Source organism: Ailuropoda melanoleuca, chromosome 4 (genome assembly GCF_002007445.2).
Source record: "Ailuropoda melanoleuca isolate Jingjing chromosome 4, ASM200744v2, whole genome shotgun sequence".
NCBI classification, from domain to species: Eukaryota; Metazoa; Chordata; class Mammalia; order Carnivora; family Ursidae; genus Ailuropoda; species Ailuropoda melanoleuca.
In genome coordinates, this window is record NC_048221.1 from 19,971,599 (window position 1) to 20,035,238 (window position 63,640).

Here is a 63,640-nt window from a genome sequence, read left to right on the forward strand (position 1 = left end):
AAAAAAAAAAAAAAAAAAAAAAAAAAGAAATAATGAAATTGAGACTAAGAAGACAATAAAAATATCAATGAAACATGGTTCTTTGAAAAGATAACAAAATTGATAAGCCTTACCTAGACTCACTGAAGAAAAAAGCAAGAAGGACTCAAAATCAGAAACAAAAGAGATGTTACAACTGATACCACAGAAACACAAAGGATCATAAGAAACTACTTGGAACAGTTATACAACCTAGAAAAAATTGATAAATTCCTGGAAACATATAACCTTCCAAGACTGATCATGATGAAATAGAAAATCTGAACAGACTGATTATTAGCAGAGATTTAATTAGTAATCAAAAACCTATCTGGATGCCAGAGTGGCTCTGTCAGTTGAACAACCAACTCTTGGTTTTAGCTCAAGTCATGATCTCCTGTTTGGTAGATCAAGCTCCTTGTCCAGCTCCACGTTCAGCGGGGAGTCTCCTTCCCCTTTCTCTCTCCCTCTGCCTTTCACCCTGCTTGCCTACTCTCTATCTCTCAAATAAATAAATAAATCTTTAAAAAAAAAAACAACCCACCTCTCAACAAACAGAAGTTCAGGACCAGACAGCTTCCCTGGTGAATTCTACCAAACATTCAAAGAAGGACTAATTCCAATCCCTCTCAAACTCTTCCAAAAAATAGAAGAGGAAGGACCTCTTTCAAACTCATTTTACAAAGCCAGCATTACCCTGATACCAAAGCCAGACAAGGATGCCATAAGAAAAGAAAATTACAGGCCAGTATCCTGATAAACATAAATGCAGAAGTCGTCAACAAAATATTAGCAAGCCAAATTCAACAATACATTAAAAGGATCATTCACTATGATCAAGTAGGATTTATTCCAGGGATACAAGGATGATTGAATATCCACAAATCAGCCGATGTGATATACCACATTAACAAAATGAAGGACAAAAATAGTATCATCTCAACAGATGCAGAAAAAAATTGACAAAATTAAATGTTCATTTATGATAAAAATTCCCAACAAAGGGGTTATAGAGAGAATGTACCTCAACATAATAAAGGCCATATTTGCCAAGCACACAGCTAGCATCATACTTAATAAGTGAAAAGCTAAAAGCTTTCCTCTAAGGTCAGGAACAAGAGAAGGATGTCCAATCTTGCCACTTTTATTCATCATAATATTGGAAGTCCTAGCCTGAGAAATTAGGCAAGAAAAAGAAATAAAGGGCATCCAAAGTGGAAAGGAAAAAGTAAAACTACCATTATTTGCACATAGCATGATATTATATTAGGAAACCCTAAGGATTCCATCAAAAAGCTGTTAAACAAAATCAGTAAAGTTACAGAATTCAAAATAAATACACAAAAATCTGTTGCATTTCTTTATGCTTATAATGAACTATCAGGGAAATTAAGAAAACAATCTGATTTACAATTGCATCAAAAAGAATAAAATACCTAGGAATAAATGTAACCAAGGAGGTGAAAGGCCTATAAATCGAAAACTACATAACATTAATGAAAGAAATTGAAGAAGACAAATAAATGGAAATATAGTTCATGCTCGTGGATTAGAAGAATTAACATTGTTAAAATGTCCTTATTACCCAAAGCAATATACAGATTTCAATGGAATCCTTGTCAAAACTCCAATGGTATTTTTCACAGAAGTAGAAAATAACCATCATAAAATTTGTGTAGAATCACAGAAGACCCTGAAAAGCCAAAGTAGTCATGAGAAAGAAGAACAAAACCAGAAGCATCACACTCCCTGATTTCAAACTATATTACAAATCTATGGTAATTAAAACAGTATGGTACTGGCATAAAAAGAGACCCACAGGTCAAAGTACCAGAATAAAAATCTCAGAAATAAACTCATATACATGTGTTCAACTAATTTACAACAGAGGAGTCAAGGATATACAATGTGGAAAGGACAGTCTCTTCAATAAATGATGTTGGGAAAATTAGATAGCCACATGAAAAAGAATGATACTGGCCCATCATCTATATATCATGTACAAAAATTAACTCAGGGGCGCCTGGGTGGCACAGCGGTTAAGCATCTGCCTTCGGCTCAGGGCGTGATCCCGGCATTGTGGGATCGAGCCCCACATCAGGCTCCTCTGCTGTGAGCCTGCTTCTTCCTCTCCCACTCCCCCTGCTTGTGTTCCCTCTCTCGCTGGCTGTCTCTATCTCTGTCGAATAAATAAATAAAATCTTTAAAAAAAAAAAAAAAGATCAAAAATTAACTCAAAGTGGATTAAAGACTTGAATGTAAAACCTGAAATCATAAAGCTCCTAGAAGAAAATATAGGTGCTAAGCTCCTTGACATAGGTCTTAGTGATGATTTTTTAATCTGACACCAAAAGCAAAAGCAACAAAAGAAAAATAAACGAGTGAGATTACATAAAACTGAAAGTCTTTCACACAGCAAAGGAAACCATCAATAAAATGAAAAGGCAATCTACTGAATGGGAGAAAATAATTGCAAATCATATATCTGATAAGGGGTTAATATCCAAAATATATAAAGAACACATACAACTCAATAGCAAAAAAAAAAAAAAAAATCAAACAATCCAACTTAAAAATGGGCAGAAGATCTAAGTTATTTTTCCAAAGAACAAATACAGATGGCAAATAGGTACATGAAAAGATGTTCAATATCATTAGTCATCAGGGAAATGCAAATCATAACCACAATAAGAGAGGCACTTGGGTGGCTCAGTTGGTTAAGTGTCGCGCTCTTGGTTTCGGCTCAGTCATGATCTCAGGGTCCTCAATGTGGAGTCTGCTTGTCCCTCTCTGTCCCCCAGCTGGCTTGCTCACTCACTCTCTCTGGAATAAATAAATAAAATCTTTTAAAAAATACAATGAGATATAACCTCACACATGTTAGAATGGCTGATTAAAAAAAAAAGACAGGAAATAAGTTGGTGAGGATGTGAAGAAAAGGGAAACCTGTGTACTATTGGTGGCATGTAAATTGGTGCAGCCACTATGGAAAACAGTATGGAGTTTCCTCAAAACATTAAAAATAGAACTATCATACAATCTAGCAATTCCACTTCTGGGTATTTATCTGAAGAAAACAAAAACACTAATTTGAAAAGATATGTGCACCCCCATATTCATTGCAGCAATAGCCAAGATATGGAAACAACATAAGTGTCCATCAATGGATGAATAGATAAAGAAATTGTGGTATGTACAATGGAATGTTACTCAGCCATAAAAAATAATGAAATCGTGCTATTTGCAACACCATGGATGAACCTCAAGGGCATCATACTAAGTGAAGTAAGTCAGACAAAGAAAGGCAAATACAATATGATTTCTCTTATATGGAATCTAAAAACAAAAACAAAAAAAACATAAGCTCATAGAAACAGAGAACAGATTGATGGCTGCAAGAGGCATATGTTTTGTTTTGTTTTGTTTTTAGGGAAAAAAATAACTTACCATATGACCTAACAATTCCACTCTTAAGTATATACCCAAGAGAATTGAAAACATATGCCCATACAAAAGCTTGTACATCAATATTTATAACTATTTTATTCAAAATAGTCAAAAAGTAGAAAAAACTCAAGTGTCCATTAACTGATGAATGGATTAAAAAATATAGTATATACATGCAATGGAATATTATATGGCCATAGAAAGGAATGAAATACTGACATGCTACAACATGACTTAAGCAAAAGAAGCCAGACACAGAAAGCCATTTACTGTGTGATTCAAATCATGAAATATCCAAAATAGGCAAATCTGTAAGGACATAAAGTAGATCAGTGGTTTTCAGAGACTGGGTTAGGGAAGAATGGAGATTGCTAATGGGTATGAGGCTTTTTTGGGGGCTTATTTGAAAATGTTCTCAAATCAGATAGTAGTGATAGTTGCACAACTTTGTGAATATACTAAAAACTACCGGATTGTACAGTTTTAAATAGCTTTATAGAACATAAATTATATCTCAAAACAAAACAAAACAAAACACAGCCTTTACAGGGGTGCCTGGCTGGCTCAGTCAGTGAAGCGGGGGACTCTCAATTTTGAGGTTGTGAGTTCGAGCTCCATGTTGGGTGTAGAGATTACTCAAAAACAAAATCTTACGAAAAAGACCTTTATAGAGAAAAATTTGAAAACCTTATAGAAAGACATAAAAGAATTCCTTTTTTTTTTAGACGTAAAAGAATTCTTAAACAAAGAGAGGAATAGTCCATGGTCTTAGAAGGAAATCAGTATCAGAAGGTAGCCTTTCTCCCCCAAATCAATGTACTTACAATATAAATCCTAGCAGGACTTTTCAGGGAACTAACACTGACACTGTGAAATGCTTGATGGAAATCGCTGTCTAATAGGCTTTTTAGAGCTTGGATGTGAATCTACCTGGTTTTGGTGCCTTATTTATGGTGGATCTTTACTAGCCTTCTCAATTTATCAAGTTTTACATATTTCTTCAATTAATTTTGGTAATTTACATTTTGTTAGGAAATCATTTCCCCTTAGTTTTCAAATTTGTTATCATGATATTCTTATATTTATTTATTTATTTATATCTCATTGTGATTTTTGTTCTCTTTCTTCATCACCCAGGTTCGTGGAGCATTTATCTTTAATACTGGTCTTTTCAAAAATACCACCTTTTAAATTTACTTTCCACCACCCATATTTGTTTTCTATTTAATTTAAATTTTTATCTTTATTTTACTGCTTTCTAGATTCATCTGTTCTCTCTCTTTCCTATGTTTCCTATGTTGTATTTCCTACTTTCCTATGGTGTATTCAGGTACTAAAACCTGAGTCAGGGGAAGACAGGAAATGCTAAGTCTGAGAAGACAGTAGAGAGATGTATGGAAATACACTCTCATGGTCCCTCCTACTCTCCTGTGTGACTGATAATGAGGAGAGATGTGGATGGGCCTCACTGGAGGAGAGCCCTGGAATCTCAAGTGCCCTATCTTTCCACTCTGAGCTCTGGTACGTCTCTGACAAGAGGGAAGTAAACAGGCAGTAAAAATTCCCATGGAGCTTGTTTCTGAGGAAGACTCAACTTTGTGGTAGATATCCTAATCCTTATGTCATAATGCAGTTGTGAACTCATAGCTGTCCCCCGCATTTTACTCATGCCAGACTTTGGAAAGTAGAGAAATCAAGGCTAATGAACCATCTAGAGACAAGCCATGGGGATCCGATTTTGTGTAAGAGATGTGGCCAGAGTTACTAGGCAAGCTAGGAGTGGGTGGAAATCACCTGGGACTTCACAGGTCTTGGGAAAAGAAGGGATGCTAAAGCAGGGGGTATCTGAGTACAGAGCCATAAAGAGAAAACAGCAGTCCTAACTCATCCATTCATTTCCCATTTAATTCTGATGACAGACTCAGGGCAATTTAGTTCTAATTGTAATTGAAGATGTTGATGAAATAACTGAATTGAAGAAGAGGAAGAAGCAGAGCAAGGTGGGTAAAATCTCCATGTAGTTAAGAGGTATCCAGAACATTCATGTCTGTTTAATGAGGGTGAGGAATTGTGCTTTTTATGGAGCCAGAGTCTAAAATAATCAGGTGTCACCTCAATATTGGCTCATTTTTCCTCCACTCCCTTCTCTACGTGGGCTCTCTGGGTCTCAGACTGTGGCATGAAAAGTGAATGGAGAGAATGAAAGCCATCAAGAAACACATGGGGCTGGGAGGTAAGAATGTGAGGACTCTGAATTAGAGAGTACAATGTTCAAAATATAGGCTGGAGTGGAAAATGAGGTGAGGGTGCTGTTCAAAATTTGGGCTGGAGTAGAAAATGGGATGAGGGTGCTGAAAACCCACAACAGTATTGAAGTACATTGTTGTGGCAGAGAGAAATGAACCAACAATGGTTTGGGACTAGAATTAGCAGAGAATACCAGGCAAAGGCATTATGAGGCCAAACCTCCCAAACCCAATAAGCACTGAAGAGGTAGAGCATGACTAACAAAGTCCCTCACATCCCTAATGTACCCTTCTAACTACTAATGGTTTTCCCTTTATCCATACACCTTTGGGATAGTCAGGAGGATGCTGTGACTCTGAGAGCAGAGTTATCTGCCCATAGTGACAGAGGAGGGCTCACCACCCAGGTCTTCTTGCCCCTAGGCAGTGTCCTAACTCCCCTGAATTCTCCAAAGAAGTGATAATGGTTAAGAGAATCTGGGCCACTTCCAGGAAGATCTTGGAAGTCGATGGCAGGAAGTTCCCTGAGTGGTTTCTCTTATCTCCACCTAGAAAAATTTTAAAAAAAAAACAAATGCAGCCACAGAGATTCAGGCCTGGTGGCGTGGCACCCTGGTACGCCGGACATTGCTGCACGCAGCCCTCAGGGCTTGGATCATTCAGCGCTGGTGGAGGCAGACCTTGGAGAACCAGCTGCAGAAGAAGCGAAGGGAAGCCCTGGTTACCTATGCAAATACAGTGAGGGCAGTGGTCAAGATCCAGTCTTTGGTCCGTATGTGGCGTATCCACTGGCGATACTGTCAGGTGCTCAACGCCATCCGTGTCATCCAATGCCACTGGGAATGCCACAACTGCTATACCTGTGCTCTCCTCCGGGGCCACTGTGTAGTCACAGCCACTCACCTACAGTTCCACATTGAGATCATCAACCCCTAAGGGCTGGCAAGAAGGGGCACTGTGTCTCCTGTCCCCAGTAAAGATCTAACCTGGTCTGCTACGTCTGATGTTCTCCCCTAGCTAATGGAAATGTTGGGTCTTAGGCCATGCTACCTCCTCTTCCTCCTGGGAAAGAACTTCAGTGAGGTTTTCCCCTTGTGACCATGGACCCCATTCTGGACTGACAATGACAATATGCTATTTACTCAATTGTCAAAACAGAAACTGAGGTCTTAGTCTATCCTGATATATGACAGAGCCAGAAGTCTCAGTTCCCATTCCCAGTCCCATTCCTTTCTTCTCACCTGGGGATCTGAAAATAGGTGGGCTGCCTCTTTCTGAGGACTCTGAGCACCTCTCCAAGTGAGAAGAGATGCTGAGACTGTTCTCTGTCAGCCTGGGATTGGAGGTTGGTGGGGATACCTCAGACAAGGTATCTTTGACAAGCCCCTAGAGAAAATGCCAACATTTGCCTGACTCTACTGGAAGCAGCGCAGTGCAGCTCCAGGTGAAGGACAAGAGGCTGGTCTTAGTGATAGGTACAGCTGGGCATGCTGATGAGCATGTGATGACCCTGGGGACTAATGGGAAACAGTTCATGGTACTACAGCTCTGTCTCCACAATATCCTTACCTGAACCCTTCTCCCTAAGGGCTTCTATATAAACAGGGCTCCTTCTGATATTATCCCATCCCTACTCTTATCTCCATTTTTGGTGATTTATCATTGGCCAGATGGTCCTATCAATCTCCTTGCTTCTAATAAACTATTTTTGCTCCCATCCTCAGCCACTTGCTCCCGTAGTCATACTAAAGCAATGCAATTCAGTAGAACTTTCTGTGATGATAGAAATGTGCCATCCAATGTGGTAGTCACTAGCCACATGTGGTTGTGAAGCAATTGAAATGTGCCTGGTACAACTTTAAAGAATTGAATAATTTAATTTAATTTAATTAATTTAGGTTAATTTAGTTTAAGTCTAAATAGGCACATGTGGATAATGGCTATTCCATTGGACAGTGTGGCTATAGACCTCGCCAGTAGAATAATTGTTCTCCTGCCCAAATTGCTTTTTCTAGTGTTCCGTTTTCTGATTACTTTATTCTCTCCTTCCAGTTCACCTTTTAAATACCCCCAATAGAATGTTTCTTCAGATATGAAGGTCTTCTAATCTATTGACCCTACCTTTTTAGTTTTTACAGCCATCATCCCTGTCATGTCCTTGCATCCATCTTTACCCAGTTCAGATTCTATGGTTAATCATTATAATCTCTGCCCTGCACAACTTGACTTCTCTTAGCCCTCTCTCTCTGTGCAAACACATGTGGGGCAACTCAACCATCTACCTGCTTTGTGCCTGCAGAAAAGCAAGCATGGCTGGAGCAAAACAAACAATCCCGAGGCATGGTCTCAGTTTATATTCGTGACTGCAGATCTCTACTGGACAAATTTGTCTACTGGACAAATCTCTACTGGACAAATTTCCCAATACATTTCTCTGATATGCTTGCATTTCCATTTTCTGAGTTGAATATCCATATCACCTCCTTTCCAAATGTCCAATTCTATTTTTTCTCCCCTTGAACTTGATGATGTCACCACACATTTAACTGAAGAAATGGGGGCAGACTGGACCCTTATCTTCCTACCACCACATTATCCATCCCAGCTCCCTCTGGACCATAATTGCTGCCTTCCCTTCAGTTGAACTAAATCGTCTTTGATCCCATCAAAGCCCAACCCCTCCACTACACTGCTACCATCTCAAGGTTTTTGATCCTGCATTCAAACCCCATTATCCAAATTATCAGTGTCTACCTCTTCCATCTTTAACAAATATGCTCTTGATCAACTTCTGTTCCAGATTTTTGCTTCTTTTCATAGCAAAACATGTTGTTGCTGTTTCCACTTCTCTTCCTACCATTTTCTCTTCAACCCATTCCAGTCCAGCTCTATCACTCTCACTCCACAGAGACTGCACTGATCAACATTACCAATATTCCAGCTGGCCAAATCCAATGATTATTTCTCTGTTTTTACCTTATGCATCCTCTTTACATCAGGCTACAAAGTTAACTACTTCCTCCTGATTGGAATACATAATTTTGTAAAAAGGCAAACAACAAAAATCCCACCATTTAATCCATAAATACTTAAATATATATTTAATAAATGAGAACTTTGTAAAAAATATATAACCTCAGTATTATTACTTCTTTCAACATTCACAATCATTCCTTAATACCATAGACTATGTATATGCACCCAATAACTGAGCTTCAAAATACATAAAGCATAATTCCACTGTGCCCCTTTGTAGTCAACCACTTCACCACCAGACCCTAGCAACCGCTGATCTGTACTCTGTCTCTATTATTTTACCTTTTCCAGAATTTCATATAGAATGAATAATAGTTTGTTGCCATTTGAATCTGGTTTCTTTCACTTAGCATAATGCATTTGAGAATTCTATATGGAGTTGTAGGGATTCCTTTTTTTATTGCTGAGTAGTAATCCACTGTATGGATGTTAAAAGGACATCATTGCTAGGTTAGTGTTCTTGGTTGGCAGTTGAAGGATCTTGGAGTTGTTTGCAGTTTTTGGTAATTACAAATGAATCTGGTCTATATACTTGTGTACTTTTTTGTGTGAATCTAAGTTTTGCACTTTATTTGGTTAAAAACCTAGATGTAGGGGGCACCTGGGTGGCTCAGTCATTAAGCGTCTGCCTTTGGCTCAGGGCGTGATCCCAGGGTCCAGTGATTGAGCCCCACAGTAGGCTCCGCCACTGGGAGCCTGCTTCTTCCTCTCCCACTCCCCCTGCTTGTGTTCCCTCTCTTGCTGGCTGTCTCTCTCTCTCTGTCAAATAAATAAATATTTTTTAAAAAACTAGATGTAGGAGCTTTCTATTGTGGCACAAGATGGTGTCAACTCACTTTCCCCCTCTTCTCCCCTCTAAATACAAACTAAACAGTCTGAAAATAAATCAGTAGACAATCATGAAAGACTCGGAAATGTGGAAAGAAGAAAGTGGATAAGCTAGGAACCTCAAGATTTTAAAATGTACACCATGATGAATTCCCTCAGTTATCTTTTTTCTATCATATATCTCAGACAGGACACCAGAAATATCTGCAATCCAGAACAACTAACAGGTATAGGGAAAACAAAACAAAAACAAGAAAAGCCTGCTCTCTATGGCCAAAGGAAGGGTGGTCCAGAACAAACTATGAGGGAGCCCCATACCTAATGGCAATGACAGGCTAAACTGACTGCAGAAGTGACCTTAGTACCCAGATGGGTCAATCCATCCCATGCTCCATACCACTAGTCGCAGCAGGCATGATCTGTCCATAGCAGTGGCAGTGAAACCCGGGCTTATGTACCCTCTCCACAACCCACATTAGCCAGCAGCAGTGCCCAAGTTGTCCTCAGAAGCAGTAGCATCAGAACCCACCACATTTTTCATCTGCTGGTGGAAGCAGGCCTGATTCACTTTCCTGATGAAAGAAACTGAAGAAGAGACACATAAATAGAAGCATATGCCATGTTCATGGTTAAGAAGAGTTAATGTTAAAATGTCCATACTACACAAAGTGATATGTAGATTCAATGCAATCCCTATCATAATTCCAATGGCATTTTCCACAGAAATAGAAAAAAAAACAATTCTTAAATTTCTATTTAGCCACAAACAATCCTGAATAGACAATGTAATCTTGAGGGGGAAAAAAAGGAACAAAACTGGAGGCATCACACTTCTTGGTTTCAACTCATATTACAAAGCTGTAGTAATCAGAATAATATGGTACTGACATAAAAACAGACACATAAACTGATGGGACAGAATAGAGAGCCCAGTAATAAACCCACACATGGATGGTCAATGTTTGACAAGGGAGCAGGAATATACAATGGGTAAAGAACGGTCTCTTCAATAAATGTTGGGAAAACTGGATATCCACATGCAAAAGAATGAAACTGGACTTTTATATCACACCATATACAAAAATAAAATAGATTAAAGAACTAAACATAAGACCTGAAAATGTAAACTTCGAGAAGGAAGCATAAGAGAAAAACTGCTTGACATTTGTATTGGCAATGATTGGAAACATTTGAGAAGAATTGCCTTTAAATGGTTGGTAGAATTCACCCATCAAGTATATGGTTTCATCAAGTATATGGTTTTGGCTTTTCTTTTTTGGGACATTTTTAGAAATTACTGCTTCAATCTCCTTACTCATAATTGATCTGTTCAGATTTTCTCTTTCATCATGATTCAGTCATGGTTGTATATTTATAGGAATGTACCCATTTCTTCTAGATTATCCAATTACTTTGTGTATGGCTTTTGGTAGTAATTTCTTACAATCCTCTGGTTTTCTGTGGTATCAGTTGTAATATCACCTCTTTCTTTTATAATTTTATTTATTTGAATCCTCTCTTTTTCCTGGTTAGCCTAGGTAAGGTGTGTCAAAATTATTTATCTTAAAAAAAAAACCCTAAGCTGATTGATTTTTTTTTCTGTTATCATACTATTCTCTATTTCATTTATTTCTGCTCTAATATTTTTTCTCACTTTGGCCTTTGTTCTTCTTTTTCTAGTTCCTTAAGGTATAAAGTTAGGTTATGTATTTGGATCTTTCTTTTTTTCTTAATGTAGACTTTTCCACTATAAACTTCCCTCTTAGAACAGTTTTGCTGCATCCCATAACTTTTGATATGTTGTATTTTCATTTTATTTGTCTCAAGATACTTTAATTTCCATTTTTACTTCTTCGACCCATTGATTGTTCAGGAGTGTGTTGTTTAATTTCCAAAACTTGTGAATTTTTCAATTTCTTCTTTTTATTGATTTCTAGTTTCATGCCATCATGGTCAGAAAAGATACTTGGTATGATTTCAGTCTTCTTAAAATTTCCAAGACTTTTTTTGAGACCTAACATGTGATCTATCCTGGAGAATGTCCCATGTGTGCTTGAGAAGAATGTTATTCTGGTGCCATCGGATGGAATGTTGTGGATATATCTGTCAAGTCCATTTAGTCTATAGTATTATTCAAGTCCATTATTTCCTTATGGGTTTTCTGTCTAGATGATCTCTCTATTGTTGAAAGCAGGGTTTGAAGTCCATTACTTTTATTGTATTGCTATCTGATCCTCCCTTCACTTCTGTTAAGATTTGCTTTAGGGGTGCCTGGGTGGCTCAGTCGGTTGTGCATCTACCTTCGGCTCAGGTCGTGATCTCGGAGTCCTGGGGTCAAGCCCTGCATCAGGCTCCCTGCTTGGCAGGAGCCTGCTTCTCCCTCTCTTTCCCACTTGTGCTCTCTCACTATCTCTGTCACTATCTGTCTCTCTCACAAGTAAATAAATAAAATCTTTAAAAAATATATTTGCTCTAAATATTTAGGTGCTCTGGCACATATCTATTTACAATTTTTATATCCTCTTGATGAATTGACTCCTTTACCACTATATAGTGACTGTCTTTATTTTGTGACTGATTTTTTTTTAAGTACTCTCCATGCTGGACATGTAGCCCAGCCTGGGGCATGGAGACCCAATGCAGGACTTGAACTCACAACTGAGATCAAGACCTGAGCTGAGATCAAGAGTCAGACACATAACTGACTGAGCCACCCAGGCACCCCACTTGTGATTGATTTTGAATAAAAGTCTATTTTCTCTGATAAAAAAAAAAAACAGCCCTGTTCGATTTCTTTGGGTTATCATTTGCGTGGAATATCTTTTTACATCTCTTCACTTTCAGCCGATGTGTGCTCTTAAAGCTTAAATGAGTCTCTTGTAAGCAGCATATTGTTGATCTTGCTTTTTAAAAATCCTTTCTGTGTGCCTTTTGAAGGGAGAATTTAGTCCATTTACATTTAAAGTAATTGTCGATAGAGAAGGACTTACTATTGCCATTAAGTTAATTGTTTTCTGACTGTTTTGTAGTTCCTGGTTTCTTTAATCCTTTCTTGCTGTCTCTATGTTTTATTTTTTGTAATGGTATACTTTAAATCATTTCTCTTTATCTTTTGTGTATCTACTAGAGGATTTGTATATGTGTGTGTGGTTACCATGAGGCTTATATAAAACATCTTATACTTATAGCAATCCATTTTAAGATATTGACAACTTACCTTCAATCGAGTACAAAACCTCTTCATTTTTACTTTTCTTTCCTACACATTTTATATCACACTTTACAGCTTTTTATATTGCACATCCATTAACAAATTATTGTAGCTATGTTACTACTGTCTTTTTTTCCACAGTCCCTTGCTTTTAAAAAAAAATTGAGTATAGTCAACATGCAATGTTACATTAGTTTCAGGTGCACGAGAGTTATTCAACACTATTACATTGTGCTATGCTCCCCAAGTGTAGCTACCATCTGTCACCATATAACACTATTACAACTCTATTGACCATATTCCCTATTTTGTACCTTTTATTCCCATGACTTAATCATTCCATAACCAGAAGCCTGTATCTCCCACTCCCCTCCATCCATTTTGCCCATCCCTCTAATCCCCACACCCTCCCCTCTGGCAACCACCTTTTAACTTTTATACTAGAGTTAAAAGTGATTTATGCACCATGACTACAATATTAGAGTATTCTGAATTTGACTGTATATTTAACTTCACCAATGAGTTGCATACTTTCATATGTTCTCATGTTGCTTCTTTCTTTTGGGGGGGTGGGAGGTAGGGAGAGGGAGAGGAAGAGAGAGAATCATAAGCAGGATGGAACCTGACACAGGGTTCAATCTCACAGCCCTGAGATCATGACCTGAGGTGAAATCAAGAGTCAGATGCTTAAACAATTGAGCCACCCTGGCGCCCCATGTTTTCATGTTGTTTCTTAGCATTCTTTCATTCAACTTGAAGACTCCCTTTAGCATTTCTTGTAGGGCAGGTCTAGTGGTGATGAAGTCCTTCTGCTTTTCTTTGTCTGGTCTTGATCTCTCCTTCAATCTGAAGGGCATCATTGCTAGGTAAAGTATTCTTGGTTGGCAGTTTTTTCTTTCAGCATTTTGACTATATCATCCCACTCCTTCCTGAGCTGCAATGTTTCTGCTGGGATATCCACTGATAGCCTTTGTCTGTGTGTTTTTTTGGGGGGGGGAGGTCCCCTTCTATGTGACAAGTTGCTTTTCTTCTGCTGCTTTCCAATTTTTCTCTTTGTCTTTGACTTTTTCTTTTAAAAGATTTTTATTTATTCATTTGACACAGAGAGAGAGAGAGCACAAGAAGGCAGAGCAGCAGGCAGAGAAAGAGGGAGAAGCAGACTTGCAGGGAACCTGATGTGGGGCTTGATCCCAGGACCCTGGGATCACAACCTGAGCCAAAGGCAGATGCTTAACTGACTGGGCCACCTAGGTGCCCCTTGACTTTTTTTTTTAAGATTTTACTTATTTATTTGAGAAGACCACACAAGAGAGCATAATCAGGGCAAAGAGGCAGAGGGAGAGGGAGAAGCAGACTCCCCGCTAAGTAGGGAGCCCAATGTGGGGCTCACTCCTAGGATCCCAAGATCATGACCTGAGCCAAAGACAGATGCTTAACTAACTGAGCCACCCAGACGCTCCTGTCTTTGACTTTTAACAATATGATTCTAATTATTTCAGAGTAGTCTTCTTTGGGTTGATCTTTCTTGGGGTTTTTGAGCTTCAGGTACCTTGATGTCCATATCTCTCCCAAAATATAGGGAATTTTCTGCTATTATTTCTTTAAATAAACTTCCTGCCCCTTCCTCTCTCTTCTTCTGGGAATTTTATGATGTGTATATTTGTTAAGTTAGTGGAATTCCATTTTTCACGTAGGCATTCATTCTTTTTCATTCTTTTTTTCCTTTTTGTTTCTCTAACTGGCTAACTCCAAATGACCTGTCTTTGAGTTCCCTGATTCTTTCTTCTGTGTGATCAAGTCTACCTTTTAAGCTTTCTCTGGATTTTCAGTCTTTCATTGTATTGTGTAGCTCTAGGATTTCTGTTTGTTTCTTTTTTATGGTTTCTATTTCCTAAACTTCTTATTTTGTTCATTCATTGTTTTACTGATTTTGCTTAGTTGTTTGTGTTCTCTTGCATTTCATTCAGCTTCTTCAAGGTGATTACTTTGAATTCTTTGTCAGCCAATTTGCAGATCTCCATTTCTTTAGGCTCACTTACTGGAACATTATGAGTTTCCTTTGTTGGTGTCATGTTTGCCTGACTCTTCATGGTGTGTATAGCCTTGTGTTGGTGTCTGTGCATTTAAGGGAGCAAACGCCTCTTCTACTCTTTACAGACTGGTTTTGGCCAGTAAAGACCTTTGACTGTTGGTTCCCCAGACTGGTGGGATTACTTTCAGAATCATAGTCAAGCTGGATTGGAACTGAGTCGTGGCCTTTGTTGGGTCCACAGCAGGGTTCACTGTTGGGCTTGTTGTCAGGGACCTGGACAGGCATGGATCCTATCTGATCCCTGCATCAACGTGCCTGCCTTTGGGACCTAGTTCAGAAGGGCTGGTGCTGGGACAAGTGTCCACTTCAGGTCCACAGCTGGGTCTGCAGACAGCAGGCCTGTTACCAGGTATATGGATGAGTGTGGCTCCCACCAGGTCCCTAACAAAGCTCTTGCCAGGACATTGGGTATGCCCTGGGCAGGCAGAACAGGGCCAAGATCATGGCTGAGAGGGTCTGGAACAGATTCCCAAGGCTGCCTCTGTGTTCATAGCCAAGATTGAGCTCTGCAAGCCTGACTCTGGAGGCAGATGCATGTGTCTTCTAGTTGGTCTCTGGGTGGGCAGGACTGTTCATGGATTGTGACTGAGATGGGCTGGAACCAAGTCACAAAGCCATTTCATGAATCTGCTGTCATACCAAAGTTGACTCTCCTGCTTCCAGGGGCACTGATGGGCATTTCTCCCAGTGGGTCCCCAGGCTGGCAAGACTTACTATGGACTGAAGCTGGGAGGAACTAGAGCCAAACTACAGGGCCATTTCAGGATGCCCTGGGGTACAGAGGGGCCTGTTTCCCACTGGACCCCTGGGCTGTCAGGATTGCTCGCAGACTGCTGTGGGGAGGAACTTGAGCTGAGGGCTCTGTGTCAGACCAAGTTTAACAGGCTTTCCTCCAGGGGCTCCCAGGCTGTGGCTGAGTGGGGCTAGAGCTGGTTCACAGGCCACTTCAGGGTCACAACTAGGGCCAAGGTCTGTGGGCCTGTTGCCTAAGACCTAAACACACATGGCTCCTCTCAGATTCCTTGATGTGTGGTGCTGGTTGTAAGATCAAAGCCAAACGGGGCACAGAGCTGTTTTCAGGTGTGTAGATAAGACCATGTTGGATGAGTCAGCCACTGGGCATGGGCCAACATTCTCAAAATGGACCTCCTAGGTCTTGACTCCACTGGGATTTCACAATCTCTTACTTGGATTTCAGAGCTCCCACAAAGTGCTTTTGTCCATGAATGGCTGCCAAGTTATTGCTGCTGAAGGGCAATATGAGCAGGGAACATCCTTTTCCACCATCTTCCTGATGTCACTGTGCTAGAATATATATATATATTTTTTAACTCCCAAAGCAAAACAGTAAAAAAGAAATAACCCAGCTAGAAAATGAGCAAAAAATATTAACAGACATTTCACTGGAGAGTATATAGATGGTAAATAAACACTTGAAAAGATATTCAACTTAATTAACCACTAGGTAAATGCAAATTAAAACCACAGTGAAGTGTCACTACACACCCATCAGAATGGCTAAAACAAAAAATGGTGACAAGACCAAATGCTGGTGAAAAGATGGAGAAACTGGATCTCTCATACATTGTTGGTGTGAATGTTACAATGGTATGGCAACTCTGGAAAACAGTTTTGAAGTTATTTAAATAACTAAACATGCGATTCTCATACAATTCAGAAATTGTCTTTTTGGGTATTATTCCCAGAAAAAATGGAAATTTATGTTTACACAAAAGCCTTTATATGAGGTCAAAGCTAGAGAAAACATGGCAGAAAGGAAGGACCAGGAATCCATCTCCCACATTTAATTCAAATTATTATTTTTCTCAACACCCCAAAACCAAATAATCCAATTTAAAAATGGGCAGAAGACATGAACAGACATTTCTTCAAAGAAGACATACAGATGGCCAAGAGACACATGAAGAGATGCTCAACATCACTCATCATCAGGGAAATGCAAATCAAAACCACAGTGAGATACCACCTCACACCTGTCAGAAGGACTAAAATAAAATAAAATAAAAACACAAGAAACAACAAGTGTTGGCAAAGATGTGGAGAAAAAGAACCCTCATGCCCTATTGGTGGGAATGTAAACTGGTACAGCCACCGTGGAAAACAGTATGGAGCTTCCTCAAAAATTTTAAAAATAGAAATGCCTTATGATCCAGCAATTATACTACTGGGTATTTACCCAAAGAATAGAAAAACTGGAGAAAAAAAAGAATACATACTGATTCTAAAGGATATATGCACCACTATGTTTACTGCAGCATTATTTACAATAGCCAAATGATGGAAGCAGCCCAGGTGTCCATCAACAGATGAATGGATAAAGAAGATGTGGTATATATACACCATGGAATATTATTTAGCCATAAAAAGCATGAAATCTTTCTGTTTGCAACAACACGGATAGATCTAGAAAGTACAATGCAAAGAGAAATGTCAGAGAAAGACAAATACCATATGATTTCACTTAGGTGGAATTTAAGAAACAAAACAAATAAAGAAAAAAAGAGACAAACCAAAAAAACAGGACTCTTACCTATAGAGAATAAACTGATGGTTACCAGAGGGGGTGTTGAGGGGCAGGGGATGGGTGAAATAGATGAAGGGGATTAAGACTATATTTACCATGATAAGCATTAAGTAATGTGTAGAATTGTTGAATCAGTATATTGTACACCTGAATCTAGTATAACACTGTATGTTAACTATACTGGAATTTTTAAAATAAATGAATAATAAATATTTTAATTTTAAAAGTTACTGTAGGGGCGCCTGGTGGCGCAGTCGTTAAGTGTCTGCCTTCGGCTCAGGGCGTGATCCCGGCGTTATGGGATCGAGCCCCACATCAGGCTTTTCCACGATGAGCCTGCTTCTTCCTCTCCCACTCCCCCTGCTTGTGTTCCCTCTCTTGCTGGCTGTCAAATAAATAAATAAATCTTTTTAAAAAAGTTACTGTAACTTTGGTTTTTAACTCCACTTTTTTGTTTTTTACATGATTTAAGAGACTAAAGCATTAAAAAAAATTATTAGTCTAGGGGTACCTGGGTGGTTCAGTTGGTTAAGTGGCTGCCTTTGGCTCAGGTCATGATCCCAGGGTTCTGGGATGGAGTCCCGCATCAGGCTTCCCTGCTCAGCAGGGAGTATGCTTCTCCCTCTGCCCTCCCCCCACTTGTGTTCTCTCTCAAATAAATAAATAAATAAAATCTTTTAAAAATTATTAATCTAGAATTTAAGACACAATTCATAAAGGTGTAATTTGTGACATCAGTAACTGAAAGGGGAGGACAGAGCTATATAGGAGCAAATTTTGTATGTTCCTGAATTTACCCTGATACAAATTTAAAGCAGAGTATTACAACTTTAGGATGTTAAATGTAATCCCTGTGGTAGCCACAAATAAAATCACTCTAGAATATACATGAAGGAAATAAGAAAGAAAAGTTTCACTACAAAAAATCAAACACAAAAGAAGTCAGTAATGAAATAAACGACAAAGAAGCTTTAAGGCATATAGAAAACAAATGACAAAATGACAGAAGTAAGTCCCTCATTATCTATAATGACTGTGGTGGATTAAAGTCCCCAATCAAAAGACAGAGGTTGGCAAAATGGATTTTTAAAAATATGACTCATTATATGTCAATTATATCTCAATAAAACAAAAAAAAATATGACCCAACTATATGCGGTTTACAAGAGATTCACTTTATTTTTTTTTAAGATTTTACTTATTTATTTGACAGACAGGACAGCGAGAGAGGGAACACAAGCAAGGGGAGTGTGAGAAGGAGAAGCAGGCTTCCCGCTGAGCAGGAAGCCTGATGCAGGGCTCCATCCCAGGACCCCAGGATCATGACCCAAGCCAAAGGCAGACATTTGACAGCTGAGCCAACAAGGCACCCATACAAGAGATTCACTTTAGATTAAAAGACTGAAATAGGTTGAGAGTGAAAGGATGGAAAAGATCTTTCATGCAAATATAACCAAAAGAGAGTAGGGACAACTACACTAATATCAGGCAAAATAGACTTTAAATCAAACAGGTTATAAGAAATGTAAAATGAACATTGTGTGTTAAAAGGTTCACTACATGGGGTGCCTGGGTGGCTCAGCCATTAAGTGTCTGCTTTCGGCTCAGGGCGTGATCCTGGAGTTCTGGGATTGAGCCCCGTGTCAGGCTCCTTCACTGGAAGCCTGCTTCTTCCTCTCCCCCTCCCCCTGCCTGTGTTCCCTCTCTCTCTGGCTGTCTCTATCTCTGTCAAATAAATAAATAAAATCTTTTTTAAAAAATGGGCAAAGGATTTAATAAATATTTCTTCAAAGAAGATATACAAATGACTAATAAGCATATAAAAAGATATTCAGCATTATTAATCATTAGGGAAATGCAAATTAAAACTACAATGAGCTACCACCCCACATCCATAGGATGGCTACTATAAAAAAAAGAGAAAGAAAGAAGAAAAAGAAAGAAGAAAAAGAAAGAAGAAAGAAAGAAAGAAAGAAAGAAAGAAAGAAAGAAAGAAAGAAAGAAAAAGAAAAAGAAAGAAAGAGAAAGAAAGAAAAGAAAGAAAAGGAAGAGAGATTAACAAGTGTTGGCAAGGATGTGGGGAAATTAGAACCCTTGTGCACTGCTGATGGGAATGTAAAATGGTATAGACACTATGGAAAACAGCATAGCAATTGCTCAAAATTTTAAAATAAAATTACTGTATGATCCAGCCATTCTACATTTGGGTATATACCCAAAAGAATCAGAAGCAGAATCTCAAAGAGATCTTTGTACAATCATTTTCACAGCAGTATTATTCACTATAGCCAAAAGGTGGAAGCAACCAAAGTGTCCATCCATGGATGAAGGGATAAAAAAATGTGGTACATACATCCAACGGAATATTATTCAGCCTTAGAAAAGAAGGAAATTCTAACACATGCTACAACATGGGTGAATCTTGTACACATGCTAAATGAAAAAAGTCCATCAATAATAATAATAATAATAATAATAATACTATATAGTTCCACTCAAATTAGGTTTTTACAGTGATCAAATTCATGGAGACAGAAAGTATAGTGATGGTTACCTGGGACTGGGAGAAAGGGAGAATGGAGAATAATTGATTAATGGGTACCGAGTTTTAATTTTGCACAATGAATAAAGTTCTGGAGATGGATGGTGGTGATAATTGTACAACATCAATATACTTAATGCCACTGAGCTGTTTACTTAAACATTGTTAAAACGATTAGCTTTATGCTATGTGTATTTTACCACAATTTTTCAAAGATGACACAGTCCTCCATGTTGCACAACTATAGAGGGCACCGTTTACATGGGCCACACTGTAAAGGAGTCTCCCTGGAGTTGGGCAACTTGGGGACCCTGAAGCCCCAACTCTCCTGCCCATGGCAGACATTGCTAATCCATCTGTTCAAAGGTCCTATTCATCCAGCACCGGACTCTCAGAATCCTTCTCCACTCTGGATCTCAGACAAACCCAGCCTCTTCCTCAGAACTGATTTATGAGATGCCATCATTAGCTCAATGACCTCTTTGAAATCTTACAGAGAGAGCAGGGGACACATAGAGCAGACCTGATCATTCCTTTATTGGAAGGGGTATGCACTGTTGCACTCTACAAGCTTGTGTGCCTAAAGAGATTTCAAGTTGAAGATTCAGTTGGCTTTCTTTGAAGATGTAATGGCCCTGAATAAAGCCACGGGTGCGGCAATTATGCCAGCGCCAATACATTTGAATAATGCGGACAGCGTGGAGCAAACGGCAATAACGAAGGCGTATGCGCCACATGCGGACCCACGATTGCAGCTTGACCACTGCCCATTCTTGATGAACGTAGAAATCTAGGGCCAGTTTCCTCTTCCTCTCCAGCAGCTTCACCAGCATCTGCTTCCACCAGCGCTGAATGATACATGCTCTGATTGCTGCGTGCAACAGTGTTCGGCGTACTAGGGTGCCCCGCCACCACGCCTGGATGATCATGGCCGCTTCCTGTTTCCCGGTGATCTTTATTTGGGGGCCTTGCAAAAAAAAAGGGGACACTTAAGAAACTCACGCATTTCAGCCCTAACGTGTGCCAGGAAGAAGCCCTGATCTCTATCAACAATCATCCCTTTCTCTGACATTCAGCAGAGCCATTTTGGGCAACAGCAGGACCCAGAAGACCAAGTAAGTGTCCTGCATCTGCCACTCTCTGATTAATGGGCATGGACATACCGTCTTGCCCTCTGAGTCTCAGGGTCTCCATCTACACTTGAAGTGTCACCCAGTTTTGCGTGGACCTCGTTGGCTAGTCTAGAGCAAGAACACCATGCTCTAGAGGCGAAAGAGATTCAAGTTTCACCTGGACCTGACCATTTACCTAAGATCCATGGCTCATCCTTCAGACTCCTCCCCTCTTCTGGAGAAGTGGCATCTGTTCTCCCCCTGCCCTCTCACCTCTGAGTTCAGGTTACACCCACAACCTACTGTCTCCCCTCTGCCTCACCAAAGTATTAAAAGATTCTTCTGCCTTATCCACTTTATTAAGAACTTAAACACCAATTAACACATTCGTCAGTACAAAGATACACATGTACACACACACTTCTAGATCCAATCTTCCTGTAGCTCTACCTTTTGCATTCCCTAAACACAGTCCCCACCTTGTAGCTCCCAACCTTGTGTAGTCTGAGTTCATACTGTTTGTCCACCTCCTTGTCACAATCCACACATCTTGGCCAGACCCACATCTCAGCCTAAGGAGGAAATGGGGAGAAAGGATAGCCAAGGAGGAGTCAATCCATGTTCATTCTAGCTCTGTGTATGGTGACTATTCATCTCCGTTTGCCTGGCATGCTGGGTTTATGCCTGCTGTCCTGGAGCAATGTTGATAAGTGCCCCTTTCACTCACTGAAGCATCTCTCTTTAGACAACAAATTACATGGTCACAGACTTTTGGGATACTCTACTAAACCCCAAGGGTCACAAGTCAAGGCTCTCCCCAACATAGTAGAGCCTGGAACCATCTACCCATGGAGGAGTGGGGAGGGTAGTAGCAATGGTATGGGTGGGATTGTGAGGGGAAGAATAACTTCTTCTCCCCTTTGCTCTGCTCTACCAGTGTGACTTCATCATCTTTGACTATAACTTGGAAAATTTGCTCTCCTGTAATCAGAGTGGAGAGAGAAAAACATTGAAGAAAATAACCGTGCTCTCCTCATTACTAGGTGCCAAGTCAACCACATAGCTTCCTGGCCTTTCCCAGGACCTCGGACATGACAAGGTGGGGGGGGGGGTGTCCCATCCAGAGGTATCTATGGGAAATTTACTGCTGCCCCAGAAAGCTTGGATGGATCTGACTATCTCTTACAAAACATTAAATGTCTGTGACTTGTGCTGGATGGTCAAATCCCCCTCAGGTCTGCTCTTTACTAAATTACCCATGGTTAGGGGCAAGATGGTCCCATCACTCTCAGGTCTGTACTCCTCCAGCCACACACTGGCAGCAGAAGTGGAGGAAGGGTGAGAGATATGATGTCATAAGGGCACCTATGACTCAGGCACCAGGATGGCTGTCAGCAGTTGAGTCCCTTTCTAAGAAAAACCTAGAAGACCTGCCCTTTCTTTCCTACCAGAATGGCCAGAGTTCTGGCTACAAAGAACACCTCAAATACCAACCCATTGACAAAAAATGTATCATGATGCTCATTAAAGCCTGGATGGTACTTATTAAATGGATTTTAGTTCATTTAAACAATGATATTCCAAATAACAGAATGAGTGTCCTACGTACTGATATAGAAAGATGTATAAGATTAGCAATCATCAAATCAAGATGAACTCTAAGTATATATTTATACACATGTGTTGTAAAAGCATTATTTTTAAAGGGGTGAGGATTAGGAAGATATACATAAAAATTAGCAATAAACATCTCTGATGAAGACAGCTGAATCGGGGGAACAGGATAAACTCCTTCATTGCGGCTAAACCTCCTGTGGCCTAACTCGAGGTCATCTAGTTATCAGGCCCTTGGGAAAGCAGGACCCATACAGACCAGAAAATTCATGAAGCCCCCAGGACCAGCCAGGGACTTCATCTCAGTCTCAAAGGCCTCAAGAACTCTCCTGCCTTCCACTTTCCCTGAGAGCCTCAAGGTTACAGCCAGGAGATGGGTGAGGGACAACCACTACACAAGAAGGGCCCCACTTCTGCCTGCTCCTGGCCTCTGAAGACCCATGTGGTTATTGTGAGGACCTGGTTCTGTCTCAGGGTCATAGGCCCAGAGGTCACTGAAGAGTGCATTTGCAATATGGGGAGACAGTGTGGGGCTCTAGAGGGATGTAGAGAAGATACACACTCCTTTCCCCCATCTTCTACCACCCTTTCTAGATTCTCCTCACTTTTGACTAGCATTTCTGCTGGTCTAGGCAGTTTGACTAGGGGGAGTAGTTATCCAGGCCCTCATGCCTGAGGTATTTGATTCTCTAGTTACCATACTTCTCATGCCATGATTGTGTCCATCTACCATCACACCTGGGCAGCAAAGCACCAATAGATCTTCCAGTGAATCACCCAAGCAGTACCCATAGTCTTCCCTGCCTACATAGTTTGGCAGCAGCCCCCTCACCTTCTCCTGATGACCAGGGTTAATTATCCCTGCCAGTATGGTGACTCCTTTCATTACCTGGTTGTCTCTTGGCAAAAGATTCTGAAGTGACTGAGTCTCAGCCATAGCTTTAAGTTTAATGGGACTCTTACTATGACCTTTGATGACTGCCTTCCTCCCTAGAAACTAGAACCTCCAGTCAGATGGAGCCTGCAGGGACACAAAGCCCAAATTTCCACATGTATAACTGGAAGGAGTGCTCATAGATGCATTACCACTGCCACATGGATTCTGAGACACATACATTCTACCTATTAGGGACACGGCACCATGTAATGGGCATTGATTTGGAGCTTGGGTTGGCAAACTATGTCAGCAGGTTAAATCCAGCCCACTGCCTGTTTTTTCGTTTTAAGATTTTATTTATTTATTTGAGAGAGAGAGAGAGTGAGAGCATGAGTGGGGTGAAGGGCAGAGGGAGAAACAGACTCTCCACTGAGCAGGGAGCATGGCGTGGGGCTCAATCGTGGGACTCCAGGAATATGACCTGAGCCGAAGGCATGTGCTTAACCGACAGAGCCACCCAGGTCCCCCCCCCCCACTGACTGTTTTTATACATCCTGCAAAGAATGGTTTTTACATTTTTCAGTGGTTGAAAGAAACAAACAAAAAAATCTCATGACACATGAAAATTATATGAATGCGAATTTGTGTCCATAAATAAAATTATATTGGAACACAGGCACACTTATTTGTTTAAATGTTGCCTGTAGCCACATTGACACTGCAATGACAGATTTGAGTAGTTGTGAAAGGGACAGTATGTGGCCTTCCCACACTTCCCACTGCTGCTCAACACACAACAAATTGCAGTGGTACTGTTGTAACTAAACAGTGTTTAGTGCCCCATGTATCGCTGCACTCTGACTTTTTTTTAATCACCAATACATACATACCCATCATGTCAAACAAGAAAGGAAGGGGAAAGTAGACTTTAAATATCACATTTTTAAGACAATAGCAAAGCATTACAGCTGTGCTAAAGCAATACAGTATGATATATCTACATCACCAGACGAAGCAATCCACAGTACTCCTAACTCACAAGAAAGCAATGATCATAAAATTTAGAAGTTTCAAATGGAGTATCTAATCACAGCAGGATTTCTTTACAAAAATAAAAAGTGAAAATGAAGCTGCAAGCAACGTTAGTTTGCAGATTGCTCATTTGTTAGCCAAGCAAGAAAAGGTGTTTATTAGTGGTGAGCTAATTAGATTATGTTTAATTGCAGCAGCTGGAAAAAAAATTGTGACAAAAATAAACTTAACACTATTAGCCTTTCAACGGGAAAAGCTGCTCCAAGAGTTCAAGACACTGGGAACAAAACCAATCGTCAATTTAAAACAAGGCAAATGATATCAAATGGTTTTTCCTTGGCTCTTGATGAGTTGGCAGATGTTACCAATACAGCTCAGCTGTTGTTCATGGAAAGGGTGACTGGCAGGTTTGAAGGGGCCGGAAGATTTCAGCTTTATGAATAGTCTGCATGAAACAAATACGGTTGAGAATATTTGCTGAAGAAGTTGAAAAAACACTAATTCAAAACCACATGAAGTGGAATCTGCTAGGATGTGATAAAACTGACCTGGTGAAAACATGTGTGAAGAAAGCCACAAAAAGGTTTAGTTGAACAAATTTGCAAAGTTTATAAAAATATAAAGTGCTTGCAGCCTTTGGTTACTCATTATATTATTCACCAATAGGTACTTTACGGAAAATACTCTCATCTATTGTGTGGGTGAAGTGGTAATGTCAATGGTAAGCTTCACTTGCCGTTGTCAACTTAACGATCATCAGTTCTGTGAATTTTTGTCAGAAACAGAAGCTGCGTACTCTGACTTACCAAGCACACAGCAGCTCCGTGGATTGAACACAGCAGTAGCCGCAGCTGCATAAGCCTCGCTAACTTGGAGCCTGCACTGTTGGGTCCATATATTGCCGCTGTCTCTGCCTCCATGACCAGAACCCATGGTTCCAGTACTAGAGTGAGTGACAGGAGCTGGCTGACATCAACCAGCCCAGTCATTTCATCCCCTGCGCTGTTGAGTGCCTTTTCTGTAATGGATGTTTCCTGTTATCGTACAAAGACATTCACTATGCTCACACTCCCATATGTCCGGCTATCTGCTTCCAGCCCAGGCTTCCTTGTCTCTGATGTTCCAGTCTTTGTGTTGATAGGAAACTGACCAGGAAGCCATTCAGCACTGCTGAAGAGTCCATATACATTTTGTCTTAGGCCACTTCTCTTGCCACACAAAGTGGATGTACAGCCTGAAACTCTGCCCGTTGAGAGGACTTTTCCTCACCACTCAGTGTCTTTCAAGGCTATCCTTGATTGATGCTGTAGCTCAGCTGTCATTTTGGGATGACATATACATACTAAGCTTAACAAGCTATAAATCAGGCTCAGGTGTTTTCCTTATGTCAGCTGATCCCAAGGGGTTCCCTATAATCCCACATGAGTATGTGCTGAGAGGGGATGGTGGCAGGATGGTGGTGGGTTCCCCAAGAGTTGAGGCTACCCGCCCATGTAGTTTGCTCCTTCAGTTTCCCACTTTCTGTTGTCACTGCTATCTGTGAGTTTAAGGAGGAGTGTCACATGTCTTCAGACTCACAGGATTCCGGGGAATTTGAAAATTCAAGATTTGGAGGACCATCAACCCAAATGATCCCATCCCTTGTGTCAGGGTTCCATTCTTTCTCCTGCCCTGATCTTGGCAGAGCACCCTACCTTGATGGAGTATTTAATCTTCTTAAGAGGTTGGCCGCTCTGATGATTAAGTCCTGAGCCTGGCCCTCAGCCTTTTCAGCCCTTCCATTACAGATGGGAGGGTCTTTATATGCCATCAAGAAGGCCCTCTGGCTTGTACACTTAGCTTTTAATTTCCTGTTACTTGTTCTCAGCCTTTTGTTGTCTTTTTCTAGAGCTTCATAGAGCCTAGAAATAGTCACCCAATCTTTTATAGTTAATTCCTCCATACTTCGCTCTTTTTTATTTTTTTCATACTTTTTAAAAGATTTTATTTTTTTAAGTAATCTCTACACCCATCATGGGGCTTGAACTCACAACACCAAGATCGAGAGTCCCACGCTCTGCCGACTGAGCCAGCCAGCGGCCCCAGTTCCTCTATACTTCGCAAATGCCTCTGTGTCACACCAGCTAGTGCGTTTCCTGCCTCTTATATACAATCCCATTCACCCTTGAAAAACTTGCCATTTAAACCGCCACCCTGTGCCAGGGGCTGTCTGTGCTGTGCTTACCACTAGTGTTTGGGATCCTCGTTGCCAGCCAGGTGATGATGAAGTGAAAGATCCCCCTTCAGAGCCCCATCTTATTATTTGCTTTCTCAGGCAACCTCTGGTGTCTACTGTTGCAGTTTGGGTTCTCCAGGAAAGGGGATGGAGTTTAGTGTTCAGGATTTTTTTAGGGAATGCCCTTGGGATTGACACTTATGGGAAGAAAGGGAAGGAAGCAGGATTGGGTCACGGGAGAAGATCCAGCAATTCAGCTGGCAGCCTGAGCAAGCACCACAGGAAGTTCTGCTGCTGAAATGGCCCAGCAAAATGGCCCCACATTGAGTCCAAATGGCCAGGTCTTTAGACATCCACTGGTATCAGTCATTGTGGATGGTATCGGAAGGGCTTGACTTTGGGCAAGGTAGGCTCTTTGCAGCTGGAGCAGTCCCTGAAGGGGCTGACAGCTGCTATCAGACTCCCAGGAGCCGAGGTAACAGGTTCTTCCTTAAAGGGGAGTCTGTGTAGTTCATCTCCATGTCTACCAAAAGCAAGATCTATTTAACTCAGTAGAAGAGTATTTTTTGAAAAAAATTTTAAAGATGTATTTATTTATTTTAGAGAGAGAGAGTGGGGGGTAGGGGCAGAGAGAGACAGAGAGTCTCAAGCAGACTCCCCACTGAGCACAGAGCCCAACTCAGGGCTGGACCCTACAACCCTGAGATCACTACCTGAGCCAAAACTGAGAGTCAGACACAACTGACTGCGCCACCGAGCCATCCCAAGAGAGCATTTTTTATAGGTGGATATCACTAATTCACATTTATTGATTCCTAATATCTGTGGTCTTCCTGACATCCTATTTTGTGCTTTAAATCTATCATTTTTTTCTTGTGGTCTGTTTTTTGCTTCCTATTTTTTTGTCAGATTTTCAGTGAATTTTTAGGTTGGTGAGTTTTTTCCCTTCTACTGCTTTAGAAATTGTGGCAGAGATTATGAGTTGCTTAACCATATCCACACCCTACAGAACTGTGATTTCATTGGGGTCAGCGACATGTTCACTTAAGTAAATGACATTTCTCAGGCTCCCTTGCAGCAGGAGCGGTCATATGATACTCACTGGTCAATGAGATGTCTCAGGGTGGTTCTTTTGGGAAAGCTCTTTAAGAATGCAAATGGGTCCTTTTTGTCATTTTACCTTCACCCTCTTCTTCCCTGAAAAGTAAATATGATAGCCAGCACTCTGGTAACCATTTTGAGAGCCTGAGGACAAGGCTCACATCCCTAAGATAGTGAGGAAGAGCAAATGAGAACATAGTAGCTTTGTTCCATGAACTGCCACACCAGGCCGGACTGTCCACGCTCAGATTTATGTGATGCAAAAACAAATCTCTAGTTTGTTTATCTCATCACTTTTTAGATTTGTTTTTGCTGAACTTAATTTCTAATTTATATAGAAGTTATACACCTTATTCCTTTTCTTCTAGTACTTACACTTAGATTCATTTTAACACACTTTAAATTTTGTATCTGGGGCACCGGGGTGGCTCAGGTGGTTAAGGGTCTGCTTTTGGCTTACATCATGATTTCGGGGTCGTAGGATCAAGTCCTGTGTAGGGCTCTCTGCTTAGCAGGGAGTCTGCTTCTGCCTCTCCCTTTCTCTCTGTGATATCTCTTGCTCTCACTCTCTCTCAAATATATAAAAATAAAATATTTTTAAAGATGTTTACATTGTGGACTATTCCGAGCAAATCAGTATCTATTGCTTCTACCCCAAAGCAGGCAAGAGCTTCAGCCCAATTTTCTTTACTTCACCAAGTGCCTCCAGCATCCTCTCATGTTGGTATCAACTGAGACAGAACACATATTTTTTACAGAAAAATCTTGTTTGTAATAATAAATTTTACTGGGGTGCCTGGGTGGTTCAGTCAGTTAAGTGGCTGCCTTTGGCTCAGGTCATGATCTCAGGGTCCTGAGATTGAGCCCCCCATCAGCCTCCCTGCTCTGTGGGGAGTCTGATTCTCCCTCTCCCTCTGCGCGCCCCCCCCCCGCCCCCAGCTCTTGTGGTCTCTGTCTCTCAAATAAATAAATAAAATCCTTTAAAAAAAACACGCCTGGGTAGTTCAGTTGGTTAAGCGGCTGCCTTCAGCTCAGGCCTGGGCTCCTTGCTCAGTGGGGAGCCTGCTTCTCCCTCTGCCTACCACTCCCTCTGCTTGTGCTCTCTCTCTCTCTGACAAATAAATAAAATACTAAAAAAATAAATAAATAAATTTTACTGACATCTGTACTCATCACTACCTTTTAGGTCATTCTCCTGGATTCATTTTTCTTTATCATGGAATTCATTTCCCAGAAGTACTTTCAGAGACTATCAATGTAGACTTTTTTGTAAGTAGGCTCCATGTCCATCATGGAGCCCAACATAGGACTTGAACTCATGATCCTGAGATCAAGGCCTGAGATCAGGAGTCAGACACTTAACTGACTGAGCTATGCAGGGGCCCCTGATGTAAACTTTGAATTAATAAAAATGTCTTTCATTTTGCCCTGACACTTGAATAATGTTGTAGGTGGTATGTCATTCAATGCTTATTACATTTCTTTTCTTTCAGCACATTGAGGATGTCACTCCTCTTTCTCTTCATTCCCAGGGTTGCTGCTGAGAAGGCTGATGTCAGTCTGAAACTTATTCCTTAGTGGGTAGTTTGTGGAATTTTTTTTCCTCTTCAAATATTTACATATATTATCTTCATTAGTTATGAGATTGTGCTGCGACCTGTTTGGGGCTCCATCTGTTTTCCTTCACCTTTTTTAGGGTAATTGAATCTCTTTAATGACTTCTGGGAAACCGTTTAATGCCTTGAAGTTTCCTACCTTTTTTTTTTTTAAGATTTTATTTATTTGAGAGAGAGAGAGCATGAGCTGTGGGAAAGGGCAAAGAGAGAGGGAGAAGCAGACTCCCCACAAGCAAGGAGCCTTATGCAGGGCTTGATTCCAGGACTCTGAGATCATGACCCGAGCTGAAGACAAATGCTTAACTAACTGAGCCACCCAGGTGCCCCAAAGGCTCCTACTCTTCATCTCTGTGCTTCCATTCTCAGGAAAAATAATTCAACCATATCTAGAACTTCTGGATGAGTGCTCCATTTTTAAATTTACTTTTCTTTAACCTTTTCATTTGTCTGCATCTTTCCCTTTTCTGCTGCACCTCAAGAGGAGTTCTTTTGTCAAAGTTTCCACTCATTAACTTTGGTTATGTCCATTCTCTATTCATCCCATCTATCAAGTTAGAATTTTAACACTGTTCCTTTCTAAGATCCATAAATAGCTCCTTTTAATAATGGCTTGTTCTTTTATAGCTCAGCTGTCTCCTCCCATCCACTGAGAAATTAATTTCACTTCTTTAAGTTGCCTTCTTAGTCTTTCCCTTAACCATTGTGTTTCTCATTGTGGAGTATAGGGATGCTTTTTCATGCAGTTGGTTTCCTGTTAAGTTTGGTGATTCTTGGTCAGATGTTCATCTTTGTTTTGCAATTTCCTGTTTGCCTATTGATGGTTGCTATGTCCACGGATTTCAGGGAGGTATGGTATAGGGTCTCATGGCGGACCATCTCCTGGGCAGGAGTCTTGCTGTGCAAGGTGTCACATGGCATAAGGCCCTGCCACACCTCCCCAGAACAATCACAGCTCCTTCCTGGAGATAGGCCCTCTCTTGCCAACCACATGGCTCAGCTAGAGTTGGCTACTTCTCCTATGGTTATAACCCAACTAGCCCCCATGGTAGCCAACAGCCCCTGCTGCCTCCCGAGCCAGCTGTTTCCAAGCTTGGAGGGACTGCATGGCGACTCTCTTCTTTTGTAGGAGATCTTTTTTTAGAGCTTTGATATATTTTCTTTCGGTGTTTTCACATCTACCTTGTGTCCTTTAAGTAATCCACATAGTTCTGTCCATTGACATCCCTAAATTTTTAGGTATTATTAGAAATATTTTAAATAAATATATTCTTTTCCTATTATTCCTATGAGTTTATACCAAGAGAAGAAGATCTGAGCCTGTGTTCAAACATTTTGATCCATTTTCTCATGGACATTTTTTTTCAGTTTTCTTTATGGTCATGTTTCCTTGAGGTTGGAGGTAAAAATGTTGAAGCAGATTTTAGTAAGTGACTGACAGTTTTCTTCTGCTGATAGTTCATCTCTATTTTTAGTTGGAAACTTTAGTTTCCTCTCATCCTTTCCCTCATTTTCTTTTCTTCCCTTCCTGAGCAATATAGTCTGAAACTCATTAGGCTGGGCACTGCACCGTAGGTATACCAGGGCAAGAGATACTGTGACATAGGAAAGGGCACGGATCCCAAGAGGGTGAAGAAGGTGTTGGCATCAGAGGGCTTCTCAGTTTGGAACCCAGGCAAGGTGGAGGGGGCTCTGAACAGGGGGGATGTTCAAGGTCATGACAGGAGTGGGTATCATACCATGGGCAGGTGAGGCATGCTTAGCCATATGTAGGAAGCCATAACTTGAGCACAGCAATGAGGATATCTGGGCAGAGGGTGTCCTGACATTTCATGTCAGCCCATGTTGGGTGAGAAAGGCATTCACACAGGACAGCAACTAATGTGGGATACAAGAAGAGGGTAATGGCCTAGCAGGGTGTCAGAGTTCAAGCAGGGTGAGGACAATGTCTGCATAGCCATCAGCAGCCATGGAAGATTGGTTACATACAGGGGAGATGAGATAAGAAAATTTATTAAGGGGGCGCCTGGGTGGCTCAGTCGGTTGGGCATCTGCCTTCAACTCAGGTCATGATCCCAGGGTCTTGGAATTCAGCCTTGCATCAGGCTCCTTGCTCAGTGGGGAGCCTGCTTCTCCCTCTCCCTCTGCCTGCTGCTCCCCCTACTTGTGTACTCTCTCTGTCTCAAATAAATAGACAGAATCTTTGAAAAAAAAATGTATTGGGGCACCTGGGTGACTCAGTCGTTAGGTGTTTGCCTTTGGCTCAGGTCATGATCCCAGGGTCCTGGGATTGAGCCCCACATTGGGCTCCCTGCCGAGCCTTCTCCCTCTCCTTCTACTTGATGCTCCCCCTACTTGTGCTCGCTCGCTCTCTGTCAAATAGATAAAGTCTTTAAAGAAAAAAAAAGAAGAAAATTTATGAAGTATGGTATAAAAACAGACATGTAAATCAGTGGAACAGAATAGAGAATCCAGAAATGGACCCTCAACTCTATAGTCAACTAATCTTCAACAAAGTAGGAAAGAATATCCCATGGAAAAAAGACAGTCTCTTCAAAAAACGGTGTTGGAAAAACTGGACAGCTACATGCAGAAGAATGAAACTGGACCATTTCCTTACACCATACACAAAAATAAATGCAAAATGGATGAAAGACCTAAATGTGAGAGTGGACTCACATCAAAATCCTAGAGGAGAACACAGGCAGCAACCTCTCTCACCTCGGCCACAGCAGCTTCTGGCTAGACACATTCCAGAGGCAAGGGAAACAAAAGCAAAAATGAACTGTTGGACTTCATCAGGATTAAAAGCTCTCACACAGCAAACAATCAACAAAACTAAAAGGCAGGGGTGCCTGGGTGGCTCAGTTGGTTAAGTGTCTGCCTTCAGCTCAGGTCATGATCTCAGGGTCCTGGGATTGAGCCCATGTCAGACTCCCTGCTCAATGGGGAGTCTGCTTCTCCCTCTCCCTCTACCCTTCCCACCCCCCACCCCGCTGCTCATGCTCTCTCTCTCTCAAATAAATAAATAAAATCTAAAAAAAAAAAAAAAAACGAACCTAAAAGGCAACCTACGGAATGGGAGAATATATTCACAAATGGCATATCAGATAAAGGGCCAGTATGCAAAATATATAAAGAACTTATCAAACTCAACACCCAAAAAACAAAAAATCCCTTCAAAAAATGGGCAGAAGACATGAACAGACATTTCTCCAATGAAGACATACAAATGGCCAACAGACACATGAAAAAATGCTCGACATCCCTTGGCATCAGGGAAGTACAAATCAAAACCACAATGAGATACCACCTCACACCAGTCAGAATGGCTAAAATTAACAAGTCAGGAAACAACAGATGCTGGCGAGGATGCAGAGAAAGGGGAACCCTCTTGCACTGTAGGTGGGAATGCCAACTGGAGCAGCCACTCTGGAAAACAGAATGGAGTTTCTTCAAAAAGTTAAAAACAGAACTACCTTATGACCCAGCAACTGCACTATTAGGTATTTACCCAAAGGGTACCAACGTAGTGATTTGAAGTGGCACCTGCACCCCAATGTTTATAGCAACAATGTCCACAATAGCCAAACTACGGAAAGAGCCCAGATGTCCATTGACAGATGAATAGATAAAATATATATATGTATATATATATGTATATGTATATGTATAACTCAGCAAAAAGAATGAAATCTTGTAATTTGCAATGACATGGGTGGAACTAGAGGTATTATGCTAAGTGAAATAAGTCAGAAAAAGACAAATACCATATGATTTCACTCATGTGGAATTTAAGAAACAAAAGAGATGAACATAGGGAAGGAGAAGGAAAAATAAAATGAGGTGAAAACAGAGAGGGAGGCAAACTATAAGAGATGCTGAACTCTAGAAAACAAACTGAGGGTTGTTGGAGGGGAGGTGGGTGGGGGATAGGGTAATTGGGTAGTGGGCATTAAGGAGGGCACTTGATATAATGAACACCGGGTGTTATATAAAACTGATGAAACACTAAATTCCACCCCTAAAACTAATAATATACTATATCTTAACTAAATTGAATTTAATTAAAAATTTTAAAAATAAAAAATAAAGTAAAAATAAAATAAATTAAGTAAAATGGGAGCCAGATGTCTTAATCTTGGAAACAGGAGGTAGAAACATAGACAGGAGAAAACTAGAATGAACTCTTTTATTTTAGATTGTGATTAGAGATATCAGTGTGAAATCATATGTCGTTTCAATATAGATAGATGATAAATGATATCGATGATAGCAATGTGTGCTGTATGTGTGCACAAACGTATATTCCCTTTCTCTGTCCACTGGGAGGCCTGGGATCAGCAGCACCCCAATAATGATGAGCATACTTTGCTGTGCTCTCCTGGGCCACTCCACTGCAACCCCAAATTTGCTGCTTTTCCCCTAGTTGCCAGTTTTTAAGGTCGGTGTGACCCTTTTCCTTGTTTTGTTGCTGATGCTGAATTTTTATGGCACTTGACATTCGCATGGAAAGGTGAGGATCAGCGCACTTTACAGCTGAGGAAACTGGGGCTCAGAGAGGTAAAATGACATGTCCACAGCCACACAGCAGTGAGGGATGCAGCAAGGGATCTGACCTAGGCCAGTTTGACTCCAAAGTCCTTGCTCTTTACTCTGAGACACTGAACACAAGAGAGAAAGGTAGGCAAGGAAAAAGGAGACAGAAATCCTTCAGAGAGTGAGAGACCAGGATCTGTATGAAACACAGGAGTAGGACATGGAGGGACAGAGCAGGAAATACAGAGCTTATGCTCCAGTGCAAGAGACAGAGCTGGAACCTGAGACCTCCAGGCGGTGTCTCAGAACCTCTGTGAGCTGAAGGACTAGTTTGTCAGGGCAGAGTAGATGGAGCAGAACCAGACATAGGGCTTCTGAGCTTGCAGTCTTGATGGACAATAACCCAAGACTCCAGGACCCTGTGTCTACGGGAAACCACAGGATAGCAGTGCCCAGATGGGCAGAGGGACGGCTTAACCTTGATCTCTTAATGGGCCCTTTACCACCACCTAGGCCCCAGTCCCACCCCAGGTGGCAGCTTTTTGTAGAAAGTGACTGTCAGAGGCCCCAGCTTCAGCAGGACCAGCCTCTGCTTAGACTGGGCCTGGAGACAGGGTGAGGGAGACATGGCCGATCCTTCTCGACTATGGATCTGTGACCTGACACCCACTAGAGGGTTTGGCTAGCAGTGGAGTGCCCTCTTTCCCATCTCCACCCCTGTGGAACCTCCCACACGCACCAGATCTGAAGGGGAATGAATCCTAGCCTCCGTTTGGGGTTTGAGAGTGAAGGACAGAGGTTGATACAGGAATGAGGACTGGGGCTATACACTCTTTAACAATGCCCAGTTTGGGTCTCAGATTCTGACTATATATGAGGTTACAGTTGGGCAGGGAGCTTTTGAAGGAGGCCATTGAGAGGACATGACTGCCCATTGACTCTCAAGCTGGACCCAGACAACTGAAGATTCCTTGCCTCCTCCCTTGTCCTTGGAATGTGCATGCCACCCACCATCCCACAGTGGGAGCCATTCTCGAGGACGCAACCCTGAGAGAGCAATGTGGTTTTGAGAACATCTGGACAGTATACGTGACTGAAACCTGTTAAGGCCTCTATATGAATTTTTAGGGTTCTGGCAGGCAGTGGTCTCCTGGGTGGCTCCATTGGTTGAATATCTGGCTCTTGGTTTCAGCTCAGATGATGATTTCTTGGGTTGTGGGATCCAGCCCCAAGCTGGGCTCCGTGCTCAGCAGGGAGTCTGCTTGAAGATTCTCTCCCTCTGCCCCCCCACCCCACTCTCTTTCTAAAATAAATGAATAAATATTAAAAAAAAAAAAAAAGATTCTGGCAGGTGAGACCTACTCACCTTTAGCCGCCCAAGACAAGCTTTATATGCAAGTTCACTTGCTTATTAAACCTGCCAATCTGGAATGGCCTGTTTCCTTGTTCCATCTCTCCTTGCCCTCTGTGTATGGGGGCCAGTTTATGAACCGATGGGAGCCAGCATCACAGAGCTTGGAGTAGGTGGGCTCCTTTCAATCATGGGGGTAAAAGAACAAGCCCTGAGCAACTAGACCTAGGTGGGTGAATTCCTGACAAATGTGTTGCCATTGCCAGCACTAATCACCACCCTCCAGGCCTCCATTACATGCAACCTTGGGGAGGGACACCATTTACACGAAGGACACTGCCTGAGGTGGCCAACACGGCAGATCTGTTCCACCAACTTTTCTACTTTCCTACTTATGGCAGACCTTGCAAATTAATGACGGTATCTGCTCAGTCTGGGCAAAGCCTCAGAATCCTTCCCCAGAATCCTCAGATAACCCCTGCCCATTCTTCAGCGCTAGCATATGAGATGCTAAGTATCTGCCATCATTTGCCCTGATCTTCTGGAACTTGTCAAACAGAGAGGCTGGGGAAAGACCACTTCACTGCTTTATTGGGAGGGGAATACACTCTGACACGAGGCAAGGCCCTGAGCCCAGCAGGATCTCTAGCTCGAGATGCAGCTGGTTGGCCGTGACTCTGTAATGGCCCTTGATGAAACCCCGGGAAGCGCAGGTGTGGCACCTCCAGTAGGCCTGGATAATGCGGGCAGCATTGAGCAAACGGCAATAGCGTCTACGGATGCGCCACATGCGGACCCAGGACTGCAGCTTGACCGCTGCCCACTCCTTCCGTGTAAAGGTCTCCAGTGCTGCACGCCGCCTCTTCTCCATCAGCTTTGTCAGGATCTGCTTCCACCAGCGCTGAATGATCAATGCTCTGATTACTGCATGCAGCAGTGTCCGGCGCACCAGGGTGCCCCGCCACCAGGCCTGGATCTTTATGACTTCTGGATTGCTGGTAGAGGGCTTATGTTGATTTCCTGGGGTCTTGCAAGAAAAAAGAGAGGACTTTCAGAGACTGTTCCCCACCCACTTGAGTCTTGGGGCATGCCAGAAAGGGACCCTGATTCCCTGTCAACAATCAGCCCTTCTGCTGGGGCTCAGGAGCACTGAACAGACACTGGCTGGAACCAGAGGACCAGGTCGGTGTCCTGTCTCTGCCACTCTCTGGTTAATGGACATGGACACATGTTGACCTCTGAATCTCAAAGTCCCCATCTATAAAATGGGAGTACGTCTGCCCTGACTACCCAGTTGTATATGGATCAAGTTGGCCATATCAAGGGACAGCCTAGGGCAAGATCTATGGGTCAAAGAGTTACATATTCCACCCGAATGTGCCCAACGAATCAGGACCTATGACCCTTCCCTTCAGACCCCACCCACCTGCTAGAGAAGTAGCATCCTTTGCTAATCTTGTCCTTTCATCCTTGACTCCAGCTCCAAACCACAACCTGCTCTCTCCCTCTGTCATGTTATAGTATTGTTTCCCCCACCCCATAAAGTTCTACCTCTTATCTCTTCCCCATCCTTATTTCTCTTGACTTTCATATTTTAAGTCTTAATTAACAAGTAAACATACATGCACAAGCTCAAATACCCCCCCCCCACACACACACACACACTGCTGATTAAGCCCAGCTTCCCATATGTCGGCCATCCTGTTCCACAAACACAGCCCCTATATTCCCAGCCCCACCCCTGTGTGGCCTTGGGGGAGGGGCTTATACTTGTCTAGCTCCACTTTCAGCACTATCCACTTTCTCTGTCTTGACTGTATCTACATCTTCAGCCTGGACAAAAAAAATGGGGAAAGAGAACAAACAAGAATGAGTTTATTCCTCTTCTTAGCTCTGGATCATGCAAAAAACACTAGGCACAAGCACTTGGACACAAGGACCAGAGGCATCCCAGTCAAGGTTCCTCCTACCTCCACCTTCTTCTCTGAGGTCAGTGATTCTGAGGAGAAACCAGTCGGTTCCTCTTTCTGCTGAGGCTCATCTTCAGTTTGTTCATTAATTTGTTCAGGCTGGTCCTCCTCCTGAAATCAGCAGTTAGGGAAAAGGCAAGAGTGAAGCTGCCCTCCCTCCCTGTCCGTTCAGTATCCCACACAGCCCCAGCTTCTGGGGCTTCCCAGAGTATTCATATGCCAGGGGATCCCCTCATCCTAAGAGATCTATGGGGACATCCCTAAAAAGCCTGGTTTGTCTGTCTCTTGCTTACTCACCATTGGCCCCACATGGATTGGGTGTAGATGGTTCAAATCCCCTCAGGTCTGTGTTGCTCTAGCCACGGATGGGTAGATAAGTGGAGAGGGAGACCTATGATGTCATAAGGGCAGTTATGATGCAGACACAAGGATGGCACCCAATAGTTGAGCTCCCTCCAACGAAAAGACAAAAGTGTTGTCCATTCTCTTCTGCTGGAAATGGCTAAGGCCCTGAATACAAAAGCAAGACACCAGAAATACTGGCCCATCGATATAAAAGTGTATAGAGATAACCAGTCATTGGTAATATCCCCAATTGGTAAAATTGAGGATTGATTTAATGGCTTACAGTCCATTAATACTCAGAGAATACTAACAAGTTATAACTGTTAAAAAATAATTAATTTAGGGGCGCCTGGGTGGCACAGCAGTTAAGCGTCTGCCTTCGGCTCAGGGCGTGATCCCGGCGTTATGGGATCGAGCCCCACATCAGGTTCCTCCGCTATGAGCTTGCTTCTTCCTCTCCCACTCCCCCTGCTTGTGTTCCCTCTCTCGCTGGCTGTCTCTATCTCTGTCGAATAAATAAATAAAATCTTTTTTAAAAAAAAAATTAATTTAGGGGCACCTGGCTGGCTGTCAGTAGAGCATGTGACTCTTGATCTCAAGGTCATGAGTTCAAGCCCCATGTTGGGCGTAGAACTTACTTATAAGTAAATTTAAAAATAAAAAAATCTTTTAAATAATGAATTTGATCTATAGGTACTGATGAAGAAGTGTATCCAAGATATAAGTGAAAAAGTTAAAGATCATTATGATCCCATTTATGTAAATAAAACCATCAAGATACATGATTATACATACACATTGTAAATGCATACAAAGGAGAAGAAAGGTATATACACCAAATTGCTATCGATGATTATCTTAGAAGAGCCGAATTGTTGACCCATCCATATAAGGCCCAGGGAACTCCATGAGGCTCCCAGGACCAGCTGGGACCCCCATCTCAGACTACAATGGGCTCAAGTGCTCTCCTGTCTTCTGCCACTGACAGACTCAGGGCCACATCATATGGGTGAGGAGTGGCCACTACAGAAGGGTTTGCTAATCTTGTCCTTTCTGTTCTTATTTCTGTTCCATGAAAAAGACGCTTGTCCTTTCTGTTCTTATTTCTGAACCATGTAAAAGACACTTGACACAAGACCCTAGACACTAGGTGGGGCCCTCCCTACTTCTGCCTGCTTCTGTCCTCTGAAAACCCACCTGGTTAATGTGAGTACCCACTTAGAGTCACAGCCCCAGGTGTCACTAAGAGTGTACTTGTCACACCTTCCAGAATACTCAGGTAAGCCTCATGACTGAGGAGTGGGGAGGGGCTAAGAGAATAGCAGGTAGGGCTCAATACTTATCAAAGGAACCTGGGTCCTTCTAACCAGCCTCCATCAGGATGCCAGCCCGCAAGCCACAGGTGAGGATGCCTCACCTGCAGATTCCCCAACTGGCATATGCACATCCCTAGTACTCTTGCCAATCACCCACATACTCCCTTATTTATGGCTGACTCCCGGTGTAGGCCCCTGGGGGTGGCAAGTAGGAGCCTTTGCAGATGGCTAGTGAGTATGCATAGAAAGCAAGCTGACTCTGTGAAACTGAGAAAGAACACAAATTTAACTATTCAGCATTGTCCCAGGGGAAGCAAATGAGAGGCTATCAGAGTCCAGCCTGACTGGGGTGCCTGGATGGCTCAGTCGCCTTTGGCTCAGGTCATGATCTCAGGGTCCTGGGTTCGAGCCCCGTGTGTGGCTCCCTGCTTCTCTCTCTCCTCCCTACTCATGCTCTCTGTCACAAATTTTGTCTCTCTTGCTCTCAAATAAATAAATAAAATCTTTTAAAAAAAAAAAGTTAAAGACTTTTAAAAGCAACAAAGAGCAAAATTTTCTCCCAAACAACGGAATCCCCATAAGGTTATCAGTGGACTTCTCAGCAGAACAGGCCATAAGAAAGTGATATATTCAAAGGGATAACATATTCAAAATGCTGAAAGAAAAAAACAGCCAAACATGAATAAAGCTGTCCTTTGGAAATGAAGACGAGAAACAGACTTTCCCAGACAAAAGCTGACAGTTCATCTCTCTCACTACTAGACCTGCCTTATAACAAATGCCAAAGGGTTCTTCAAGCAGAAATGAAAGGAGTTAATTAGCCTCCTTTCATTTCTGCACACTGGTAAAGGTAAGTATATAATCAAATTCAGAATACTCTAATATTATAACCTGGTGGTGTGTTAATCACTTAACTCTAATACAAAGATTAAATAACAAAAGTATTAAAAATCACTACAGTAGGGCACCTGGGTGGCTCAGTCAGTTGAGCGTCAGACTCTTGGTTTCAGCTTAAGTCAGGATCTCATGGGTCATGAGATCAAGCCCCACATTGGGCTCTGTGCTCAGCAGGGAGTCTGCTCGAAGATTCTCTCCCTCTGCCCCTCTCCCCACTTGTATACATCATTTCTCTCTTTCTAAAATAAGTACATAAATCTTTTTTAAAAAATCACTATAGCTACAATAAGTTGTCAATGGATACACAATATAAAAAGATGTAAATGATGACATCAAAAACAAAATTGGGGGGGAAGAGTAAAAGGTTGGCTTGTGTATACAATTAAGTTATCAACTTAAAACAGACTGTAAGATGTTTTATGTAAGCCTCATGGTAGACACAAAGGACAAACTTACAGTAAATACACAAAGGAAAAAAAAAGGAAATCAAAGCATACCACCATAGGGGCGTTTGGCTGGCTCAGTCAGTAGAATGTGGGACTCTTAATCTCCGGGTTGTAAGTTTGAGCCCCACATTGGGTACAGAGATTACTTTTTAAAAAATCTTTCTTAAAATTTCTTACCTATTTATTTGTCAGAGAGAACACAAGAAGGGAGAGCAGCAGGCAGGACAGTAAGAGGAAGAAGCAGGAGCCTGATGCAGGACTCAATCCTAGGACCTTGAGATCATGACCCAAGCCAAAGGCAGCCACTTAACTGAGCCACCCAGGCATCCCTAAAAAAGTCTTTCTTAAAAAAAAAGCATATCACTATGGAAAAACATCCAAAACATCAAAGAAAGACAGCAAGAGAAGAAAGGAACAAAAGTACTACAAAAGAGCCAGAAAACAGTAAGATGGCATTAGTAAATCCTTACCTATCAGTAAGTACTTTAAATGTAAATGGATTAAATTCTCCAATCAAAAGACTTAGAGTGACTAAATGGACCAAAAAAATGGCCCAACTATATGCTGCTTAAAAGAAACTCACTTCAACTTTAAGGATACACATAAGCTAAAAGTGAAGATATTCCATGAAAAGGGAACCAAAAGAAAGCAGGGCTACACACTTAGACAAAATAGACTTACATTATCTGATTCCAAAACTTACTATCTTGAAAGCCTATAAAGTTACAGTAATCAAGACAATGTGGTTTTAGTGAAAGAAGAGACAAATAGATCAATGAAACAGAATAAAGAAGCCGGAAATCGATACACATTTACACAAGGTATTGATTTTTTTAATGTATCGAGATAATTCAGTACAGAAAGGAAATACATCTTCAATGAGGGAAAAAAAGGAATCTTGACCCTTATCTAAAATTATAGACAACACACACCCACACAGGATGGATCACAGACCTAAACAAAAACTAAAGCTAAAACTGTAAAGCTTGTGGAAGAAAACCCATGAGAATTATTTTGTGACCTTGGAGTTAACAAAGATTTCTTAGGACAGAGAAAACACTAAGTATTAAAGTTTGATAGAATGGACTTCATCCAAATTAAAACCATCTGTTCATCAAAAGACAGCATTTTTAAAAGTCAGCTGGGCTGCTCATTTCAGCAGCACATATACTAAAATTGGAACAATACAGAAAAGATGAGGATGGCCCCTTTACAAGCATGACACACAAATACGTGAAATGTTCCATATTTTCCAGCGTGGTGACCATAGTCCACAATACCGTACGGCGTGTTTGAAAGTTGCTAAGAGAGTAAATCTTAAAAGTTCTCTTAACAAGGGGCCTCTGGGTGGCCCAGTCAGATAAGCGTCTGACCGGCTCAGGTCATGATCTCTGGGTCCTGGGACTGAGCCCCACTTTGGGCTCCCTGCTCAGCGGGGAGCCTGCTTCTCCCTCTCCCTCTGCCTGCTGCTCTGCCTACCTGTGCTAACTCTGTCAAATAAATAAATAAAACAAATAGAAAGAAAGAGAAAGAAGGAAAGGGAAGGGAAGGGAAGGGAAGGCATGGAAAGGAAAAAGAAAAGGAAAGGAAAAAGAAAAGAAAGAAAAGAAAAGGTTAGAGCAGAATCCGTAACATTCCCTTCTCATTTCCCAGTAAGAGGAGAATTTGCTGCACTTCAACACCTCCGGTCTGCCGCCTCTGGCTTCGCCAGTGGCAGGAGTGAATTATCCAGTGGGTAAACCAGCAGAAAGAACATTCCTGTGACAGCCTGGCTGTCATTCAGACCAAGGGCAGAGTTATTCCCAACTCAGACACTTGTCCCCACACGGTAGGCAGTGCAGTGTCCCACCCCACCCACCCCCAGCTTCCCGACCTGGCCTGGATGGGGCAGGTCAGCCTGACTTGCAGTCCTCGCTGTCTTCATTTCAGTTCTCAGACTCCGCAACCAGCCCTGACACATCATTGGACAGCCACGGCTTCCTAGTCCAGGGGTCAGCAGCTTCTGACCCCTAGCAAGCAGCCCAGAGCCGTGGGCGGGGAGCTGGACAGATAAGGTCATAGAGGATACTCAGGGACCAGGAGCTGGCTGAGGTCTCCATCCCCGAGTTCCATGGAAAAGGATAAAAAGCCCTCAGCCAGGACACCTGGGTAGCTCAGTTTGTTAAGCGTCTGCCTTGGGCTCAGGTCATGATCCCAGGGTCTTGGGATCGAGTCCCGCATTGGGCTCCTTGCTCAGCAGGGAGCCTGCTTCTCCCTCTGCCTGCCGCTCCCCCTGCTTGTGCTCTCTCTCGCCCGCTCTCTGACAAATAAATAAATAAAATCTTAAAAAAAAAAAAAAGAAAGAAAGAAAAAGCCCTCAGTGATCAGGACTGTGGGAGCCCTGTCCCTCCCTGGCCCTTTCCAACCCAGTCGTGCCATCACCCTCCTTCCCCACCCAAGAAGCTGCAAGACACAAGGCCCAAAAGAGAAGGCTTTTAATACAAACAGGGCAGGGCCTGGCCTGGGAAGGACTTAAATAAAAGGGAGAAGAGTCAGGAGCCAGCGGGGGGCCTGGGGGCCCTGTGGAGCGGGATGATGCAGATGGAGTTCCGAGCCTCTCTGATCCGCCACCAGCGGCCAAGTCTGCAGGGGACGGAACCAAAGGACGCTGAAGCCAGGCCCAGCCCCCACCACCCACCCGCTGGCCCAGCCACCTCCCCCCTCCAATGGTGCCTCATACCTGTGCTCCTGCCCCACCCCAGCCACCAGGAAATCCCCCGAGCTGGAGAACTTCAGGCTATTGATAAAGCCCACCTGAGAAGATGGAGAGATGTGGGAAGACAAGAGAAGACACGAGAACAGATCCCCCCACACATGCCACAGTCCCAGCCTCACAGCCTCGGCAGGCCTGGCTTAAGTCTCTGCTCTTGCCTCCTGCCACCTGGATCAGGCCCTGACCCCTCAGGCTGTGAGATGGAGGCAAACAGAGCACCAGCCTCACAGTGAGTTTGTGGGGATTTAAGGAGACAGTGTATGCCAAGTACGTCCCGTATCAGGGGTGGCCCAGGGCCTAGCTCCCGGCTGCGGGGTCCTGGAGACCCCATGACTCTCGCCGAGCCCTGCACTGTCACCAGGTGTCGCTGACCATCCTGCCACTCTCCTTGGGGCGCCCCACATCCACATGCCCTTGCCTGGGGTCAGTCAGGCACCAGCCATGCAGAACCCATCACAGCCCCAGGCCCTCCACACCTCGGCACACGCTGTTCCCTGCCTCGTCCCAGCTTTGCTCCCCTGCACCTAGGACAGGGCAGGGAGAGCAGGAGAGGAAAGGGGAGGTGGGGGAAGAAGGAAGAGGAAGAAGGAGGAAGGCCCTCTGCTAGGAGCTGGGACTATGATAAAGAGAAGCCCTAGCTGGAACTGCCCCGAGGAGCCTCCCTTCTGGCAGGAAAAAATGATAAGGGGCTGATTCCAGGGGCCACGAGCTCCAGGGCCTCGGGAGTGTGGCAAAGACAGGCTGCGCGTTCAAGCCCCACTTACCAGGGGAATGTCGCAGAGAGGGTCAAGCCGCCGGAAGCCCTCCCCACACTGCCAGAGCCTCACACAGGAGCTGTGGGAGCCTGGGGGGGACAGGGAGACAGTGAGCACCCCCGCCCCAGCCCGCCCTGCAACCCCCTCCTCGAAGAGCACCCACCTGTGGCCACGAGGTCTGTGTTGAGCAGGGCTGCCACCGACGACACCCAGAAGGGCTGCTCCAGGCCCGGCTCCCCCCGCAGCCCGTGGGCCTCACGCTGCAGGGCGAGTGGCCGCTTCTTGGAGAGGCCCCACAAGGCCACGGAGCTGTGGACAGAGAAGATCATCGGCGAGGGGCCGGCGCAGGGCAGAAAGGCCACTCGGCGGAAAGGAACCACACCGCCCCACGGGGAGGTTCCAGGAGGTGAGGCTGGCAGTGGTATGAGGCATCCAAGAGGCAGCTCTTACCCATCATCTGCGCCCGACACCATGTGCTCCTCGTTGATAAGCTGGATGCTGTCGATGGAGCCCCTGGCGAAAGGAGCAATGAGGGGCATGGCCCCTCCCCCAACCCCCTCCCCNNCCCCCCAGCCCCTCCCCCCGCCGGGGCCCGGCAGACAGCCTTACTGGTGGCCATAGAAGACAAGCTGGGACTCCTCGGGGATCTTCCACACACGCACCGTGCCGTCCCGGCCGCCGGCCGTCACACAGCACTCCCTGCTCAGGGCGTCCAGCGCAGCCACGGCATCCTGGTGCCCGAAGCTGGAGGGGGGGCGGAGGGAGGCCGGCGTCACACACGCGTGCACTGGCGCACACATCCGCACACCCTCTCCCCACGCACACTCACAGCGTCTCCACGTAGGAGTTCTCCGCCACGTTCCACACCTTCACCGAGCGGTCGTGGGACGTGCTGTAGAGCTGGTGGGTGCCTCTGCGGAACGCCAGCCCCTAAGGGTGCAGGGAGAGGGGGCAAAAGGGGCCCTGGACTACAGCAGGCGAGACAGAAGTCAGGCCCGGGAGGACTTGCTGAAAAGCAGGTCACAGCTGCAGACTTCTGAGCGGCCCCCGCTCCCCAGGCAAGCTCCGTTCCTCCCAGCTCTCCCCATCCCTTCACCCCCTTTATGTCCTTTACAGTGCCCCTCACTGCACCGAAGCACAGGTTCCCCCAGCACGGCGACCCTCTGCCTCGTGCACCCCATTGCCCCAGCCCGGCCCACTTAGTCGCCTGATAAACGTCCGCAGCTCCTACCGACACGGCGTCCCGGTGTCCCGTGAAAGTGTACAAGTGCCGGCAGCTCTGGGCCTCCCAGATGAGAATGAGCTTGCTGCGGTCACCCGAGGCCTGCGGCGATGGGATGAGGACAATGGCCACGGGCACCCAGCGTGTGTCCCGGCCTCTCACCCGCCCCCGGGGCCAACCCTGCCTTACAAGGTACTTGCCGTCAGAGGAGATGGCCATGCAGAGAATGTGGCTGCTGTGGCTGGGGGGCTGTCCCTCTGCCCCCTTCTTGGCTCGTGGGATCACATGAAGCTTCCGTCCACTCTCCACACTCCCTGACACCAGGAAAGAGAGAGGCTACAGGGATGGAGGCTAGGACTGGCTGGCAGCCCCCCCAAGGACAGCACAGGGCTGTGGAAAAAGTGGTGGCCTCAGGGCCTGAGATCAGGCTCAGACATGGTGAGCCCCTGCACGACCCCCTCGGGCTCCTCGTCTGTTACACGGTGACAGTAAGCCCAAAGGACAGCCGCGAAGCCCCAGGGAGAAGGGCAGGAAGGTGCTTTAGGACCAAGGCTATGAGTTCTTCCAGTTTCTCCTAAGGGTGGATGAAGACAGCACTCAGCTGTCGAAGGGAGGACCCAGGAAGACCAGGAATGCAATCCCGGGGCTGCACAAAGCCTCAGGCGTCCTCCAGCTGCCCACCTGCAGCGCCAATCCCCGCTCGATCATTACCCTGCCTCTGTTCAATCCCTCCTATGACAGCGACAGGGAGCTCACAGCCCCACTCCTAGGCTTCCACTGGCACCCAGAAAACACCTTCTTAAGAGCAAACTTCCCTCTAGAAGCTTCCCCCATCGGGCCTCAGTCTGCCCTGATGACTCCCTCCCCCACAGACCATCCCTCCCGAAAGACCCCCGGGGCTGCACCCCCACCCAGGTGCTCACTCACACTTGATAATGGTGCAGTCTTTGGCAGCAGAGAAGATGGCCGAGTCATCGGGGGTGATGACCACGCACGTGATGGAGAGCTGGTGTCCCCGTAAGACTCGGATGTCGGCCGGGGCTGGGGCCTGAATCTGGGCAGGCAGGGGTGGGTCACTGCCACAGCCGGCAAGAAGGCCCCTAGACACACACACATACACACACACGCACGCATGCACACAAGCACATGCCATCCTTTCCCACCACCCTGACAGGGCCTGCAAGGATCAGACCCTTACCTGTCTGCCCAAGTGCCCCCCACGTTCCAGAGCAAAAACCCCACAGCCTGAGTCCCCAGTTAGACCATCTGCTCACCAACCCATGGGACCCATGATTCACTCCAATCTTACACCAAAGTGCCCTGCCCGTTTACCTCCTTTGCCACGGACTTCTGCAGCCTGCCCCGCTGCTCCAGCTGCACAGAGAGGAGAGACGTGAGCTCCCAGGAGCAGGACCAGCCTGACCATTCTCTCCCACCACTTTCCCTCCAACTCACCACGTCCTCCTTCAGGCGCCCGGCCACCTGGTCCTCCTCAAACGCCCGAGCCTCAGCCTTCTCTTCCTCTGTGCAAGGACAGACCAGACCAGGTCAACCCAGCCCAAGATTCCACCTCTCCCTTCCCATCCGCACCCCACCAGCACCGCAGTCCTGGATCCCAAACACTTAGGCTGCGTCCCACAGGAAGTTCAGACTGCCTTGGGCAAAGGAGAGGCCTCCGCCTGCCTAACCCCTGCCTTTACTTAGAGATCAGGCTAAAGCCCCCTGAAGGTCGGCCCGCCACCCCCCTCGGGAGGCCTGTTCATCTCCTAGCCACCCTCCCCCAGGGCAGCCAGCACCAGCAACTCTGGCAGCCCGGCAGGGCCCTGCATCGGTCACCCAGCAGGCGGCTGGGGCCGCAGCAGGCAGTCGTGGGCACAGGCCCTGCCCCTCACCTGCCCAGTGCACGGGCTCACCTTGCTGCCTGAGCTGCTCCAGGTAGAGCTTGGCCAAGCGCAGCTTCTTCTCCTGGGCTGTCTCCTCCAGCTCCTCCTCGTCCTCCTCTTCAGTCCTCCTGGGAGGCAGGCTGTGGGCGGGAAGGGGCTGGCTCTGAGAGGGCTCACCCCGCTCTTCTGGCCACTGGGACCATGGCTCCTCGCCGCTTCCCTTGCCACTCACTGCCCCCATCCCTGCCGGCCCACAGGGCCAAGGATTACATATGCAGAAAACTGAAAGCCATGACTTACCAAACTGAAAGGACCCACCCAGTGCCCCACATGACGGTGAAAAGCAACCCAAAACCCAAAAAGATCACTGAGAAATCTCTCAACTCTGGAGGGAAAGAGCGGGTTCTACAGACTAAGGAAAGGTCACATACACAGGGTCTGGAAACGACAGCAGCACTGAAAGCAGGCCGACAAAGGAGCCACACACACACAATCTTCAAGGGCAGTGTGAACCCCTGGAAGGCCACGCCAGTTAAACCATCGGTGACCAGCGAAGATATGGTCAGATGTACAAGGTGCCACAGGACCAGTCTTTTCTAAACCTCATTAAAGGATGGGGGATGTGCTCCCCACACGAGAGGGTAAGCTAAAAATGAGAAAGGCATGGAAGACAGGGAATAGGAGATCCAACATGGAAAGCTGGAAAGGCAGATCCCAGAACCACCACCACCCGCCCCACCCCACCCCAGACACGGGAGCAGCAGCCAGCCCAGATTTCATAGAAGGACCCAAGAGACATCGCCGCGTGGCCCTCACTCCCACGGCAGGAGCCTCTACCTTGAGGACGGGATTCCAGGTGAAACTTAACTGGTCTTGGCTTGACCTTGTGCTGCTGAAAGGTGTGGCTTCCCTTCCATGCCCCATCCCTGGAGCGGCTGGGAGCACTCACTTCACTCAAGACACAACCTACTGGGACTTGCTCTTGGGAGCTAGAGGTAGGTCACCAGAACCGCCCCCTGATCATGTGCCTGAAGATACCCAGTCCCTGTCAAATGCCCCAACTGTTTCCCAAGACCCATTTATGACTTTGCCCACAATGTCCCCAGAAGAGATGCTGGAAACTCTCAAGGAAGCCAAGGCTAAACCAGGCCCCAGAGACCACTTAGTACCCAGTGCCCAGCAAGCCTTCAGCCAACAGGGTTGGTGCTACCCTTCCTCTATCCAGCTAAGGTTAGGACTCCTCCTCAGTTTACCTAATCAATCCATTGTTGAGGGGGTCACACGTAGAAGGGAACTTTAAAGAAAAGCAGAGGAAGCATATGCTGTATGATTCCAGTCATATGATGTTCTGGAAAAAGCAAAACTCTAGGGACAGCAGTTAGCAGGGGCAGAAGAGGGGGAGGAACTGATTACAAAGGAGCAGGGGGGATTCTGGAGCGTGATGAAACCCTTCTACACCTTCTCAGCGGTGGTAGGTACACAACTGCATGTGTTTGTCAAAACTCACAAACCGTAAGCTAAAAAAAGTGACTATTACTGTATGGAAATTATACCTGAATGAGAAAATTAAAAGAAGGAGGAAGAGGAGGAAGTGGAGGAGAAAGGAAGGAAGGAAGGAAGGAAGGGAGGGAGGAAGGGAGGGAGGAAGGGAGGGAGGAAGGGAGGGAGGGAGGAAGGAAGAAGGGAGGAAGGGAACCAGAGAAATGATTAACTCAAGTCAGAATGCAGAGCTGGGGCTTCTAAGCTTCTGCAAAAGGTCTAGTTCCTAACCTAGGTGGTGGGTGCACAGGGCTTCGTCATTTCACCACTGCTCCCTATAGTCCAGATACATTTCATTGACTCCTTCCGCATCTCACACATTCACCACACATTTTTTTAAACATTTAAAAGTATTCAGTACAGGGCCAGGCACACACCCACCCATAGTGACCTTAAAAGTAAGTATATTAAGTCTTTCTGTGAGCAGGTCAAGGCCGGCATGTGCTCAGTGTTAGAAGCTGAATTCTAAAGTCAACTCTTAGGGAAGGCCCCAGGATTTCCTGGTATGACAACCTCCATTCCACAGGCTCAGGCCTGACACCTAGTTAGCCTCCCCTGAAACCCTGCACCATGCCCCACCCCCGGCACCTGCAGAGCAAGGGAGGTATTCAAAGCCCTCCCAAACCTGGATGCAGCCAACACCTGCCTTTGCATCTTCCCCACCTCCCACTCCTGCACATGTAAAGCCCTAGACTTTTCTCTGCTCCCTGAAGGTCCTCCCTGCCTCTACCTGAGGGATTCCTTCTCATCTCTCCAAGCCCTATTTAAACGTCCCCTCCCCTGTCTCCAGAACACAGAGCTGCAGAATGCACATCCCATTACAACACATTTTCTCTTCACCTGCCCGCTCATCTCTGTATTCTCAACAGTAAAGCCAGTGCCTGGCATCTGTTGAGAGCAGCAATTGTGAAACTGTGGGAAAACAGATGAAGAACTAGCAAGCACTTCTTGCATCCCTCTCCCCTTACCAGCCTGTGCTCAGGTCCCTGCCAAGAACCAGGGAGGTCTCACTGGTCTCCCATTGGGACTGGGGATTCTCCCCACACAGAGACCCCGAAGAGAAGGACATGAGATTTCTCAATCTCCTCAAGACGAATCCTACTCATCAGGGTCAGAACTGAAGGAAAGAGCCAAGATCTAAAAGCCAAGAACGCCAGAGACCTGGGTTCTAGTCCCAGCTCACTGGGCCTCACTGTTCCCTTCCCCTAGGTGAAAGAGAGCTCACCTCTCACTCTCAGAGTCGCTGGAGATCTCTTCATTCATCTTGCCGCCTCCCTTGGACTTGCCCCGATCCCCGGCAGAGTCGGCCTGAGAATTAAATAATCCTGTCGTTGGTGAGGGGTCCCAACAATCCCGGCACTGACCAAGCGCCCCTTCCAATCTCTCGAGGGCCGCGGGACTAGGTAAGGCGGTGGGCCCCCGGCTCAAGTGCAAGGTCTTTCAGGATTTGGCCCACGGAGACAGGGACGAAGCTGACTCCAGCTGGGGTCCCGAAAAAAAGGGCCGCGGAGGGGCCCGGGTGTCCGGTATGGGATGACGGTGGACCCAGTAGCGGGACTGACTCTGGGCCGCAGACGCTCCAGGCTCACCTTTCGCCGCCGCTTGCCAGTCCCTCCACCGGCCCCGGCCCCCGAGGCCGACCTTCCCCGCTTTCGAGCCGCCGCTGCCGCCGACATGCTGCCCACCGTGAGGGTAACAGCCACCACCGAAAACTCACGTGGCTGCTAAACCCCCAAACCCCCGGAGGTCTGGCAAGACTCCGCGCCCGGATAGGCTCCCACTGCCCCGCGGGTCCCGCCTCCCACAATTCCATTGGGTCTTTCTCTAAGCTCTGTCACGCCCCCCAAGCGCCCATAGGATAAACACTCGTGGCCACGCCTCCAAAAGTTTCTACGGGCTCCCGCTGCTGGTTCCAGGAGGAAGCAAGCCTCTCCCGGCGCTTCCGGCCCTAGGTTAAGGCGCATGCGCCCTGCTGCGGGTTGACGTTCCAAGGGCTGGTCGAACCAGAAGGGCCTGCTGTGTTTGCGGTCCTTGGACGCTGGGAGGCGTCAGAGATGCAGGGTTCCGTTTCTCCGAGCGTGACTCCTCCCCGTCGGGGGCGGGAGCCAGGGAGAACCATCCTGGCACGAGATAACCGGGAGGAATCTAGGCAGCCCCGAGGAGGGGAGGCAGAGTCTGCACCTGCGCCCAAGGTCACTGGGCAGCCGGCAGACACGTAGTGCGCGCCTCAGGCCAGACAAGTGGCGCTAAGGACGGGTCAGTCCCCTGGGCTGCTCTGGCTGTATCTCGATCAAGTGTCCTCCGGTCCATGGGACAGGCCGTTGGCCTCCGCCTGTCCAGCCTCTGACTCACTTGACTGGTGACCAGATAGCTGGAAAACCACACCCCCATCCCGCGCCGCCCCTGCTCCCATCTCTGGCATTTGTAGGGAAATCACTCCCCAAGTCACGCCTAAGGTTACAGAGGGTTGTTAGAGAAGGTCCTAGAGCTGGAACTGCTGTGGTGGTCCTGATACTAGACCCGTGGCTGCCATCTCTCCCAGGTCCCTGCTTCTCTTAGGTGAGTGCCCTATGGCCCTGCCCACAGCCCTCTGCAGGGCAGGGCAGGACCGGGTGTGACTGGCGCTTGCCCTCTGGCAGTTCAAGGCCACTGGTCTCAGACCCTGACTGGCACCCCAGAAATTTGACCGCCTTGGGAATGGTTTCTGGGCCGCTGGGTCCTAAATTCTAGAGGGACAGATCTAGCCCCAGGAGTGTGGCCCTTGGGAGCTGCTGCCCACTCTCCTCCATAGTTGGGGTGACTCAGCCCAGCAACCATGCCAGGTCCATCTGAGTCAGCTGAGACAGGGGAGGAGCAGGCAGTACCCAGAGGGAGGAGGAGCCCAGAAGCAGAAAGAGATTGTCTTTTCACTTTCCCTCCCTCATCAGGACACTGGACAACTAGAGAGGATAGGGAACCATTCTTCCTTGCCCCAAGGGCAGATTGGACAGGGTCCTGGCCTGGCCCCTGTGAATGGGGAAAGGGAGAGGGGACTGGTGCAGAGAGCTGGTTTGGGTCTGGGTTAGGTAATGGGGAAATAGAGGCAGGGGGAGGCAGTGGGGTGAGGGTGTCACCAAAGGGCAAACCCAGAGTGGGGCAAGTTGGTGCTGTGCCAGTCAGGTGGGATACAGAGGCTCCGAAGACTGAGGGCCCCCTCTGTGCCCCAGAAGAGCCATGGCTCCAAAGCGCAAGCCCCAGGTGCAACGTGAGGGCCCCGCAAAAAAGAAGGGGCGGCAGGGGGCAGAGGAGGAGGACAGCTTCCGCTCCACTGCTGAGGCCCTCAGAGCTGCACCCACAGAGAAGCACATGGTCCGAGTGGACCCAGCATGCCCGCTCAGCCACACCCCTGGGACCCAGGTAAGCTGTAGTCCCTACCCAGACTTGGAGTGTACTCCTTCCTACGTACAAATACACTCAGACCTGCTTCCCTCCTCACTGTGGCTTGGCTCTGGCCAGGTAGCTCAGGGTCCCAAGTAAGCTATGTCCCCCCAAGACCCCAGAGGTCAGGTCTTATAACCCATCAGATCCAGGCAGGTCATGTCTGCTCTTCAGACCCCAGGGCAAGCCCCTGAGCTTCTCAGGCCTCCCCCCCACATTTAAGGCAGAACTTCAACCCCTTCAGTCTCCTCGGGGCTCACCTATATCCCCTAAAGCAGCCGCACAGGGCCATATCCCCCTGAGATCCCTTGCATGGCAGGGTTGTGTCCCTGTGAGACATAGGGCAGCACCAGTGTCTCCCTCTGATTCCCTGACAGAGGGCACAGCCATGTCCTTCCAGAACTTCCCCCAACTGCCTGAGTTTAGTCACATCTCCTCAGATGGCGTCCCCCAGGGCAGAACCATGACCTCCTCAAGCCTCCCCTGACAGAGCCTCCTCTGATGCCCCCAGTGCAGCCTGACTCCTGTCCCCGTCAGACCCCTGTCCATGTGCGGGCAGGTACCCTGGCCTACCCAAGGGCAGCCCAAGCGGTCCTGCCCCCCACGCCCCTCTGGCCCCAGGTGCATGAGGACTGCGCCTGCACCCTGAACCAGACCAACGTCGGAAGCAACAACAACAAGCTTTACATCATCCAGCTGCTGGAAGAGGGTGACCGCTTTGCCTGCTGGAACCGCTGGGGCCGTGTGGTAAGTGCCACCACCTTCCCACCCTGTACCCACCTCCTCCCCACCTCTTCCTGCTCACACATGCGCCCTGCTCCCCAGGGTCCCCACAGCTTACCCGGCTGCCGACCACACCTCCCCTCCACCTCTGACTGCCCAGGGGCTCTTGGCACAGGGCCTGGCAGAGCAGAGGCCAGCAAATGCTGACAGCGGGCCGGTGGCAGGCACACCCCTGAAGGCTGTTGGTTGCAGGGAGAGGTGGGCCAGTCAAAGCTCAGCTACTTCAAGTTACTGGAGGATGCAAAGAAGGACTTTGAGAAGAAATTTTGGGACAAGACCAAGAACAGCTGGGTGGAGCGGGACCACTTTGTGGCCCCCATCCTGGGCAAGTACACGCTTATCGAAGTGCAGGGAGACGACGAGGCCCAGGAAGCCGTGGTGCAGGTGACGTGGCCAGGAGGGTGGTGGGGCCTGGGACGAGAAGGGGACTGGAAGGAGAGACCCAGCCACTTGGCTTCTGCCACTACCCAGCTGTGTGGCCTCAGGCACAGACCTCCCTCTCTGGCCTCAATCTGGCCAATCTTTGTCTAACGCCAGGCTCCGCTCCGGCTGTGCCCAGCTGCTCCCGCCCATCCGAGCCCTCTACCCCTAGGTGGATGGAGGCCCAGTGAGGACCGAGGTGCAGCGCGTGCGGCCCTGCTCCCTAGACACAGCCACGCAGAAGCTCGTCACCAGCATCTTCAGCAAGGACATGTTCGAGAATGCCATGACCCTCATGAACCTGGGTGAGGGGAGAGGGGCCAGGCAGGGGGGCAGGGGCCCCAGGGGGGTAGGGCTGAGGGCTGAGTCTCCCCCTCTCTCCCCGCCCGCCCCCCAGATGTGAAGAAGATGCCCCAGGGAAGCTGAGCAAGCAGCAGATTGCACGGGGCTTCGAGGCTTTGGAGGCCCTGGAGGTGGCGCTGAGAGCCCCCGCGGATGGTGGCCTCAGCCTGGAGGAGCTGTCCTCCCACTTCTACACCGTCATTCCCCACAACTTCGGCCGCAACCGGCCCCCGCCCATCAACTCCCCTGAGCTTCTGCAGGCCAAGAAGGACATGCTGCTGGTGACGTTCAGCAGGGGGGCAGGCAATGGGGCAGACGGACAGACGGGGCAAGGGAGACGGGGGACACATGGCCATGAAGGCCCAGAGAGGTGGACGGAATGGGTAGCCGGAAGGACGGGGAGGGAAAAGCCAGGCAGATGGCTGGGGTGGGGGTGCACGGGCGGACAGACAGGTGGGGTGGCCGTGCTCCCAGTCGTGTGGGAGGGAGGAGGCTGGGAGTCGAGCGGACAGACAAGCTGCCCGTGCCCATCACTTTGGGTGCTGGCAGACATCGAGCTGGCCCAGACCCTGCAGGCGTCCCCCGAGGAGGAAAAGGGGGAGGAGGTGCCACACCCACTGGACCGGGACTACCAGCTCCTTAAGTGCCAGCTCCAGCTGCTGGACCCAGAGGCAGCCGAGTACAAGGTGCGCCGGGTCCCACAGAGGGACCAGGCCGACAGTGGGCACTGTCCCTTGCCCATCTGCCCTCCTGGTGTGCAGAGGCATCGCCTGCCCTTGGCCTTCTCTCCCTGTGTCCCTAGGGCCTGAGGAGAGCTCTGGGACTGCAGGCAGCAGTGGGGCTTGTCCACACATCTCTCCACCTTGGCACCCAGCTTCTGCTTTTCCTGCAGGTGATCCGTAACTACCTAGAGCAGACTGGCAACAGCTACCGGTGCCCAGCTCTTCAGCATGTTTGGAGAGTGAACCGAGAAGGGGTGGTGAGGGAGAGTCCCCCCCAACCCATCCCCCTCACTACCTGTCCCTTACGGAGATGACCTTGGCTTATGGGCCCATCAGCAAGTCGGTTTAGCGACTCATCGGCTTCCCCCAGGCCCAGGTCCCGTGCACGTGTGCCTGAGTGTGTGTGCCTGGCCAGAGGGGCCTTTGGCCTTGGTCGCACCCTCTGAACAACAGGGAGAAGCCCCTGAGCTTGGTTACCCTCCCTGTTCCCCCGTCCTTCCCCCCAGGGAGACAGGTTCCAGGCCCACTCCAAGCTGGGCAATCGGAGGCTGCTGTGGCACGGCACCAACGTGGCGGTGGTGGCCGCCATCCTTACCAGCGGGCTCCGCATCATGCCGCATTCTGGCGGCTGCGTTGGCAAGGGCATCTACTTCGCCTCGGAGAACAGCAAGTCAGCTGGCTATGGTGAGGAACCCCGCGGGGCTGAGCCCGGGGCTGGCATGGGACACAAGGGAGGACTGGGCCTAGCACCTGCCCACCTCGCGGCGGATCCAGGAGAGGAATCCTTGAGCGGCTACTGACCTGAGTGCCCGACGCGCCATCCCGGGGACTGGGGGGTGGGAGGGCTCAGAGGAAGCACCGGTGGTCAGGGACAGGTCAGAAGCCCCACGCAGCTTCCCTTCCTGGAGAAGGTGATGCGGATACAATGAGCATGCCAGCCAGAGGTGGGGGGAGGAGGGGTGGTGAAAGAGGAGGCTTGGAGGTGAAGAAACTGGGAGGTGGCACAAAGCCTGGGAGCCTGCAGTGGGTCAGGACCTCTGCGCACAGCCTGATGATAAAGATCTGAGCAAATGCCCAGTCTGGGTGGGAGGCTGGGGCCAGGGGCACCAAGGGGGTTTATCCAGAAAGTGATGGGGACCCTAACCAGACTGTATCCAGCAGCATCTCTGTGGCTGCAGCCATGGGAGGACAGCTGAGGCCAGAGGCACAGGGAAGCCATGCTCTCATCCAGGCCAGATATGATGGGCACCCAGCCGAGGCAGTGGAGGTGGGGGAAGAGAATCCGTGAGAGGGATGTATGGGAGGTGGGATGGGCAGCCTGTGTGACAGGGTCAGAGGTATCTCTGATGACCCCCAAGTTTCTGTCCAGAGGTATCCTCACTGAGGAGACCTCCCCAGATTGGCTCCTCAGCCAGCCCATCACTGGAGACCCCCACCACCCACCAAGCCAAGAGAGCAAGGCTAGATGGGGCTGATGTTCTAGGATATCTGAGGTCGCCTAAGGCCAAGGGGTCCACCAGGAAGGCAGAGGAGCCGAAGAAGGAGTAGAGGGTGGCCTCAGGAGAGCCAGTGTAAGGGGGGTCCCAGGGTAGGGGGTGGAGGATGCCAGTGGCAAAATGAACAGAGCAGGCCAGAGAGAAAAGGCGTCTACCCTGAATTTGGTCACTGGGAGCCCATTGCTGACCTTGGTGTGGGGGGCAGGGGCTTCAGAAGCCTGTTCTCCGGGATCCGAGGAATGGAGGCGGGGTTGGGAAAGAGCACAGCCAAGACAAGGGGGTGTTTTGTTTTGTTTTTAAGATTTTATTTTTATTTATTTGACAGAGAGAGAGTGAGAGAGCACAAGTAGGGGGAGCAGCAGAGGGAAAGGGAGAAGCAAGCTCCCCACCAAGCAGGGAGCCCAATGCGGGGCTCAATCCCAGGACCCTGAGATCGTGACCTGAGCCAAGGCAGTCGCTTAACTGACTGAGCCACCCAGGCGCCCCAAGGGGGTGTTTTTAAGGATGCAGGAAGAGTGGGCACTTTTCTGGGCTGGGTCAACAAAGCCAGAGGAGATAATAATGCCACAGAGCAGGGGCCAGGGAGTCAGGTAGGAGGGCCAAGCTGCCCATGCTGAGCTTCCCTGGGTCCCCCAGTTACTGGCATGTCCTGCGGAGCCCACCAAATTGGCTACGTGTTCCTGGGCGAGATGGCACTGGGCAGAGAGCACCACATCACCATTGACGAGCCCAGCTTGAAGCAGCCACCCCCTGGCTTCGACAGTGTCATTGCCCAAGGCCACACAGAGCCTGGTGAGTCCCACAAAGCTGAACAGGCCTGAGGATAAAGGCCTGGGGCTGAGCTAGGGGACCAGGATGATTTCAGGGAGGGAGGTGGGCAGGGACAGGGCTATGGGGAGGGAAGGAAAGAAGCAGCCTTCCTTACTAGTCATTCATTTTGTCCTTCAACAAACGTTTGCTGGTTTGCTGGTTCAACATATCGCTCCTGGGCAACCAGGAGGGCTTCAAAGCAAAGGTGTCAATGATTGAGCATTAAAAGATAAGCATTTCCAGGCAGAGAAACGGAGCGGATGTTCCAGGCAGAAGGCCCAGCCTGTGCGGTGGTTTGGAGATTGCAAGATGGGAATGAGCAGGTGTTCCCCGCGGCAGAAGTGGAGAGCATAGGGGGCAGAACTTACTGGTAAAGCCAAGGATCAGTGACCCTTGAGTCACCCATGGCCCTTGCTGTGTCCTGCAGATCCAACCCAGGACACTGAGCTGGAGCTGGATGGCTAGCGAGTGGCGGTGCCCCAGGGCCGGCCTGTGCTCTGTGAGGAGTTCAGCAGCTCCCAGTTCTCCCAGAGCGAGTATCTCATCTACCAGGAGAGCCAGTGTCGCCTGCGCTACCTGCTGGGGGTTCACCTCTGAGCTGTCTGCCTACCCCTGCCCCGGGGCCTGCTGGCGGCTAGACCATCAGCCTTAACCTTCCTGCCCATCTCTGGTGCCCCCAAATCTCCCTCTTGTGTCACAGACAATGATCCCTCCTCCCTCCAATCTCTGCCAGCCCTGGCACGGCCAGGGCCCCGGAGTCTCACCTCTTAAGGGGACGGGCATGATGGACCACCGTGATTCCTGGGCACAGATACAGCAGCCCGTTCAAGTTAGAAGAGCACAGGCTAAGAGTGGGTGGAATCCCACATGCACCCGGGCTGTCCACCCTGACCGAGATGCTCTGTCCGAGAGGTGTGAGTGCCAGGCGAGGCTGAACTTCAAGCATATAATAGCAAGTCTATTAAAGATTGTCTCCGCTCACTCCCTGAACTCGCTTGTCTATGCTGTAGCTGCACTAGGCGTGGACCTCCTTCTCTCTGGTCGGGGACCCACCGCACCGAACAGCAGCCCCAGCCCTGCTCCAGGGAGCCCCAGCCCCGCTCCAGGGAGCGAGCACTCACGAGGTTGAGTGCACACACACACACACACACGTCGATCTACATCCCTGTCTGCAGCACCTGGCCTCCTGGTCATTGAGGGGACTCTCGCCAATTCAGAACTATTGGGTATTTGGGGACCCACCTGGTGATTCTGCCTTTTAGCCCAGACGCGGCCCGGCAGAGCAAGCATTCCTCATGTCTCCGTATCTTATATGTGACCGATATTAACAAGTTCAGCACATAGCCAAGGGGTACTGCTCTATAATCATGACAGGCACGCCAGCCACCCCCTCCCAGGAAACCCTGTCCCCAGATGGGGGTGCGGGTGCTAGAGAGCAGGTCTGGGTCCAGTCCGGGTCACACATTGCATTTAATTGTCATGCCTCATGTGTGTCCTTCAGTCGGGAACCATTCCTCGTCCCTTCTTTTCCCTTCATAACTTTGACATTCTTGATATGGAAGGAGACAGGCCAGTCGTACAGAATATCTCAAGATTTGAGTTTGTCTGATGTTTTGTCATGATCAGTTTTGGGCAGTGCAGTTTGGACAGCAGTGTGACCTACGGGATGTGTCCTTGGAGCATTAGATCCACGGGGGCATGTCCCATTCTGGGTGATGTTAATTTCTATCTCTTGAGGCGTCCACCAGGTGTCTCCACCCAAAAGTCACCACTTTTCCTGTTTGTAATGAACCAGTAAACCATGGGGAAATATTTTGAGGTGTAAGCGTCCCATCCTTCCTGGACTTTCGCCCACTAGCTTTACTATCCATTGATGATTTTTACCTGAAATTGACGACTTAAATCAATTTTTGCTAAGATGGTTGCAAACGATAGCTACCTAATTCCCTCATTTCTTTTATATTTATTAATCACTAGTCGCCCTTCTTTCTTTATTATCTGTACGGACTTGTGGATTCTTATGCAATAAGTTATAATCCATTACTGTAATTACTCTGATCTTCAAAATGTCCCGGATTCTGCCAGCGGATGGTCTTTTGAGCTGACTCCCAGATCTACATCATTTTTTGAGCACTTCCTTACTTTCTGGCATCACAAGATGTTCCAGGTTCATCTCGTGCAAACCTGGAATCAGCCATTTCTCCAAGGAGCCCTGGTTCCCTAGAGCAGGAAATGGTATTTAACATCCAATACTGGGGCAGTATGTATGCTCCTTGGTACTGGGGGTCATTGGTTTTAAGTCCTTGTAGCAAAGAGAGCCAGGAAATATGTATATGTAAATAAATGAACACATCTATCCATGTCTATTTCTCCAATTCCTATCCAACACCACAGGGTTCTTCCATTCTCCCCCAAATGTATAATTAAAATGCCTCCTTTCTCTAACGGGAAGAACTTTGGTTTCCATCAACCTTAATATATTTACTTTTTTTTTTAAGATTTTATTTATTTATTTGACAGAGAGAGAGACAGCCAGTGAGAGAGGGAACACAAGCAGGGGAGTGGGAGAGGAAGCAGGCTACAGCAGAGCAGGGAGCCTGATGTGGGGCTCGATCCCAGGACCCTGGAATCAGGCCCTAAGCTTAACTCCTGGGATCAGGCCCTTAGCCAAAGGCAGACGCTTAACGACTGAACTACCCAGGCGCCCCTATATTTACTACTTCTTAATCCCACACAAAAGGAGTTTCAGAATTGCTACACCCACACCATTGTGAGAACCCAACTTTGTAAGTTGAGCTCAAGATGTACGGAATCTTTTTCAAGACTTATCTTTAAGGCTGAGGGTCAATGGTCAAAGGAGCAGTTGGGCTCAGGTTCAAATATTACTTGGATGAGCTATTTATTTCTCTTCGGTATGGTTATTATACATTTGAAGTATCGGGAGGTTCATTTGTTTCTGTTTATAATTAACTTTTCCTCATCTTCATTGATTGGTTTTTTCAATACATAGAACATTGACATAGTTCCAGAAAGTCCAATCTTTTGGACAGAAATGTGTGCTCAGAAGAGTGTCCTTCTCTAGACTTCCATTCCATTCCCACACACTTGCTGTAGTTTCTGTTCTATCCTTCCTGCATTTCTTTGTGCAGATTAAAACAAAAACAAAAAAAAACAAAAAAAAACAAAAACACCAAAACAAAACAAAAACCCAAAACACAAACTACAAAGTGTTCCATTATCCCTCCATTTTCAATTTAGTTGGACTATTTGGGAGGGAGCTTGTACTGTGCACCCCATCATCTTCATCCCTCCCTATCACCTTCCCCCAGTCCACTTTTCTCATTTGCTATTTCCACTTGGCCCTGCTGAGCCCTCCCTAGGCTCAGGTGGCTCAAGGTACTGGCCCAGGCCCACAGACCCAGCTGGGCAGAGAGAAGAGGAAAAAGGAAGGCATTGGACTTCCCCTTATTCTGAACCAAGACCTCAAAAATCCAGCTTCACCTCCTAGAGGCAAAGGCCCACGTTTAAGTTGCAGCCAAGCACAGAAAGTGGTGCCTGTGTAGACAAAGCCCAGGTGACCTGGGTTCCAGATACAGCTCGGCTGTGTGATCTGGGACACATTCCTTACCTCTCTGGGTACCAGTTTTCTCGTCTGAATAATAGAGAATTGGACGAGGCCCTTCAAATTCCAGCAGGAAATGAGTCAAATCTGGAGGCTCATGCCCTGGTGGCTACCACCTGGCTCTGTACAATGCTGATCATGTGCCTGGGGTGAGTTCTAGGGGCCCAGACAAAGGCGAAATCCCGACTCTCGTGGAGCTCACAGGCTAGGACAACAGGCTCTAAACAAGTATGTGCAGAGATCTTGAAATTTATCAGGTAGGAAAAGTGCCAGGAAGAAAAATAAGGCAGGGTAAAGAATTAGTGATGGGAAGGTGGGGGGATTTTAGGAAAGCTGGTCACCAAGGGCCTCTCTCAAGGAGCCCTCTGAATTGGGTGAGGGACCAAATCCTGGACAGATCTGAGGGAAGTGTGTTCTGACAGAGGAAACAACACAGGGGAAGATCCTGAAGTGGAAACCAGTCTGACATGTTGGAGGACCAGCAAGATGACTGCTATGGCTGCAAGTATGGTCAGCAAGGAGTGTGAGGTCAGAGAGGCGGAGAGAAGGCCAGCTGGGCACCGAGGAGCTGAAAGTCTAATCTGATGATGGGAAGCTCTTAGAGGGATGACGGTAGGGTCATGACATGATCGGATTTGTTTTTAGAAGGATCCACTTCAGCTGCTGTGTAGAGTGGACTGGAGGGTGTGTCAATCAAGATCCAGGCAGCGGGGAGGTGGGCGGGGGATGGGGTAACTGGGTGATGGGCATGAAGGAGGGCACGTGATGTAATGAGCACTGGGTGTTATATACAACTGATGAATCATTGAACTCTACCTCTAAACTAATAATATACTATATGTTAACTAATTGAATTTAAATAAAATAAATTTTTAAAAAACAGTCAGCAAAGCTGAAATCACCCTCGGGATTCCAGACAAGGCGAATGTGATAGAGGAGAGAAACTGAACTATCAAAAGGGATGGTGAGACAATCCAAAGATTAGCAACAGCGGGAAGCTGCTACCACCCTTGGGCCGAAGGGATAATGGAAGGAAACGGTATTCCACTGCGTAGAGGCCAGGGTCTCCCTGCAGGCACCCAACCACAGAGGGGGCTGCCTGAAGGAGAGGCTGTCCTCCACAGAGGTAGACCCAGAGCCCCAGGCTGAGCATGAGAGGGAAAATACCTGGGCTTCCTCCCTCCCTCCACCCTCCAGGCTTCTGCTGCTAGCTTCTATTACCTGAATATACCCAAAAACCAACTGGCAAAGGAGCCTGGGAAGTACAGCTCCCTGGAAGGTGGAGCACTGGGGAAGACTGGGGAATGGATCTGGGGACAAACAGGCAAATGGCCAGCACAAGGTGCAGGAGCAGAAGCCAGGAGACCAGTTGGGACGATGGTGCAGGTGTGAGGTGGTGGTGGCTGGGACCATGGGAGTGGTGGTGGTGAGAAATGGCTGGATTCACAGATATTGATGGGTCGGATGTGGGGCCTGGGGGAAGGGAGGCATCTGTAAAAACTTCTGAGATGGAGTTTACTGAGCTGGGGAAGACTCTGCCAGGAGCACATTGGGGAGGGCTCAAGAGTCATGGTTCTGTTTTGGACGTAGGACATTTAAGGCGTCCAAGAGTGAAAATACTAGGGGAGATGCTGGAGAGGCTGAGGAGAAGCAGCAGCTTCAGAAACAAGTCAAGCCGTCAGGGTATAGGTGGGGTTTTGACAGGGGACCGGGCGACTTCACCTGGGGGTACATGTCCCATTGGGATCACATGGCTTTCCCCGAGCCAACCACGTTGGGTGTGGAGGATGCCATACGCTGACTGGCAGGACTGGGTTTTGTGCCCTATCAGGAAAACGGAGCGTGAGGACCTTGCTCACCCAAACCATAAGCCCCGAGACCTGGGGACAGGTGGTTTCCCAAAGAAAACTCAAGGGGCTCCTAGCAGAAGGGGACTTGTTTGCTAACAGCAAAAACAAACAAACAAACAAAAAACACCAGTTGAGTGGCGCCTGGCTGGTTCAGTAGGTGGACCATGTGACTCTTGTCCTCGGGATTGTGAGTTCAAGCCCCATGTTTGGTACAGAGCCCACTTTAAATAAACAAACAAATAAATAAATAAATAGTATTCGGCAAGACATTAAAAAAAACAGCAGTTGAGATGGTAACTACACTTAGCGTGGTGAGCATTTCATAACATACAGAACTGTCGAATCACTATGTTGTCCACCTGAAGTTATCTGTAATATTGTATGTCAACTATACTTCAATTAAAGCAAAAACAGTGGGGTGCCTGGGTGGCTTAGTCAGTTAAGCATCTGCCTTCGGTTCAGGCCATGATACCAGGGTCCTGGCTTGGAGCCCCAAGTCACGTGGGGCTCCCTGCTCAACGGGGAGTCTGCTTCTCCGTCTGCCTCTGTCCCCCACCCCCGCTCGTGTTCAATCTCTCTCTCTCTCTCTCAAATAAATCAATAAAATCCTTAACAAAACAAAAACAGCAGCTTCCCCAAGGCCTTCTCTCATTAATTCTACACATTATCATGAAGCCCCTATTCTGAGCCAAGCTATGCCCAGTTGAGAGCCTACTATGCGCAAAGATCTAGCCTCGTCTGAGAGAACTAGCCCTCCTGGAGCCCTCCCTGCTCCAGCTCTTGTCCCGCTGGTATCTCAGTTTCCCCTCAAGACTAAGGCTGAATGATCTGATGACCCCCGACTGATGGCGATGAGAGGGGAGAGCATGTGGGGGGCTACCTCCCACCCCAGGGAAAGGCAGAGCCATGTCGGGCTGACTCCAAAGCCCACATTCCGGTGTCCTCAGTTCAGACTCCAGCCTGTGCCTGCTCCGGGCCCCCCTCCAGAGACACCCCCAGCACTTCCACAGCACAGCCTCCAGCCAGCAGCTGGCAGCTGCTAGGACCCAGGGGGCTGGTGCCAGGCCCTGCTCCTCCCTTGCCAGCTCTGTGTGTCTCTAAAGGGCAACATCAGAGTGTCAGCCAGTACCATCTCCAGCAGAGGCTGAGTTGCCGGGGCAGAGGAGAGAGCCGAAGTCCCAGCCTTGCACCTACCTCTCCATGGGGCCGGCTGCTCAGCCCCTGTGAGAGGATGGCAGCGCCGCCGGGGCAGCCTCTGCGGGGAAGGGCCATAGGAGCAAGGGACAGGTGATGGGAAGGGGGGAGGGGAGATGCCCCGTTTCGCTCTCCGCAGCCCCGCACAGGGTGAAGCCTGAGTGCTCGAATGGCCAACGCCACAGGGCTGAACACCTCCGAAGTCGCGGGCTCAGTGGGGTTGATCCTGGCGGCCGTCGTGGAGGCCGCAGCCCTGCTGGGCAACGGCGCGCTGCTGGTCGTGGTGCTGCGCACGCCGGGACTGCGCGACGCGCTCTACCTGGGGCACCTGTGCGTCGTGGACCTGCTGGCGGCCGCCTCCATCATGCCGCTGGGCCTACTGGCCGCGCCGCCGCCGGGCCTGGGCCGCATGCGCCTGGGCCCCGCACCGTGCCGCGCCC

The 63,640-nt window shown here is 46.9% G+C and overlaps 6 protein-coding genes and 1 non-coding gene across 10 annotated transcripts in view; 4 read left to right on the forward strand and 3 right to left on the reverse strand.

The window, feature by feature from the left end:
- The first annotated feature begins 5,139 nt into the window (after positions 1-5,139).
- Positions 5,140-6,647, forward strand: LOC100474635 (IQ domain-containing protein F2). Its single transcript, XM_002918958.3, has 3 exons — positions 5,140-5,207; positions 5,385-5,465; positions 6,264-6,647. Exons 1-3 carry the CDS (start codon positions 5,190-5,192, stop codon positions 6,645-6,647), a joined length of 483 nt encoding a protein of 160 aa, XP_002919004.1. The 5' UTR covers positions 5,140-5,189.
- Positions 6,648-20,492: 13,845 nt separating this feature from the next.
- LOC100474384 (IQ domain-containing protein F5) lies at positions 20,493-22,388 on the reverse strand. 2 transcript variants are annotated; one of them, XR_002142611.1, is made up of 3 exons: positions 22,334-22,385; positions 21,557-21,649; positions 20,895-20,932 (listed from the first exon to the last, which is right to left on the reverse strand). XR_002142611.1 is itself a non-coding variant. In XM_011224661.2 (2 exons), the coding sequence occupies exons 1-2, from the start codon at positions 22,335-22,337 to the stop codon at positions 20,493-20,495; spliced, it is 444 nt and encodes a 147-aa protein (XP_011222963.2). In that variant the 5' UTR covers positions 22,338-22,388. The 2 variants fall into 2 exon arrangements, 1 of the variants encoding a protein (XP_011222963.2); XM_011224661.2 differs by lacking the exon at positions 21,557-21,649 and having other exon boundaries at positions 20,493-20,932; positions 22,334-22,388.
- A 13,605-nt stretch (positions 22,389-35,993) lies between these two features.
- On the reverse strand, positions 35,994-42,724 carry LOC100480169 (IQ domain-containing protein F1). Its single transcript, XM_019799384.2, has 5 exons — positions 42,267-42,724; positions 37,687-37,780; positions 37,390-37,500; positions 37,190-37,252; positions 35,994-36,446 (listed from the first exon to the last, which is right to left on the reverse strand). The coding sequence occupies exons 2-5, from the start codon at positions 37,687-37,689 to the stop codon at positions 36,000-36,002; spliced, it is 624 nt and encodes a 207-aa protein (XP_019654943.1). The 5' UTR covers positions 37,690-37,780; positions 42,267-42,724; the 3' UTR covers positions 35,994-35,999.
- LOC117802181 lies at positions 41,540-41,646 on the forward strand. The gene has a single exon (XR_004625222.1). It is a non-coding gene; the product is annotated as a U6 spliceosomal RNA (small nuclear RNA).
- A 127-nt stretch (positions 42,725-42,851) lies between the features above and the next one.
- On the reverse strand, positions 42,852-50,333 carry RRP9 (ribosomal RNA processing 9, U3 small nucleolar RNA binding protein). The gene is made up of 15 exons (XM_034658396.1): positions 50,134-50,333; positions 49,770-49,852; positions 47,036-47,145; positions 46,578-46,645; positions 46,455-46,496; positions 46,050-46,176; positions 45,312-45,436; positions 45,132-45,224; positions 44,730-44,830; positions 44,510-44,644; positions 44,351-44,413; positions 44,064-44,209; positions 43,910-43,989; positions 43,113-43,186; positions 42,852-43,015 (listed from the first exon to the last, which is right to left on the reverse strand). The coding sequence occupies exons 1-15, from the start codon at positions 50,218-50,220 to the stop codon at positions 42,925-42,927; spliced, it is 1,425 nt and encodes a 474-aa protein (XP_034514287.1). The 5' UTR covers positions 50,221-50,333; the 3' UTR covers positions 42,852-42,924.
- A 250-nt stretch (positions 50,334-50,583) lies between these two features.
- PARP3 (poly(ADP-ribose) polymerase family member 3) lies at positions 50,584-57,515 on the forward strand. Of its 3 annotated transcripts, none has more exons than XM_034658393.1 (10): positions 50,584-51,103; positions 51,751-51,940; positions 52,478-52,708; positions 52,937-53,128; positions 53,282-53,469; positions 53,562-54,192; positions 54,309-54,485; positions 54,735-54,912; positions 56,361-56,516; positions 56,962-57,515. In XM_034658393.1, exons 2-10 carry the CDS (start codon positions 51,758-51,760, stop codon positions 56,997-56,999), a joined length of 1,974 nt encoding a protein of 657 aa, XP_034514284.1. In that variant the 5' UTR covers positions 50,584-51,103; positions 51,751-51,757; the 3' UTR covers positions 57,000-57,515. The 3 variants fall into 3 exon arrangements, with proteins under 3 accessions (XP_034514284.1, XP_034514285.1, XP_034514286.1); XM_034658394.1 differs by having other exon boundaries at positions 50,591-51,103; positions 54,309-54,398; XM_034658395.1 differs by having other exon boundaries at positions 50,599-51,103; positions 53,562-53,787; positions 54,399-54,485.
- A 5,354-nt stretch (positions 57,516-62,869) lies between these two features.
- The window catches only part of GPR62 (G protein-coupled receptor 62), a 2,014-nt gene continuing 1,243 nt past the window's right edge, over positions 62,870-63,640 (forward strand). The window contains exon 1 of the mRNA XM_034657211.1: positions 62,870-63,629. Coding sequence (XP_034513102.1) covers positions 63,370-63,629 — 260 coding nt within the window. The 5' untranslated portion in view covers positions 62,870-63,369. The remainder of the gene's footprint in view (positions 63,630-63,640) is intronic.

What these genes read in the sequence shown, in the direction of transcription:
- LOC100474635 (XM_002918958.3), top strand. An exon ending in AGAGGAAGAAGCAGAGCAAG is followed by an intron (nt 5,466 to 6,263) that starts GTGGGTAAAATC and finishes ATCTCCACCTAG; the next exon opens with AAAAATTTTAAAAAAAAAAC.
- LOC100480169 (XM_019799384.2), bottom strand. An exon ending in CCTCAGAGAAGAAGGTGGAG is followed by an intron (nt 37,253 to 37,389) that starts GTAGGAGGAACC and finishes TTTTTTGTCCAG; the next exon opens with GCTGAAGATGTAGATACAGT. An exon ending in CTGAAAGTGGAGCTAGACAA is followed by an intron (nt 36,447 to 37,189) that starts GTATAAGCCCCT and finishes TTTTCTTGCAAG; the next exon opens with ACCCCAGGAAATCAACATAA.
- RRP9 (XM_034658396.1), bottom strand. Translation starts at nt 50,220, where the DNA reads ATGTCGGCGGCAGCGGCGGCTCGAAAGCGGGGAAGGTCGGCCTCGGGG. An exon ending in GACACCGGGACGCCGTGTCG is followed by an intron (nt 44,831 to 45,131) that starts GTAGGAGCTGCG and finishes CTGCACCCTTAG; the next exon opens with GGGCTGGCGTTCCGCAGAGG. An exon ending in GTGTCGGGCGCAGATGATGG is followed by an intron (nt 44,210 to 44,350) that starts GTAAGAGCTGCC and finishes CTCTGTCCACAG; the next exon opens with CTCCGTGGCCTTGTGGGGCC.
- PARP3 (XM_034658393.1), top strand. Translation starts at nt 51,758, where the DNA reads ATGGCTCCAAAGCGCAAGCCCCAGGTGCAACGTGAGGGCCCCGCAAAA. An exon ending in CAGCAAGTCAGCTGGCTATG is followed by an intron (nt 54,913 to 56,360) that starts GTGAGGAACCCC and finishes TGGGTCCCCCAG; the next exon opens with TTACTGGCATGTCCTGCGGA. An exon ending in CCAAGGCCACACAGAGCCTG is followed by an intron (nt 56,517 to 56,961) that starts GTGAGTCCCACA and finishes TGTGTCCTGCAG; the next exon opens with ATCCAACCCAGGACACTGAG.